Genomic DNA, 72,089 nt, shown 5'->3' with positions numbered 1-72,089 from the left:
CAGAAGCCACAAATACATTCAGGTCACTTGTTTAGAATGTGAATCCTTCCAAGTAATTAGCAGGTAGAATTACCTGGAAGCAATCAGTCAGTTCTTGCGCCTGCAATCTGTCTGTAGGAGCTGCCATGGGGGTAATTGCCATCTCTAGTGAGCCCACAAACATGTCTAATTTAAAGTGTCAATTGGGATTTTCTCTCTGTTTCTTCAATCCCTGTGCCAGGCTCTGAGTTTTCTTCGCTCACAAACCAGGCTCCCCAAGCGAGGCAGATATATTTAATGTTTTCTTGGGTTTTACAGAAGAAGAGGAAGGGGGGTAGGGGTGGAGGTGGGAAAGGATTTCCCTCTGGCCTCCCCTCTGGTGACTGAAAATGTGCAAAAGCATTTAATGTGCTTTCTTTTATTTACCTGCATGTAACTATAAATTCTGCATCCACGCTGCCACCTGAGCAGATCAATGGCCGACCATCCGCAATCATTACCAAGCCTACAAGGTGTCATGTCCCTCCATCTTGATGCTCTGCATATCTCAAAGGCCAACTAAAAAAAAGCTGCTACAACTAAGAGGCTTTCTGTTTTTCTTCTACTTGACATTTTCAACACATGAATCAACAGATGCACCCAAACTGGGGGAGAGAGTAAGCTGACCTTTCCAGGAGACCCTGGAAAAGATTTCTCTCCCTGTCCTTCATCACACACTCTGCTTACCATGACAAGCTTTGCTATTATTTCATAACTACTTTTAGAACTGGTTCTGGGTCAGTGGTGTCTTAGTGGGTCTACGTTCTTTTCATCTGTGTTTTTGACTATGAAAAATTGTGTCTGAGAACAAGCCCGAGTTCTTCCTATTATAACATCCACCCACAGGGTAAGGGGTTCTTTCCTGTTCTTTTTCATGGTATGGAATAACTCCCAGTCGGATACACATTCCTCTTGTATAATTTGTCTTCATCCCCTTAGAGACGTGGACTGACTTCTAATGAGCTTGGGAATCAGTCAGGTGTCAATTCTCTTCTGAGTTAGAAATTGAAACTGGGTAAACATATAAGCCCCTTTAGTGGAATTTCCCTCTCAGCGATTGCCAGAATATGCTCAGTTGCCCTGTCTCCTTTATCATGTCCTGACATCAGCTTCAACACTCTTATCCTGGAGAAATAACTTCTGCAGTAAAACAAACACGAGGGCACTCTTGTGATTAAGAACCCTGGAAGATGAGATTTTAAAATCAGGTAGTCACTTTGTGCTTCATGCTCAGGCCCTGTGTGGTCCTGGTGGAGTGGTCTTCAGTGGGTGCCCAAACTCTGCTCACTAGTTGCATGTCCCTCCCATCTTACCCATGTTGAGCTGCTGCTGCTTTCTTGGCATCTAGCAGCCACAGAGCCCTCTGCAAGCAGTAGACAGTGCCCTTGGATCTCTGGGCATTTGCACTGGAAAGGACTCTATGATTGCTGGGACTTGCAGAATTAGTGATAGCTGCATCTATGTTAAATCAGGAGAGGAAGACGAATTTACCCTCCATAGCCATCTGCTGCACAAATATTCATTATGCAGTTGTGAATTTGTATGTGCATGTAGCCATTATGACTTCAGTGGTGGTTCTCATGGAGAAAGAAGAACAAGTGGAGTAGATTCCTCTTTGCAGGCATTCATCCCCAACATGCAGCATGAAAATGCAGCACCAATGGCAGGAATTGTGGGAGAGAGAAGAGTTAGTGGCTTCATATGTCTTCTGTGGTGGGCATTATGTCTGAATGTGGATTGGGGAGGATGGAAGAGAGCAATAATCCAGAGCAAACTGATTACTATAAAATCTGGAAACAGGATGCTTGTTCAGATCTGCCTCAAAATGCAGAATGTTGCTTTTCCTGACCCCCTTCCATATTATATTTTCTCTAGATCCTAGACCACTGGAAAATTACTTCTCAATAGCAGGTCAGGGGCAAAAAGTGCTATTTCATCCTTTGCTGGTTACCTCATGATGGAGGCTGCCTCTTTCCCATTACCCTAAAAGTTGCTTGTAGTCCCAGGAACAGGAGGAAGGCAGTCAACAAAGGAGCAAGTTGGGAGTGGGTGTGCAGCGCAAGAGTTGAATGCAGCAAGGAATGAAATGTAGCCCCTGGAAATGTGGAGAGTGGAACTTTGTAATGTGATAGCTGAGGTTTTCCCCACCTCCAATTACTTCAAAACTGAAGGCTGTTCAGGTAACATTCCTGTTTTGACATGTATCCCCGACAGACCCTCTCTAGCCAGAGAAGAATGACACATGCAGATGCAACACAGTTGACAGATTTGCTGACATAGAAGTTCTCTTTGGGCTTTTTTCTAACACTGGAGTCATGGCAGTGCTAGTGGTGGTACTCTCACAGGATCAGTCATGTAAAGTGTGGAGTGATCTACCATTTGGACTGGAATTGAGAACCGGAGACAATTATCATTCTGGAAAATTAGATGATTGAGGAGTGGAAAATCAGTGGCAGCCAGGTTTGATTGCAATATAGGCTTGTTTTATTGTAAACCTTGAAATCTAAAATATACTAGCAATGGCTAAAATACTCCATACATATAGAAAATTAGCTCAGCTGGAACCCTTCTCTAGACCTCTACTATTCTGCGGTGGGGAAATTCTTATATTAAACTGGTGCTCTGAGCTGTGGACATACATAAACAGCCTCAGTTAGACCCTGACCTAAAATACTGGAGACACATTTGTGGAGAATGTAAGAAAAAAGAATGGTATACATTGATCTGATAAAGCATGTGACACATTAGGGCTTGCTGTAATAGCAAATTCAATTCACCAATGGCAAGAAAAAGGGAACTAAAACAAGGGCAGTAAGAAATGAGAGGAAGTACTCCTGCTCAAGAATGCCATATGTTTGCAGAAATTCAAGAAACACACACACACAAAACAGACAGGGGGCAATCTTTACAAACTGAATTTGCTTAGCTGGCATCATGGGGAGCGAAAAACAAAACTGTGAGGAGCAAAAGGAATTGCAATGGCCTGACTGAACCACTTCAAACATACAGTACATTACCTTGAGAGAAGGCATTGCTGGATAGGAGCTCTTTAAGGAGTAAGGCGATTGTTTAGCATAGGGAACCTTGTGGTCATTCTTGCAAAATAGCTTCTCTGAGGGCTTGACCAATGCACAAAATGGCTGTCATATTTGCAAGAAGATAAGCTGGTAAAGATTTACCTTTTTATCTTCTCTAGGAGTAAAACAAAGTACTTGGTTGTCACCATCCATGTTTGTTTATGAAGGATGCCTATGGGTCTCAGAGGCATTCTTGGAAATAAAGATAATGTCCGCCCCTCTGGTTTCCACCATAGAGCAAAAGTCAGAAGGGACAAGGAGTTATTTCAGGCACAAAGGGGGGTGCAGTGATATCCTTGGGCAATGTGTTGCCTCCATTGCGACAATTGTGAAACAAGGCTCATTTGTAGTCACAGGTTTTCCAGAAAAAGTTCAAAGGCATTTTTCAGAACTCAAAATACACAGTTTCTCAAAGCTGTATGAAGCACTTTCATTCAACAATAATATGATCAAATATTAGGTTATCTCAGGTCCTAGAATTTCAAATGTATTTGACAACTGGGCTGTATGGTTAAAATTCCAGGCAAATCCTCATTAACTCATTGCATGCAATTTCTGGAAAAAGGGATGTGGAATTCATCCTTTGGCTGCTCTACAAAAATTACTGTCTTTAAGATGATAATGACAAGAAAATCTACAACAACAACAACAACAACCAAACAGCACAATCTTTTTCTTTGCTTAAAACTGTGGCAGACCCACATGTTATCCCTACTGCTATTCATACCAAATAATATGATAAAGAATGGAAAATACGTTATCCATGTATCACTCCTATAAGCAAGCTTCATTGCATAACTTCAGCCATGATGGAGATTTTGACATCGACAGTGGCAACCTGACAGATGTGTCATCGTGCCTAATCCTCTTAAACTCCCCAAAGCTCTTTGGAAATGAAGTTGTAAAAATGCTAGATTGCAAAACAAGCCTGGTTTCTTTCAAGCCTTCTACTGCTGCCAGCCTCTCTCTTTCTCTCTCTCTCTCTCTTTTCCCCAGCTTCACTATTGCCCAGTCCTGTGAGTTTAGCCAGATGTGTGAAGATAAGTCTGTATAGAGGTAGATGCCAATTCCAATGGTAATGGGAACATTAGGAGAGCTTGCTGTGACATAAGGAAAAGAAATTGGCATTGGAAACATCTCTTCTAATGAGAAGGGATTTGGGGGAGGGGGGAAGAAAAGTCAAATTCAAATAATCTCAGCTGTACCTTTAAAGGAAGATAGGATGCTTGGACTGAGTAAATCCAAGCCTGGAGCTGAGCCAGTTGCAGAGGGGGAAGTGTTGCTGAAACTCAGTGGAACATCCCCTGAATCATGTTCATTGGCTTCTTGGGTGATTTGGACTCCATCAACTGTTGGTAAAGAGGAGAAATGCAGTCAGTTTACGTTCTGCTACCGACCAGCCTCCCGGATGCCAGGATTATTTCCAATCAAAGTGTCACGGATTACTCCCTGCTGTGAACTAATAGGGTGCTAATTAGCATATTTCATTTCTTTACTTAACCACCACAAAAACCATTGGGCACAGGTCCCATTTCCAATGGTTTCCTGGGGAACCTTGAAACAGCTCTAAACATTTGCAGCACTCTGTTAAAGCAGATACAGGCGTGCAGAAATACAGCCCAGAGACTGAATACAAATTACCACTTCTGTCTAATTGGATGGCACCTTGATGGCTTGCAACATTAACAGTGTTTCCTCCCCCCCACTTTTCTTAAGTTAGCATCAACAGCCATAAGCTCTGGTAATCAATCTTGAAGGAAGCACTAAACATAATGTGCATTTCACTCACAATCATGTCCACATCAGAAACTAAGGGATCCATGCTTGAAAAGGTTTGTGTGGTCATTCATGAGGACTTTCCTTCAGGAATCAGTGAAATAATGGCTGCGTCCTTGGAATATTTTCTAAGTTGAGAGTGTTTGAGGTCATGTCACCATGTTGCTATTTAAAAAAGCATAACATTTTATCAGAACTTAAAGACTAAGAAATGTGTTGAGGTATTAACTTTGTAGACCTCAGTTCATTTCATAGGATGCATGTAGTATTATCCTGAGACAGGACTATACATTCCTGATTGCATAGACGTGGTGGGGAGAAATCATGAACACTGTTTTAAAAAGTAGAAGGTACAGACAGTGATTTTTACCTCTTGACACTGGACATTCACAAAAAAGTTGTTAGATGTGGCATAGATATTCTGCAGTTGAATCTTTTTAGTCCAGCGGGAATTGAGTGAAAGCACCTTGATTAATTGTAGTTCAGCAACAAATTTTCAAAATTGTTTTGCTCAAAAATGGCCCTGTTGAGTTCAGAGACAGATTATAACCAAATAATCAGTTTGCACAGTCTTTTGGCTCCGTTTAGAATAGCCTCTAAACAACCTCAGGATTTTTAGAAACTACAATTTTCCTGTTTTTATTGTCAGTCTGTATGACCTCGAATTGCTCATTCTAACTGCTACCGACTTTTCAAGAGGACTTCCAGTGTATGTAAAAATTCATTGCAAGCACTACTTGGGTGTTTTATTTTCTCAGTCACTGAATAATATTCTAGGGAATTCTGAGATTTTCTTGGAAACCTATCATGAACATCTGAGAGAGAAGATAGCCTGTTTTCCTGAAACATAGTATTCAGACCCTTTTTTAATTCTGTAGTGCAGAACCCAAAGGGACCACCGGGTTCTTGCATGGCCAAACCCAAGTCTGAATTCTAGAACGTATTACAAGCTGTTCTGCCCTGCAATCACACATGAGTTTTTTTTTTCCAGAGTGGGAAGCATTTCCTGAAAACCACTGCTTCGCCTGGAAGGGCTAGGGAGCCCATATGGTAACTATGGTAGATTATGTCCTGCATTCCTTAACTACAGTATGGACCTTCCCTGATCACATCAAGTACAACCGTTGCCTATCTTCCTAGCTTCTTGCAGCTTATTTGCAGTGGAGTGGTCAAGCACACAATTTGACACACAGTCTCTGGGCTCCTGAGTTTCATCTGTTCATGTGGGAATAACTCAGAGAAGGTGAGCAGACTAAAGTGGCAGGATGCCGTGTCATTACATGAGTTTGCATCAGGAGACTGTGAGTTCTAGGCCTCCCTTAGGCATGAAAACTGGCTGGTGTCTTTGGGCCTACCCACCTCACAGAGTTATTGTTGTGGAGAAAACAGGAGACAAAAGCGTTATGTACGCTGCTGTGAATTACGTAAAATTAAGGCAGGATATAAATCTAATAATAAATAAAAGTAAATTAAACCTCAGCTTTCCAGATATTCAACTCTGTATTCAGAAACTTGCTCACAGTGGAACCTTAAAGATACCACATGGCTAGATAAGCTGCTTTATTGCAGACGTAAAAAAAAGTCCGATATGCATAGATCTGCTTACTGGGGGACAGAGAAATCAAGCTTTCTCTGGATGTCTGCTCCAGAGTTCGTATTCTAAGCTTTTCCTCCTGCCTTTTTCAGTCAGTGGGATTTTGGCTATTCTTTGTCTTGTAACTCAGAGACAGCTGCTCATGGTTTACATACAAGTTCTGTTTAGCCTGAGCAATGCTGGTTCCCCCCTTGCCAGCTTCAGCTCTTACAGTTTGGTTCAATACACTTGGAAATGTTCCGGTGGTTAGGGAGAGAACAGAGAGGGTGGGATTAACATCCTTGGGGATATTAGGAATGGGGCTCTGAACACCCTCTTGTATACACGTTCGGCGTTCCCAAGTATGCTAAGGCACGAACAGAACCCATATGATATAGCTTCCTTCCTGTACTGTCGTTCTCCTAAAACTATGGTAACAGGAAGGATGAAGGGGATACAGAACAAAAATAAAGGCTGCTGTCTTTCCTACAAGATGGCTGTGTTTTTTGTTTTCTTGTTCTATGCCTGTGGAAACTTAAAAATCTAATATACCAGGGGAAAATGCTTGCTCTCTCTGAACATTCTTGTAAATCAAAAGATTCAGAGTGTAATGCTACCCATATTTTACAGAAGAAGTTACAGTTATAGGGCAATATTGGTCCCTCTGCATATTCTGCGGGCGTGAAGCAGATTTAATGCAATCCAAGGATAACAATTTATAAACCAATTAAAGTAAATAGAGATCTGAGCATTGAGAGACACTGCACCTTATTTCAGCCTAATAAGACTTGCTCCCCAGGAGACACATTTTTTTCTTTTTGGTGTTCTTTGTGTTAAAGTAATCACACATCCAAGAAAAGATACATTTCCTCTAGAATAAACTCTATTTAATTCTTGTGCTTTTCTTGGATCACCAGAAAAAATATTCAGCCATCTGAAAGTCATGCAAGATTTTTTTTTTTAATGGAAGAGGTTTGAGGATCCTAGAGTAGAAAGTAATAGATTTAATTAGTGCTGTGCTGATTTTCCCTCCTGATTTTAGTTCAACAATTCTTATTCAGTTTGATTGAAAAGAAATTACTTTTGTTTTTTCCCCAAAGGAGAAGAAAAATTCAGTGAAACCCTTATAGTGCAGGGTTTTTTTTTCATTTGATGCAGTGAATAAAATTTATGTGTGAGTGTCCCCCCTTTTTAAAAACAAAACAAAACTGTATAATCATTTCCAGTGGTTTGCTGCATTTTTGGGGGTGGGGTGGGGTGGCTTTGAGTCACTGGTGACTCCTGGTGACTGCCTGGACAAGTCCTTGCAGTTTTCTTGGGAAGATTTCAGAAGTGGTTTACCATTGCCTCCTTCCTAGGGCTGAGAGAATGTGACCGGCCCAAGGTCACCCAGCTGGCTTTGTGCCTAAGGTGGGACTAGAACTCACAGTCTCCCGGTTTCTAGCCTGGTACCTTAACGACTATAGCAAACTGGCTTTCCTTTACCTTCTTACACTTCAATTAAATCTCATAGGAAGACTTCATAATGGAATCTTCCGATGAGTCTTTTTCAGATCAGGATGTGTGGGCAGCTAGGGAAACAGCAGTGACTGAGAGATGTATAACAAACCACACTAGAATGCTTCATTACTTTAAAGCTCAAAGGTATCACCATCTCATGACATTCCAAAGAAATTCAAAAGCACACTGAGAATGAGGTTAGAAAACAGAACCCTCTTTCACAGTGGAGTGAAACTCTCAGGAAACTGGAAAATATTTTCAATACAGGATTAGATCAGATTCGTTATATATCAGAGTTTCATCCTAGTAATGTATGGGAGCAAGCCACACAATATCTCAGGTGCTTACTCCATACAGTGAGTATACTTGCTACATGCAAATGTATGTAACAGTAACCCAGTGGGACCTTTTTTAGTTCTGAATAGTTGCTTTGGGAGGGGGAATTCAGAATAGTGAACTAACTGGAAAGCTGCTTAATTTCCTCCCTGTTCATTTTTTCCCCCTTCCCCTCCTCTGAGTAGTTTATTTCTCAAGGAGTTTCAAATACATGTTTCACACAACATGGACAGGAAGCTCTGCAGGTAATCTGAGATTGGAAAACAGCAGCCAGGGAACAGATAAAGTTATCTCCCTTCTTTCTTAATCACTTTTATCCACTGTAGCATCTTTTCAGAGTTAAAAAAAGAAAAGGAGGCCATTCCGCAAGACTTACACCCATTTGCAGGTAATGTATAATTTGGACCAACACCACTTTCTACAATTAGTTTAAGCAAAAGCACATTGGGGTATTTAAAATAGCTTGTGTCTAGCAATCTGGCTGGAGGCAATGTTTTATTACTGTACAACAGCCATTTGAAACATATGGTGTAAGCACACTAATTTTTTAAAAAGATACTGGTGAAAGGGAGATGTTTTTAGGAGGTCAATATAAGAGAGCTGATGATGTTAAGAAGGAGACAAGAACTGGTGAATGGAGAAAGAAAACTAAACAGGAATTAAAAAGGAATTGCTGAGAGACTGTTCCCTCAGCGAAATCGCCATTCTCAGACTGAACTGTTCTCTTCCATATTGTTTGCGTCTCTCTTTTGTTAGCAGTGTAGCAACATTTCAGAACAAAATGTCGGAAAGAAATGCTTGAGAAAGAAAGAAAAACTCTCAAACCCTGATCTCACTAGGTGTAAAAATGAACAAAGGAAGCTCTTCTATTTTTCCCCTGGTGCCAAAGTCAGCTGTTTGACGTATCTGGCTTAGCACTGCCATTATCATTGGCAGCTCCTCTCCAGAACCTTAGGTAGGAGTCTTTCCTAACCCAGCCTGGGATTTCCTGCATATAAAGCTTGAGCTCTTCCCATTGAGCAATGGATCTCCTTTTAAATGTTGAGACTCCTCTCAGTAAAATGCCATGCTATAATTCCAGCATTCTAGCCAGTTTGGATCCACTGTCTAGGAACATAATATTGAACTATCTGAGATGTTAATGATTATGTAACTTTTGGCTGCTGAAAATGAAAATCACAGATATTTGTTATAGTCTTAAAAATGAAAGAGGAGGAGGGAGGGAGGGAGGGAGGGAAGGACTCCCTAAATTTATTTTACTATTAACCCTTCTGATGGAATTTGCTCCCCTCATTTTCAAGGGAATATTCTACCCTTCCAGCCTATTAAATAATCTTGCCAGCTTTTACAAATGGTGGGGGTGGGGAATGTTGCTATAAGTAATTCAACTTGCACTCAAGAATTACTTCATTGAAAGAGCTCTCCATTCAATTTCCAAAAGCTATTTTGATTCCATCAGGCACCAGAAATCATGCCCTCTGAATTTTGTAATTTTAGCATGCGCCATAGAAGAGAACTCATCATCAGTGAATGAACCAATCTTTCTGTAATCTTTGTCACAGCAGGTAAAACAGAAATTGGCCTGTAATTTGTAATCGCCATGTCTTTGCTTGAGATTAATCCCCGATCACCTGTGGTGAAAAAGAGCTATCTTTTGACCCAGGAAAGGGCGATTCATCATTCAGCAGGGCAAAGGGGCTTGCTTTTCCCAGCGCACAGTTTGTCTGACCATCCTCTGCTGTTTAATGTTGGATCAGCTTTTATCTCTTTGTTGCTTTTTTGTTTTTAAACAAGACTGAATGATCTAAACCTTTTAGCATACAGAAAATTAATCAGTTGCTACGGAATAACTTTTTTTTTTCCTTCGAAGTTTACAGAGATGGGCACAAGGAAAGCTGTAAAAGTACATACATATTAATGCAGCTTCTAATTATTGTGCTGTCATAAGGATTCTACGTAAGGCAATACTATTTGATAACACAATGTTTTTGTGAGAGCTAATAATTGAAAACGGGCAAAGTGTGAAAGGTGTGGAGGGCAGTGAACTGGACATTTCAAAGAAGCCGGAACTGCAGCCAAAATAGGTTTTCCCCTTGACTAAGGATACGCAGATCAGTATAACTTTATGGGTTGCAAGACACTTTCCACTCCAGATGATTTATGCTCAGACTTTTAATGAACTATCGGGATATCACTTACCTGGTTCATTTAGTGTCAGAATTTTACTGAATTCTGAATTTTACACAAGGATTGGACACTTCCATTTTCTTTTTCACAGCAAAAACACTCCACAATTTCATAGCAGTAAAGGTATCCTTCAGAGATTGCTTCTGCTTTGCAGTACTCGCAATTCTGAAACCCCATTAAGATATTAGTGTGCCCGGAACGCTCCCATCTAAGTGCTTCTATTAAGTCCCACCCTCCTGCTGGTATCACTCAAATTATGGCAATTTCCTGCAGGCATCGTATATCTAGCTTGACTGTCTTCAGGGAGAAAGTATGTATGCTTGGCCCACACTATGTGCTAGATTCTGGTCTTGCGATGTCACTACGTGACACAAAGAGTATGGTGCAGCGGGGTTATCTGGAGTGCTGAAATGTTGAACATTCTGGATACAATAACCCATGAATGGGGCTTTAGTGACCACACCATGTCACATAGTCACATGATCATTTCAGGAAACACCTCAGAAGAAATGTAGTCTTTGAAGAAAGCCCTGCATTGCTGGTCAGGCTTCTCCCCCTTCCCCTGGGTTTAAGAATGCCATCTGAACTTCATTTTTGCTAATATGCATCCTGTCCACTGGAAGCAAGAGACTGAAATCTGTTCTTAGCAGAAACTAACAATTTTTTTGACCTCCCTAGCTTTGACTTCCATTATGTGATCAATCAGTTGATATGACTTTCTCTAAGATGCACATTTTTAAAATCTCAATTTCTTCAGTTCTCAATTTCATAAATAATTTCTGTTTATGAAGCCATCTGAAAAATTCTCAGCTTTCTCATTCATCTGTCCTGGCCAGTTTTGAGAGACATTGCTCCACTATTAATATTACCGTGTATACTTAAAATTTTAAAAAGTCCCAACTGCTTGCCCTTCAGCTGTTCAAGATGAGCGTCCTGTCAGCAAAGAGAGATGACACCTTAATCCAGCATCACAAATATGTCAGAATATAAAGGAGTTGAAACCCAACCATTTAAGAGCTAGCATTCAAAGACTTCTTCCCAGATGGACAGATCTGTCATTTTCTTTTTTTTTTCCACCTGAGTTTGAAGATATTTATGAATTTTGGACATTTGTAATGAAAAACAAACTGAACAAATTCTCATCCACCCCCAGCTGCAGCTAGTACAATTTGTCCCATCTCCTGATATGTTATTACTGGTGATGGCAGAAGTGGGGGAATGAAATTATGACATTAGAGCATAGGCTAAATTGGATTTGATATTATAGAGAGACAGTGAATGAAGGATACTATTTTTGGTTATATGAACTCCAGTCCTGATCAATGTAGTTCAAATTATATCCAGAAACTGGAAGACTACAACTATCTCCAAGATAGGAATATGATTCTTCAGATATTGCTGAAGAATTCCCACATAAAGTTTATTGTTTAATGAACTTAAGCCCACCTTTCTACCAAAATGGTACTTAATGATTAAATATCAGGACAATCTTATTCTACAATAAAAACAAGTAAATTAAAACCACCATTAAAACACAATGCAGTACACATTGATTTTAAACAAACAGTGCTTTATCAATTAAACCAACTTCAGCAGACAAAGCAGCTTAATAGCCAAACTAAATGTGTCTTGGCCTCCCTTTGGGGTGGGGGTGGGGGAGAAAGAGCAGAAGCTTGGCAGGGAATTCCAGAACTTGTTACCCATACATGCTGTTCTGTTAAAGCCATGTAAAGCCATGTGAGGTACCTGATGATAAGAGATAACACTAGCACTGCTGAATCCATAACTCAGCCTTCCCTATCTTATGGGTCCTCCAGATGTGTGGACTTTGACCCTGAGAATTCTGCAGCCAACATGGCAATTGCTAGGAAATCTGGGAGTTGAAGTCCATGGATCTGCAGTGTACCATGTTGGGGAAGGTTGCTGAAACTCCTTAAAACAGTTCTTTTCCCTATTCTATAGTAATAAGAATAGTGTTACCAACACAGTAAAAATATTTATTCTTTTGTCAGTGTAGCAAAAAGGACTTTTTATACTTTTTGGTTTGTGGTACTTTTAGGTTCATTTATATTTTTAATGACACTCATAACTCAGTGTAGAAGCAATGTGTTGGTCAGAGATAGAGATACACCTAAGGAATAATCCCACAGTGACTGAAATGAGCTATAAACGTGCTCCTGGGTAGCAGGGTGATGGTGGTGGCATGAAAGCAACTTATATAAAATGTTCAAAGTTATCTGCTAAACTGATGGTCACTCAGGGGCTGTTGAATGGTACTTCTTTAGTCTTGGGTACAAGTAGGAATGCTTGAAGATTTCATCTGATCCGATTTCAAAGTAACACAGCCAGATCCAAACCTCACAGACCAACATGCAGCTCAGCAGTGCAGTTTTGTTCATTTCTGAATCTGAGGATGCAGAACTTGATTAAAAAATGTAACAAAAGGAATACAGTATAAACACTGATATGGTAGAACATGGAATATAGAGAAATGCACGAGAAAAGATACGTTTGAAGTGTTTATGGGTACCAACAGAACAGAATATCTGTAGCTGAAGGTTGAACTGTGGAGTCCGTGGTGCTCTCTGAGCTTGGTTCTTTGCTTGCAGACATTGATGTTACCTAGTCAGGTAATGAAACATCTGCAATCAAACAACCAAGCTCAGAGAGCACCACGGACTCCACAATGTCTCTGAGTGTAAAAATATATGATAGCATGGGCAACAGTACCCCAAAACAGAAAAAGTGTTGAAAATATTAAAATGTCTTTTGTGTCTTTCTTCCCCCAGTTTTATAGAGAGCCTTATCTGTCTTTTTTGGGGGGTGGGGTGGGGAGAACCCTTAAACATATAATACTTAAACAGGTAAACTAAACTTGGAGCAGAAAGGGAAGTTATCTATGGCTTACCTTATTTCCAATCTATAGCTAGCTGTAACATTATGGTATTTGCCCCCCCGCCCTGCCCCTCAAATATTGTTATGGGGCATCCATGGAAGAGACAGGGATAAAAAAGTCAAAATCACAGCTATGACTGAGAGCAAAGCTCTCCCCTTTTTAATGTGTGGCAATGCAGGTGGGGCACAATCTTTGCTTTTTAAAACTTCCTCTGTGAATTCCCGATTGATTATATCTCATTGTATTTAAGCCTCTGTGTCACTTTCCATTTATATTCTCATTACCGTTTACATACAGCCAGACAACTAATATATGAAAATATTAGACTCTCAACAATTTCAAATAGATATCCTAGAAATCTTCTGTAGGGCACAGAAGAAAAAGTACTGAGAGCTGATGTGCTTGCATGCCAGCATATGGATCTTCAACCTACAAGAAATTCAGAAACATCAAAATTGGCACGTTGAAACCATGGTGTGTTTATTAATGCTCTGGTTTGCAGTTTAATTTATCATTTCAGGGGATGCAAATAAAGGTTCTAAAAGTTAGCAAAATATCCAGTCAATCACACTAATATTTTCCTAGCAGCTCCAGAACTCAGAGTACAGAATCTTTTTAGTATGGAGGAGAGTTTTAGATCCTTATTATCAAAACCGGGCTGCTGTTCCCAATATTTGGAAGTGGGTAATACCCCAAAATATTAAATGTGGTTCCCAGCCACCAACAGATGGATAAATGTAGACATAAATAGAAGAACAGAATAGCTTTTAACATGTGAGCATGGATATAACATAAATGATAACATTGCTAAGAAAGTGGGAGTGTGGGTTACTTTAGCAATGCTTCAGTGACAAAACTATAATTCCATCTGTATTTAAGCAGCATCTGAGCTACAAGTACTTCACATAACCAAAACGTCTCTGGTACTCCAAGTCCTCATTTCACTTTTTCCTCTTGTTCAAAAGCTAAATGCTTTCTATAACTCTGTGAATGGGAATAGAGAGTCTTCCTGTGTATTCATATAATGAATGACCCTGAGTTTCAGTATTGAAAGATAACATCGCCATAATTTTGAGAAGTAGTGTTTTCTCTTGCTTCGGTAGTTTTTGTTTTCTTTAAACACACACCCTGGAAAGAGATAATTGTAATACACTACTCTTTTCTTCTCAGGCTGATACCTATAAAATGTTATCTTTAAAAAAATAACAGGCTTTCTTCTCTGTATATCCCAGCTCCTTTGCCTGTTTGCATTGCAATGATCAATGAATAAATTTAGGTTCAGTCAAAAGCACAGAAAGAATTCCTGAGACTGAACTTGAAGTACTGTGCCCAAGAAAGCAAAAGTCCCCACTCCACTGAAGACCGGAGTCCTACATGTTCAGCTATGGCTTCCTGAACACTGTTCAAGTTTCTTAGTCACTGCAAGAAAGCCAGCACAATGGGAGGTAGGGCTAATATAAGCTTCCCCCAAGATGGAAGTTACACCTCTGTTTCTAATTCTGAGCTTTCTTCACTGCAGTTACAAAATAAATAGTATGTTCACATATTGAAGGTTTTTTTTATGTGTGATTTATTTTATTGATGTATATTTAATTGCACAAAATGCTTTAAATGCTTTTGTTAAGTTTTGCCTCAAAGGCTATCTTTACTTTGTGCCTCAAGTCTTCCTTTGTTTTATGTTAGCCCCTTCCAGCTGAATCTTTTGACTTGAAAATGAAGCGTGCTCCTTCCAACTTTTTGCTCTTTCTCTTTAAAAATAATAGACAGCTTTGTGAGCAGATACTCTCTTGAAGCAAACTAACTGCAGCCAATATTTTATTATAAACATACATCATGGATGTTTGTGAGCTTCCCCACTCCAAAAACTGCTGCTTTGCTAAAGGTGTATCTACTTCAGTTTTACTTCAGTTGAATGTACATATGGAAAGTCAATGGCAGTGCCAACTTTTAGAAAACAGCACCCCAGAAGAAAAGAAGACACTTTCTTCAGAGGCATTGTGGGTGTGAAGGCTTGCTCCAATTAATTCTTGCTGACACAGAGGATGCAGCCGTTCTTTCAAAGCTTTCCGTTTCTCTATTGAACATCTTTGTGAGATGGGATTCTTCTCTTTAAGCTTTGTACAATTAAAGGCAGTGAAGATGTTCTTCCCCAAAGAGTTTTCACCCTGTAGAATAATAATTGTGATAGCAACAAGCTTTTTTTGCTTATTCAAAAATGTTTGTGCCACTCATCAGCAGACATTTCGGGAGGTTTACAATAACAGTGAAAGCTTATAGATAAAATCTCCAGCATATATTAAATCTCACTAAAAACAGCAATTGTACGTGATCCACAAAAATAGATCATATCACAGAATGTATCCACCATCCGTGCCCAAAGCTCACCAGAACAGTATATAATAATAAATTCCCCTCCCTTGATTTTCCTTACTGAGCAGTTAGCAGCTGTAACAAAAATTCATTACACAGAGAAAAAGAAAAGAAACAGTGTCCACCTGTAATTCATGCAGGGTCTTGGAAAGTACATCTAAAATGGCTGCCTTTCTATGAATAATTTTGGCAGTAGTTTTCAAAAGGAAATCTCGTGCCACAGATACACACATGCATACATGACAAGTCAATTTTTGCGTTGTTCAGTAAACTTTGAATGCATAACGATCTACAACAGTGTTTCTCAACCTCAGCAACTTGAAGATGTGTGGACTTCAACTCCCAGAATTCCCCAGCCAGTGCATGCTTGCTGGGGAATTCTGGGAGTTGAAGTCCACATGACTTAAAGTTGCTGAGGCTGAGAAACATTGATCTAAAATATTTGAAAACACATTTGGACTAAATGCTGGAGTTCCCTAAGTAGCTGGGCATGCTTAAGCCCCGCTGATTTCACTGATATTTACCCCCAGATGAGTATAGTAGAGTTGGATGTAAAGCTCAACTTTATTAAATATTTATGTGCAAATTAGGCATACAAGTATGCATATAACAAAGTTTTTGATACTAGTTTGCCTCATCTACAAATATCATTTTAGGGAGAAACATTAAATATGGATCTGTTTGTCTTTCCCTTTAAGACCTGTGTATATTTTGTGGGCATGGGTGTATATATATTCACATTCCTTCCTTTTGTTTGTTTTTGTTTTTGGTTCTCTTTTATGTTTTTTTAATTCTTTATTTTTAATTTTTATCCATATATTTTGTTTGTTAATCAAAAGTAATAAAAAATGCATGTGAGAAAAAGAGTTTGGGTGGGAGACAGAAGCCATTTGAATACTGATTGGCAAGGGAGCCAATTTTATCTGAAAAGATTGATAACTAAGCCTCTATTTAAATATGCTGCTTCATTAATTCCTGAGGTTAATAAAAACCTGGCTGAGGATACAGATATTTGGAGCCATTGGATTACTTTTGACAACAGCACAAGAAATCTATTGAAAGTTGATTTCTCTCCCTTTTGTTCACTGAGACCTGCAAAATCTGAGATAAAAAATGGCACCTGTCCTGAGGGCACCTCAAGGCATGTCATTAAAATAGGAATTTGATCCTCCTTTTCATGGTTATTTGGGACAATCAAGCACGGCAAACCTGAAAACTCATATTTTTTTAAAAAACACTGACATGCCCTTGACTTTGCCAGTCTCTATTCTTCACCAGCTTTAAATATTTCAAAATCCCATTAGATGTCACTCTGTCTACGAGTATTAGGCCCTGGGTAAGATGCAAGGGATGTGCTTCTTCTTAATATATCTCATTCCTTTCCTTTCTCCTCATAGGAAAGGCAAGGAAATAAAAATGGCTTAAATCTAAATCATCAGTTTTCAGAGCCCAATTCACTCCTTGGTATTTGTAACTAACATGAATCTGCAAAACAATTGTGGAATAAAATTTGAGGAAATGGTTTCTTTTATTGCAGCTTCCGTCTATTCCATTAAAAAAAAGTTTTGGATGTTTGTAATGTAATTCCTTGAAGTATCGTAATCTTAGGTTTATGTCCTAATTGCCTAACAGTTTCTCCATAAGCAGGAAAATTACAATATTGTTAATGATGTTACTACTGCTGCTACTAATATATTTTGCATCACACACAATCATTGTTTCCACTGGCACATAATTTGATAACCAGACAACGTTCAACAGAATGGCACATCCATCTACATTTCTGTGTAGCTGGAACAGCTATCTGAATTTGTTCAGGAAGCAGATCCCTTTGTCTCTGTCAGCAGCAACAAAGGGATTCAGAAGATGTGTAGAGAAAGCTGATTTCAGATTAAAAGAAATCACATCTTCATTATTCGTGTTATATTAAAAGCAAGAAAAAGAAAGGGAACGTCATCTCATTTGCAAAGCAACTTGCAGGATGTAGACATCTAATGAGTCTAGTTTTGATAACCCTGCTAAGAATAATGCCTTGAGCTGGAACTGATGCATAATCTTTGCCCTGACCCTCTGCATCCCTGTTGCTTGTTCTAGCTACTGTGTTATCACAACCCGTACAATAGAGAGGAATATAGGAATATGAATATATATATATATATATATATATATATATATATATATATTTGCAGTTACTGCTTCAGGCAGGCAGGGGATGTTGTGGTACCATGTGAGGATGCAGCTGTGTGTGTTGCCCACTGGTTTTCACTGCTCTCTCTGAATCCAAAGAAGAAAAAAAGATAGCAACAAGGACAAATTAGGCTACAAATGGACAGTGAAAGTGGAAGAAGGTATGTCTGAAGCTCTGTCAGGCTCTGGCTTGATTCAGCTTAACCTGTTTTAGAGAGTTTTAACTAAGGTTTTTATGTAGCTGTTTTTCCAGCATTTAACACACTTCCTAAGCTACACAAATGTGAGCTGCTTTCTTATACTAATCAGTAGTGACTACTTAGACTGGCAGTAGCTCCTTGGGATTCAAAGCAATGGGTCTTTCACATCATTTGTTACTGAATCCTTTTAACTAGGAAGTATATAAAATTAAAGTTTGCATCATATGCATGCATAGATCTGCATTATGCTATTGAATGTGGTCCATTCTTTTGAATGTGAATAAGCAAGGGAGGCATAATGTTGGGACAGCAAAATGATGTTATATGTAAAGCTATTTGCCAGATGGATACTCTTTGGAGAAAATATACAAATTTGAACTGCTTTTATATATACACAGACAGTTACATGTCCTTTTTACTATGACTTGTAGTAAAGATTGATTGATGGCTCCCAGTTTATATGTGAATATTCATCAAAATGGACTTGTGTGCAGTTTTCCCATATGCATATAGGAGGAAATTGTTTTAAGCAGTCCTAAACTAACATTATTTGTCATTCTAAGCGATGTGTACATACGTTTGGCATCTCTCCATCCCATTATTTGTAATAGTCCCTGTTTATTTTAATTTTTTAGGGTTGTATTCCCAGGGTGTGAGAGCCAGTTTGGTGTAGTAGTTAAGGCACCAGGCTAGAAACCAGGAGACCATGAATTCTAGTCCCGCCTTAGGCATGAAGCCAGCTGGCTGACATTGGGCCAGTCACTCTCTCTCAGCCCTAGGAAGAAGGCAATGGCAAGCCACTTCTGAAAAACCTTGCCAAGAAAACTGCAGGGACTTGTCCAGGCAGTTACCAGGAGTTGACACTGACTTGAAGGTGCACACATACACATTCCCAGGGCACAGCCTGGATGACATATAATTCTTCCCAAGTTTATATGAAATAGAAAAATTAAAAGAGGTTTTGGATCTCCACATTTTGAATTCTTTAAATGAAAGGGGATATATGTGATAAACAAAATACGCCATGCCATCAGTTAGTAACTCTCCTTTTCTGTTCTGCTACTGCTTCTATATTACATTCCCTCTTAATTCATCCACCACTCCACGTGGTACCAAATCTCAGCACTTGTTTCTTCTTCTTAGATTCTAGGGACCTTTCTTAACCCCAGTTGCCAATACAGACTGCATGTTATAGCATTTAGGATATGGGTTCCTTTACTAGTCTTATTTTGGAGTAGTCTATTAGCAGAGGTAAACTCTCAAACCTTTGGAAGCAGATGGAATGAAGAACATCTCAAAAACACAATAAAGAATTCCATTAAAAAAGTTAAGAAATCAAGAGCAACAGAGAATCAGGGCCTGTAAGAAGCATTGGTGATCTAACAGGGAAAAATAATCTGACGTTTACTCTAATATGTATCCCACTTCGACATATACAGTCATTCTAAGAGAGTGCAGAAAAAACATTTGGAACATCCTTTGCTGCCATGAAAGATCTCTGTAAAGAAGCCAGTAACACTGGCTTCACTGAAATGATTAATAGATTATTTGGCCTAACAGATCTCAGCTGCAAAAATCTGAATGACTATTAGATGGCAGCAAAGAGTTCAATTTTCTATATCTCTCTGATGCCATTTACTGGCCTTATGGATTGTTGTAGTCCAGATCTAGCAGCTCTAGCTTATTCTAAATCCAGATTTCAATAAGGGCTATTATAAGGAACCTGATAAAATATTACAGATACTAATGGTTTTCAGCAAGGGCAATTCCAGTGAGCAGACCTCATGGAAAATAGTGGAAAGGGGGTGAGTTTGCTTATTCCATTCTTCTATCTGCAGCCTCCTGCACCACCATTATCTATTCTAGTCTGGATGGTTCCCAATTTCTAAGAGCTGTGTTTTAGGCAGCACAAGAAAGAAGGCACAATTTACGAAACTATTACTCAGGGGGTCTTGGTTTTGATCGAATTGATTAGCAGTTAGCTTTATTTTCTTGTTGCCCTTGTAGCAATAGAGCTTCCTCCTTTATCATTGGCTTTAGTGTTTTCAACAACATTCTGTAATTCACACTGATTTACATAGTGCTGTTTCCACTGTCCAATGCCTTCAAATACCTTTGAAGCCAGCCATGTGATTGCCTCTAAAGAATTAAGAACACACAGGAAACAGAATGAGTCAGTCAGTGTTTTTCTACCAGCTGATCAATAGAAGCATGCAAGAAATATCATTCAACCCCCTGTCCCAAAACAAGCTACTACAGGTTCTGGGTGAACAAAAAACCTCACCCTCCACTCCATGCTAAGAAGAGATAAAATACATTGCTATGATCCCCTCTAGGTAGTCCTCGTTTAGCAACCACAACTGGGACTGGCAACTCAGTCGCTAAGTGACGTGATTGCTAAATGGAAATCTTGTGACCACAACTGTGATTTCAATTTTACTTTTTCCCCATTCCCCTGCCCTTTGGAATAATTAGCAAGAAGGGAATTAATGTTTGCATTTACATTCATTGGAGAAGAAGGGATTACAAGATAGTAAAAAGGCATACAATGGGGAATATATTAGTGCTAGGGCTGCTTAGGAGGCAAACAAAAGCCAAAGGTGTAAAAGTGATTAAAGTCTTGTCAGTTACAGGCAGCAGCTGTCAACAGGCTAATGAACAGTCACAGAGCTGAGCTTGTTAACTTGCAGTTAGCACCTTTCGGGGAAGCACTGATCCAATGAGAAAAGCAGCTCAGGAAGAGATTGCTTGTTTGGGTAATCTCCACTCTGCAAGTGTAATGTATGTGGAATAATCTTGAGGGACAAGGGGAAGAGATGCTGCCCATGGAACGATCAGATAAAAGAAGGAGGAGCCTACAGCAGCTTAACAGTCAGAGAAAGAAACTTAGGAAGGGTCTGTCCTAATTGATCAGGCTCCAATAAGAGAGGGCAGGAGATTTGTATTTTCAGACTTGCAAGATTCTGTAAATGTAGCCTTACAATAGAGTAGAATTAGCTCATTTGGTTGTGTTTCCTGCCTGGTTACCTGGGAAGGATGAGTGGGGGGAATGGGTCAGGCACAGGAGAGCATATACTAACTCACTGTAATAGCAAACATGTGACAGAGAGACATGCTGCAAAGGTTGTAAATGTGTGCCTTGGTCAGTTATTTTTTTAGCACTGTTGTAACTTGGAATGGTAGCTGCACTAGGCAGTCAGTAAGTGAGGTCTACCTGTATTCATTTTAAAACATGTATATACTACCTATTAAAAATCTTGAAGCAGTTTACAAAATACTTGCGCATTTCCCTGGTTGTTTGCAATTAAAACTGAGCATTTGTGGAGATGTCATTCCTCCCATGTTAAAAAAAACTCATGGAGAGTTGGCATAATATGTCATCCATTTTGTAGCCAGAAGCTTCCTCCCCACCAAAGCCTTTAAGCTGGTTGTATGTTGCAAGAGTGGTTGAAATGGGAGAGAGGAGCAATGATGCCTTTTAACAGGTATTAGGAACAACAACAAGTTGATTGTTTTTGGAGTGGTGGGGGGAGCAGGTAAGTGAAGCCAATTTAGTGGCCTGCTAGAACCATCAAAATGGAGCAGAGCTTATAACACAGCTGAGAAGCTGGCACAGAAAAAGTAAATTATCTTAGATAGCTTCAATGAGCATGTCAGAGAAACACAGGTTATTAATCTTACACACTCAGCCCTCCCAAGCATAAAGAATCAGATGCTTAGACAGGTTAAGAAGTAAAAGAATTTCTTACTGACTTTATTGTTGCTTCTGCTACATCCATCTTGGTGGAAAAGATGAAGTTCCTTTGTTCTTTTTTTAAATACTTAGTTTTGCCCTAAACTCTCAGCCCTACAGCTGCCAAGAGCTGCATGGAAGAAAGGGGAATTCCAGGCCCACCACATGGTGCCCAGAATGGAGGAGAGCAGCACACATCCGTGTGCTTGCTTCTGGTGGAGAAGAAGGAAGAGAGAAAGAAGAAGTGGGAGTGGCAACAAACAGCTTCCTCAGAGTTGCATTGTGGGACAACTTAATTTACATGTTAATTCACATGCAAATGAGGCATGGTGGATTTGCCAGAACTTCCAACAGTAAGAAATATCCTTGAACAATCAAAATCCCTCACCACTTCCACTCCACCCACAAGGGAAAGAAGAGACACTGCTAGTACTCTCCCAACCATGAGGATATTCTTCAGGAAAACCCCACCCAAACCGCTTGTACACCAGCTAGCCCTCTGCTGAAGAGAAAGGAGAAACTGAACTCACCTTGGCTTTTATTGCAGGCTATTTTGCAGAGGAAGACAATTGTAAGGATCTGCAAAGAGTCAAAATAGCCTAGACCAGTTCCAGTTGCATTTTAAAGAGGAATGAATGAGGTAGTGTGCTTTTATCTGGTCTGAGCAGTTGCTCTGAAGGTTAACCTTAGAAGCTGTTAAGCCACCTTTCCTCTTTAAGAACCCAGTAATGGATTGCTAACTGATTTGGGAAAGTAAATTGTTTGCATGTTTTGCTGACTTTCATCATTGCAGAGAGAAAGATAGTTTTGTCCCAATCTGGTGAATCAGCTCAGCTGCCAAACTCAAGATGAGGACACAGATGTGGAAGTGATTCTGAAACAACACATAGAGACCATATGGAATGCTTCTTGTAAATTGGACAAGTGAGATCTCTTCTCTTTTTTCCTCTAAAATGTAAGCCAAACAGCTTAATGCTACTCTGATCTGCAGGAATCTTCCACACTGAGTAAGGGAAACAACTGATTCACCTGGAAAACCAGGAAGTACATGTATTATGAATAAAATATCTCAAACTGCCATATCCTCCATAAAATTTATAACATTCACAGACTCTGTCTGCAAGTGAAATTAGTTCTAGTACCCCAGACAAAATAAATGCAACATATTTTCTTGACCTTCCTTATTGGCCTACATGTAAGGGAAAGGGTAATGCATTTGTATTTCTAAAATGGAAATCTTGGGGCATATATCTGAGAATGGTATTGACATAAAAGGTAATGCCAGTTCTTTTAATATTCATTTTGAGAAAACTCCGTGACCAACATGTGAATGGCATCCCTGCTTCATTTTTTCCCAGGACCTTTGTTTTTTTAGCATTATGAGAAGCAGACAAGCAGAAGACCAGAATGCTTCCCTTTACAGAGTCATGTATGAGAAGGAATGTGGCTGAAATTCTGAACACAGCTTCAATTTCAAGGAAGTCAAAAGTACCCTAATGTGGGTACTTTTGTGGGGCTGCAGATTTACAATGAATTCTCAGTGTGCCGAGCATGGCCCTCTCTGAAATGGGAAAGTCACAAAAACACATCCTAGAGCTGTCGGTCTCAGCAGACTTTAGCTATCATGAAAATAACGTGAGAAACTTTATATTATTAAACACAGTTTTGGGAAATACTGGAGATCTCTCAATCTCTCTCTTTCTCTCCATCCTGTAGGTCAACTGTTTTAGAAAGTATGATGTGTTCTTTTACCTGCCCTGCTGTAGAAGCCCTGTTGAATAAACAATTAATTTGCATAATTGTTTTTCATGTAGTGCATGAAAGGAAACAGCAATGAAAACACACATGGTTTCTTCCTGTTGTATGAGGACAGAATCAATGTCTCAATCTCTTCATATTACAATCTGTGCTGTTACACATCAATATCTCAACTGCTCTGTGAGGCTGGGCTGAAGAATCAAGTCCTTTCTTTAAAGATATGATAGCAGGAAGTCTGCGATATTTTTCTTAAGTATCTTCTATATCCTACTGAAATTGACTACAGATGATCTCTGATCACAGACAAAACCATCTCCAATTTTTTGATCCTGGTTCGAATGGATTTATTCTGAACCACTTATAAACAGTGAGCCACCCCACCCTGCAACCTAAACTGGTATCCTATAGATGTTTTCGGCTATAACTTTTAAGTTGTTTACCATTAGCTATGATAACTGGGGCTGATGGAATTTAAAGTCTGAAAGCTGGAAGACACCACATTTGTTACTTTTGCTACTGATGCTGTACAGATACTTTCAGGATTAGTTTGAATTGCAGTGAGCAAGAAAAGGAGGAATAACAGTAACCAGATTGCCATTGCCATAGAGAAAGTAATCCATTATCATAACAGCCTGTCTTTTACCTGTGTGGAGATAGTTGTGGATTTTGTCACAGTCTTAAATGTATTTTCTATTGAATGCATTTTTTATTTTACTCAAAGTGGTTCAGGTTTCAACTTATTGTCCTATAATTTCAACAGTCCTAGCATATCTGATGGCTTCTTTATAGGAAGTCATTTTTCAAGAAGTGGAAGACATGTTCAGTAATTCAGAAATTCTCAGTTCTGGGACAAGTTCACTTAATTTAGGACCAAAACCAGATCAATGAAACACATACAAAAATTAAATCTGAAATAATCATTGCAGTTCAGCTCCAAAATTTACTGGAAGAAAAATACATTTTCTAGTATGGGCTCCATATCTGATGCAATTAGCTGTGTTTGGGCTTCTAAATCTCCTTCAAATCCTTTCTACCATCATCTGAACTCCATGAGATTCATTCTATTACTAAGAAACATTTTTAAGTAAATGATCCTTTCTAAGGAAGCAGTGTATTTCAAGGGCCTGGAAAGCATTCAGATTTCTTTCCTCTGTTTGAAAATCATACTCCACACTAAGGATGAAATACTGTTTTTATCTTCCCTTCCACAAAATTTGAGTATATATATCCAGTTAATGGCACACACAGAGTCTGTGCAGTTTGCTATTCTTAAAAAGAATTCCCTTTACCCAAGTTGATATGGGGTGTGCTGGTTGCTAAAAGATTGCCAGCCCTAACCTAATTCTAATTCATACTCAGACACAAAGCCTATTGATTCTGAGTATTGTGAAGTCCATTATAGTGAGTGCTGTCTTGATGTCATAGCTTAGATGTGAATGTCACAGCTGGATAGAGTTTTCCACTAAAAGACCTGCAGTGGATAGTTCTCTGGGGTTTTGAGCTGTCCTATAATTTTAGTTTGTGATGCTTAGATTACTGAATTCAATGCAGATGTTGCCTGGAAAACTACAAAGCCTTCTTCCTCTTCATCTGAAAAATGACATGATTTTGATAACTCCAAATCCATGACTTGGTCTTTGAAGTTTATTTTGTGTCTCCACCCATGTTTTGTTTGGGATTTGAGTCTTCATTATTGCCCTTGGTAGCACTACTGAGTCTTTTGCCTATATGGTTGCCTTCAAACCAACTTCTAATATTGTACAATCAATGGGTTTGGGGGTCTCAATATGTAGGGGCCTCTTACATGCAAACCCTGCACTCCATAACTGGGCTACAACACTGAAAATATATTGTTCTTGTGCTAGAAATAAACATCTCAGTGTAGCAGGAAGGAGGTGGTGAATTGTAAATAATGTGGTACTTGTGTGATGAGAGAATCTCTGATGGGGCATAATGGGGTACGTACATATGTATGTTTCTACGGAAGTGCTTTCATATTCTGGGCTGCACAGATTGCATTTGATTGAGATAGATGATTGAGTTACTGTGGATGACATTTGATGGCAGGAAGAAGATTGTCATGCATTGTGCTTAAAGAATGTGGGTTGCTCACTGATTTGTGAAGAATAGCAGAGAAGGAAAAGCTGAGGATGGAAATTATGTTAGCTGTGCTGATCCCAATATAGTTTAGGAATGTAATCACACAACATACAGCATTTGTACTGCTTTTAGTATGAGATATTTTTGGATATTCTGACCAGTCAGGTTACTGTACATCTCCTGGAAATGAAACTGTGTCACAAGGACAGCTCCCAAACAACATGTGCCCAAAGAATTGTGCCACTGCTGATCATAGTGTTTTAAATTCTGATACATGGTCAATCAGAATCTGCTTTAAAAAAGAGGATTGTATATTTTAAGATAGAAATGGTAACACAGAGGATTGCAAATGCACCAGCAAGACTGGAATAGTCGAGAAAAAGGGCCAGTTGCTTTGAACTAGAAAGTGATTGTGAAGGCTAATTGCAAATAACCCCTGACTAAGAATAATGGGAATAAATTAAAAAGTAGACAATTCCAGAATAGTGTATAGATTTCGTATTTCCTAATTTCTCCAAACTTTGACTTCTTGGAATCCTACAGCTATGCAATGTTCATCTCTGATCTTAATGAAAAAGAGAATTTTTAACTCTGTGACATATAAGGCAGCCTCCATTTTTCTTATCTTCCAGCTCACCTTACAGTGCTTGCCTATGAAGGCTTGGAGTGAGTCTTTGTTGCCCTTACCCTTAATATTATTTGAACTATGGGACAATCCATGGTGGTATTAGATTACACCTTTATCTTGGCACAATCCTGGTTGGAACCACTCCTCCTAGCTATCATCCCCAATGGGAGACAGTCTCACAGGCATTACACATCCTAGTTATAATCTGGCTCATATATTTCCTTACTAGTATTTATTTATTAGAATCATGCACAACAACGCTTATAAACTGACTAATCTGGCCTCTCTATCCATAAGAATATATAAATGAATGTGTGCATAATCCAAGCTAAACTGGCCATAAGGAAATTGGAACAGGTAAGAGTCATACATTTATTAATCTAACAGTAAGATCTCCATAAAAGTGCCAAACTCTCATCCCTTTGTTGTCCTTGCCTGAGCCGACATTTGGACTGGAAATTTTACTCCAGTCTCATTCACTGTGATACTGGAAGAAGCACCTACAGATAGATTTTTAAAATTTGTTCTCTGCCATTTTGCCTAAAGACTAAAGGTAGATTTGAAAAAAAAATGCAGCGTGTTTAATAAGCCTAGCATATTTAAATTTAGTATTCTGAAAGACAACATGTAAGCATTAAAAAATAAATCCAAACCATCAGTTCAAGTTGTATGTTTGATTTTGATTTTCTATGGCACATGTGAACTACAAGTGACAAATATTATCTATTCAAATCAGAAAGTTGTATTCAGTCAACCAAGGGATAGGGGAAAAGTGATGGAGAGAATGGTGCTTGCAAACATGGCATTTTCTTCTGATAAATAATATCCCCCCCCTTCAGTGAGCCTAAACCCCCCTTAAAATTAGGGAAAAGGAGAAGATTTCAAATAGTGTTAAGCACCCTCCCCCTACATTTTCCAACAGCAGCCATCAAAAGTGACTTTCCTGGTTTCAGCAGCTTGCTGGTTCCTCTCTTTATGGACTACTTGGTAGTCTGAACTTCAGTTTAATGCTGCCCTCTTATCTCCTTTAAGCTAAGTCTGTGATGTTTCATTGTTATTTCCTAGACAATAAAATGTCAGGCAAAGCTTAAGCTGTGTGTGTGTGTAGTTTTTAGAAAAAAGGAGAGAAATGTGATATGTGAGCTGGAGTTACTGCATGCATCATACTGCATTCACAGAGTCTCAGGGATTCTGTGAAGTAATTTTCAAGCTGACCTGATCCTCGGATAATTAAAAAAAGAGAGAGAAATCTTTGTAACCAGAAGGCCTTCAGCTGTCGATCAAAGCTACCTAGAGAGAGTGGTAGGATTCAGGGCTTACTCAAATGAGTGGTGAACTCATTGGGGCCCTGCATCATGTGATGTGCTTGAGGGCAGGACTATCTGAATCTAATATGTATTGATTCTTGAGCCTCCTTGCTGGGAACTAATTAGAGAGGCTTTAACGCTCTCTGCATATATCGGTATGTGTGGGTGTGCGTGCGCGTAATGTATTTGAATATCTGGATGTTTTCAAAAATTCCATTTATCTATGAGAAACATTCCTTTTGTTTCCCTTCATGATTCAACGGAAGCATTACTTTAGCTTCTTGCTGCCGATCATCTCAATATGCAAGCAGGAACAGTGCAAGAGAAATCTCATTGAAAGTAGTTAAATGAATTCAAACATAGCCTTCGCAACAGCTGCAGATTTTCTCCTCTCCTGCACGATGCTCCTAATAAGCCAGATAGACATGTCTCAACAATAGGAATCCTCCACTCTAGTTAACTTTCTCTGGAATCCTACAACGGCCAAGCAAGGGATTGTATTCTGGCAGCTACTGACTTTAAACTCTTCGCAGGGAGTGAATCGGAGGCATTCAACAAAGGCAAAACTTTTAATTGCACTGATTAAAAAAAAAGAGCCCCCCCTGCTTCCTTATCTTGTATCTCACGACAAATATTTTGGAATGCAAGATTGGCCACCGCACTCAAGTCAGGAGCGACTGATGGGGGCCATTAATGCATGTTAATGGCAGCTACAATGTAACATTGTTCTGATTTTTCATTTGTCGTGTGGAAGCTTTACTGCAATGCGGCCTGCCAAATTGCACATATTAATCATTTCTTCCACCTTAGTTGTGGTCCATTTGCGATAAATGGAGGCTTGGAGGCATTTAATTAAGGATATATTTTGAGGGACATTTCATTAAGTTTATGTTCAAATGTGTGAGCATGTAAGCACTAGGCAGGCCTTTCTCACAATACATTGTATGTGAATTTGTGGAGGTTTTGTGAGTGTTTTGCTTTATCTACAGCCCCCCCCCCCTTTTCCCTCTATCCCAGTTAAGACAGCATTATAAGCCAAATACTTTGTTATCTATCTAACTAAATCAAACAAACAAAACTTACATCACCCAAAAAACTTCGTTGGAAATCTATAACTGAATAATGAGGATTTTGCAAACTATTTATAATAAATATATAATTCTACCACCTGGTTTCTATGAGCTCAGATTCTTTTGTTTTTAAACAACTCAAAGTAATTCAGGCTCAGTGAATAATAAATTCTATTTACTAAAGAAAAGTTTTGTGACTTTGCAATACTCTCTTGGAATATATACTTCTTAATTGGCATCAATAGAAAATTTCCTGGGAAGCATAACAAAATGGATCATTTAATAGATGCCCCAATCTCTCCATCCATCTATCTATCTATCAGCACAGCACATGATGTTTTGACTTTATTATGGTAATTATCTCAGGCTGACTTCAGAGCAGGAAGCTGCCACCCACACAGCAGTGCTTAATTACTTTAGACTTCAGCTTGCCAAGTGAAAAATAGGCCACCCTCAGCCCTGCATGGAATTGAAATGATTCTTGTTGTCATTTCTGTTGAAATGCCACATGACATTATGAGAGCATCATGGGAGAGAGATTGAAAAAGCCCTTCCTCAGGAAAGAGAAAGCAAAAGATGTCAAAAATGTTTGGCAGGTGGAGGAAACAGACTAATGGAGATACAAAACTGCATTTTCTCAACCTGCATTCTGAACTGCTGCTTTGTATGGAAGGAAGTTTTTCTTTAGCAAATATGCTGTACCTTCCAGTGCCAGATCTGAAATTGTTACAGATAAATGCCTTTGCCCGTGTTCAGAGAGCACAGAACTGGTTAGGACAAATAGCTGCAAAATTAAAGTTTAAATAACGGGAGAGAGAGAGCATCTAATCCAATGAAAGCAGTAATTAATGAAAGCCTTGATTTCAATGCTTACAGACGCAAGTTATTTGCCTGTCGTTTCTCAACAGCAGGATTAAAAACAGCAGCTTTTGCATGGGGTGAAATGTGTGTGTGATCATGTGCATACATCTGTGTACTTATTCCTTTAACTATCTGAAATAGTGCTTTTTTTGGTGCAAACCATATAAATCTGCAGAGGATTTTATATGTGCATTCTCAAGGATGTGGAACAATTGATGCACAAACTAAAAATAATTTGTTGGAAAGAAAATAATGTGTACAGAAATTCTGTATCTCATACTTCTCTTCCTACCATCTCATCTGGCATCCAATGTGGTTGATGGCTATTTAGTAAGGCTGTTTAATTATGTATCTTTTAACAACACATTCAACAAACCAAGCAATTTTTTTTACAAGTTGCATAGTGCCAAATCGTCATATAGTATCAGTGATTTTTTAAGAGACTCTGTAGATTTTTTTCATTGCCTAACATAATAATAAGCTAGATATTTTTTAAAAACAACAACAACAAATGAATGGTATCTTTAATTTACAATCTCACTGATGATATTTGCCTGCACAAAGTAAAATTTGGAGATGCATCCCCTGCTGTTCTCAAAAATATTTTGTAGGGCTGCCAGATCTAGATGACAACAAAGAGATAATCTTTTCTAGACCTCTTTTTTGCCATCTCATTGTTGTCCAGGTTTCTGATAGCTGTAATACTTTTTGACCTGAGGTCCCTCCTTGTGATTCTTGTTCTTTCTGCTTTTTGGGTGGCTGACTGGAATGCCTGTAGATACCTGAGTAATTTAACCCAATATGAAGTTGAAATACTTGCTAATTCAGCCAGACTGAATGTGGCTCAATTGGCTTTAATTCTGCTCCATGAATATGACTGCTTTATGAATAATAAAGATTAATGTAGGATTATATTTTCAGGAAGAGGTCTTCTAAATCAGTGCTAAACTGAACATATATCTTCAGTCCCCTGCTTTTGAACTGGTTATCCTTCTCAGTGTGCCAAATTGCTACGCCACTTGCTTTGGATCTATCACTTACATATGTCTGAAACTATTTCCAGGTTTTAGGAGTGAGTGTTTCAGGAACAAAGGATGATTACTGAATAGCTTCTGTGCCTATTTTTATGGGAGGAGAGACAACTGCTGGTCCAGTATAGCTTTCAAAGCAAGCATATATGCAAATTAATAGAAGCATAGCATAGTTAATTTAGCAATATTGGTAAATATCATAAAGGAAGCTTTCTCTTCATTTCAGATGTTTTGGACTTTTATCGGCATAGCTTTATTGAAATTGAAATATAAAACATCTGGAAGAGATCAAGGTTGCCCATTCATGGATTAGGTTTATGAATGCCATAAAGTTCCCAGAAGTCCAGGAAAGGCTATCATTAGCAGGCAGTAAGAAGCAAAACCATGTCTGTGACTGAGGATGAGTTATTGAAGGCTACCTTAGGATAACAGGGAGAAAAAATGGAGGAGGGCTATATGGAAGAAAGATGGAAGAGAAAACAGAGGAAGAGCAATCAGTGTGACTATATCAAGAGGAAGAGAACATACAGGAAGCATTTGAGCCAGGAAGGGCAATAAGCTGGAGAGCCAAAGATGAAGAGAGGTGACTAAAGAAAGAGAGACTGAAAAGGAGCAGAAGAGTCTTTTGTCAGTAGGTGACAAAAATCCAAAATTGAAGGCATCAGAGATTCCTAGACTTGTTACTGTATATGCTAAACAGAACTTCATTCAGGCACTGAAAGAAATGTACAACTCTCCACATAAGTAGCAGCGAGCAGCTCCACCCCTTTGTAAAATCATGCTATGTTTCCATGCAAGTTGGAATCTTGATAGTGCAGGGAAGAACAGCTCACTGCCACTCATGTGATGAGTTATACTTTTTAGGACCCTTGAATGGGCCAGGGATGCTGAACAGTAGAGTACAAACTCAGACAACCATATGGAGCTCCAAGCATTTGTCAGACAGAGAAAGTCTGGGGGTGGGTGGGGAGTGTGTTTGTATGTGAAGTTATGGGAACAGCCATTCTGGCTGAGCTTCTGTCAGGTACTCAGAAGAGATACCCTAATAATCTAATAATGATCCTTGGTGGTTCAACCCTCTTGCCACCATTAAATAACACCCTACACCTGTTTTTCTTTGTCTGTAACCTGCAAGACTGAAGCAATGGAAACGTGCCTTTATCTATTAGCAGCCAATTATAACAGCTCCACTTTAATTCCTACCCTCCAGGTTGCAAAATGGCATTTGTGTACGGTTGTGTATCCTAACCAGTAATTTGGCAACATCGTCTGCAGGCAACCCTGTTGGCCTTTTGAACAAGAGGCTTGAGGGAGAGCGGTGGATGGCCATCCAAATCACACCCTGTAATCCATCCATCTGCTGCCAATGTTCCTGTTTAAATATTTCACCTATAATAAGAGGAATCAATGAACCTCAATACTGTTTTTTTTCTACAGTATCTTTTTGTTTCCCCTCCACCCCCCCTTTTATAAGGCATCCAGATTTCTGAAAGAGACATATTGGAAGCATATTTCCCCTTTTCAGTTTTGCAGAAACTTTTCAAACCAGAAGAATGCAGAGAAGCCTTTTAGAATAAATCTAGTGACCCTGGGGAGTTTACAAATACTAGCATATTAATATACAGCTAAAATAATAATAAAAAACACCATGCTGCTAAAGATGTTTAGTATTATCAGCTCACTGCAGGAGTTTATTAGAAACTCCTGCTTTCTTTTATTAAAATTTCAATTGGCTCAGTGAATGAGATCCTATGTTAGTGTCATAAAGTGAGAAGCCAGAAGGAGAGAATATTGGCATTTAAACGCAGATTTCATTTTGAAAATATTTTGTCTCATGCTAGAATATTATATATTGCAAATAAGCAGGGTGCAGTGAGTGTTAGGAGTGGTTTGAGTACTTTCCAGATCTGTCAGTTTCATTATTTTACTGTTGTTTTGCAGCATATTGTTCCATCATTTTATTGTGGCAGTTTATACCTTTCACTTTGCAATGCCTCCCCTGAGTTTTCAGAACAAAAGGATGATCGAGTTCAGTAGGATTCTCTTGGAGATGTGCTTGACAGAGTTCAAGCCTCAGCAATGGTCTCTGAGGGTAATCTGAACAACTCTGGAAGTCTTATGTTGGGAAGAACGAGACTCGGTTGTGTGAAAATGTGGGAATAGTATTGTGTGTAGTTTCTATGATGGTAGTCATGTCAGTGTGTTGCTGCAAATGTAATAGATTTTGTGGCATATTAAAGGATAACACATGTATTAAAGGCATAAGCTTTTGTAGACTGTCGATCTCCCCATGCATCTGATGAATTGGACTGTGTCCATTAAAGTTGTTCCCCTCGGAACAAGAGGATTTTGTCTTTTCACCAGCTTTGTTAGCATTAGGATAGAATCCTAGGTGAAAAGCTTCTTCATATGTTATAAAGAATTGTGAATAAATAGACGGTGCTGTGAGAAAGGAGGTAGGGGAAGTACCAGTATCTCCTTGAGCTTTTTTCCCCCTATGTGGTTGTAAGCTGTTTCCGCACCTTGTAAAGAATGAGTCCTTTACAAATGACCCATTTGTTCCTCTTGACATACTAGTTGTGTCAATTGGGATCAATGTACTAAAACTGCCTATTCTTGGTGCCTTACATAGGATTGGCTTACAACTGGTGTATGTGCCCTAGATAGTCTCTAGGGACAGAGTGTCCTAACAGTCAGGAATCACGCTGAGACGAGGAATAGGCCTCTAGTGTTTATTGCTGCTACATTAGACAGAAAATCCTAACAAACTGAAGAAGCGTGGGAAAAACCCAGACAGATAAACCCCAAAAGTCAAGGCGGGTCTGATCTGTGTTTCTTTGAATGGCTGCTCAACTCCTCACTACTACGCATGCGTTTTCCCCCCTGGATAGAGGCCCCCTCCTGCTCGCCATCAGTGCTCATGACACAGAGCCTCCAAATCTACGGATCCTTAGCAGGGCAAAGCTTTGATTCAAAGTTTTGATTCAAGAGCAATTTGATTAAATCATCCCTTGGAATGTAATGCTGAATCCATTCATTGTCAGATTGAATCAGGTGCTTTTGAATTGATGAAAAGAATTTGGAGAGCAGGGACTTTAATGTATGTGCACACACCCTTTGATCAAGTAGCAAAGGTTAACTGGAGCTTTGTGGATTGGATCACTGCCTCCCATGTTTAGCTTCAGTATGATTGCCATATCATATATCTTTATGTCATATTCTAGAACCATTTGAATACCAGATTTACTCTCCAGACACCCATAATTATCATTGTGCCCTGTTATTTCTTCTGAAATATCTAAGGGAACCAAGTAAATTTAATCCTACAGTACTTCTGTTAGATAGATGAGATTGTCCATTGAATTTTCTGGCTCTGCAGGGATTCCCATTTCAATCTTCTCAATCCGCATCTGGTGCTCTTTCTGCGATGCTAAACTTGTGCTGCCTGTGCTTAGCTTAACATTAGGCTATGGAAAACGAGCATTTTAAGTTAAGCTGCAATCGCTCCCACTTAAGATAAAGGACAAAAAGCTCTACCTTTACTAGTTTACTATTCTTTTTGTTTGTTTCATTTATGGAATGCCTCTTGGAGTAAATTTTCCAAGGGCTGTCCAGGCAAGAGGTCAATAAAATCCAAACATTTTTAAACAGTTAATCTCATCCACATATCAACACAATATGCTGAAGATCACAAACCAGGGGGAAACAATCCCACGTGGAAGCCCTTTGAGGGAGGTAATTTGAAGCAGGAAACCACCCAGGAAAATAGGACTCCCTCTGTGGCTTGTCACTCGAACCACATTTTCTCTAAGCGTCTTTGTAGACAATAGCTGCAATGACACGCTTTTGTATGTGACATGAACGCTGGCCCTTCTGCTGGGTTCTTCATGTGAAGGGTGTAGCAGCCTTTAGTTTTGCAGATTGAGAAAACTGAAAAGTTGGAGGTTTCCCCCTTTGCCCCCAATCTCATAAGTACAGCGAGGAAATGTGTACTGGAAAGCCTGAACTTGCGAAGTTGCTGAAAAATCGCTCTGGGTGGCTGAAAAATCCTAAGGAGAAGGATGACATTTTCCCTTTTTTATCTTGTAATGCTTTCCCCCTAACACTGCTGCTTTGGTGGTCTCACTAAAGTGGCATGTGGGCTGTGCGCTCTACATATTCAGAAATAGAGCATAAGACTCTTTGAAACGCTGTTGCTGCAGTAATTAACGGAAGATTGCTTGAATTGCAAGATTCGTCAGTTGTGTTGCTTTGTGATTACATAATCGTTGCCGTGTTACTTGATAAAGCTCTGCTTAAAAGACACACTGAATGCTTGGATCCAGCTGCTGAACCAAGAGGAAAGACTGTTTTGCATCTTCTTTCACATCTGGACTCTTGATGACAGAGTGCAAAAGTTTGCATCCCCCCCCCCTTCCAGCTGCAGCTGTTTCATGGCAGGTTCTGAACATTTTACACATGGTTGACTGCTTGGAAAATATTTTCCAGATTTACATGTTTACAATATTGACACATGAAGCAGAAGGACCTTCTTTTTCGATTAGGATATGAAGTGCTCACAGGCTGCACACTAACTTTATAAAAAATGTAAATGGGTCGTTTAAAACTTTCAAACAAATCCAAGATCTTTTTGATCTTGACTCCAAGTTTCTGTTATTGCCACAATGTTTTTCTTCTTTTTAAAATCCTATCCTGTGCATTTCTATATAAATATGTTCTTTGTTATTGCATATTACGATTATTGCTTTGGAAGCTTATGCAACATATTTAATCAATTTTATTTTAGAAAGTAGTTCCTTCAGGAAGAAACATTTACAACCAGCTTGAGCACAGAAAAAACAATGCGTTAGCTTAGATATATTATTGGGGATTTTTTGACCCAAAGTTTTAAGGTATCAATCATCAGCCTTACAAAAAGGAATGAGTAATCATTGTGTTGCTGTAAATGCAATGAGAATACTGCTTCATTTAGACACATTTTTGAGAGGATTTTTATATTTGGGGAAAAATCATTACATATATTAACTTGACCTTGAGTCAGGATTTAATATTTTTGGATCTCCATAGTCTTTTAAATTACAGACCTACTACATGAATTGTGTGTGTGTGTGTGCATGTGTGTGTGTATGTATGTGTATATATATATACACACATATACATACATACATACACACACACACATACATACAGTATATAGTCCACCTTCCATTAAGTCTTCAGAGAGAGACATATACAGATGTTACATTATGTTAATGTCCCCATGGTTTTATAAGACTGTCTCCCTTCTTGGGGGGAGGAGAATTTCTGTTTTCACACAGTATGTATCCGGTGTGATGTTTAGAGTTAGATTGACCACTAGGAGGTAGTAAGTGACTGGTTTCCTCCTTATTTGGAATTGTCAGTTGTATACAGCCAGATTGTATTCTATAGGACCCCTACTGGGAATTGAATTCATGAACTCCTGCACTTTAGCACTGCACCTCATAGATGGGGACATGGCATTATGTAAGATCTATATATCTCTGTTTCTTGAGAGATTAAGGGAAGGTGCGCTATATATACCATTCTGAGATTGATCGATTATATGCCATCAAACTGGTGTCGACTCTTAGCAGGTGACATAGATAGAATTACCATTCTGAGAGATTCTATATATTCCTTCCTGCAATACCTACTACATGGAAATTGAAGGCTGGATAAGAGAAATGGATTCTCTGTACTCTTCCTATTGCTAGGAGACTTGTTACTCAACAGAGTAATAAGATAAATTTATGGCCTTGGTTACTCAATGGAATGACCTGACATTACCATGTCTTATGAATGAATTATATAAAGTTACAGACTATGAATGGACATATATAAAACATGGTCATTCTTTACTGAATTTTTAATGTAAATATATACAGGTACAGTATGAGATGCCCTTCCTTTCCCTTCCCTTCCCTGTTTAACTACATAAAGGCAATATAACAATAGCAACAACAACAAAAAACTCCTCCAAAGCCTAACCATATGTTCCTGTTGTCTATCGTTTTGGCTACCTCTGAATCTAATAGCTGCTAGAGACTATAGTCAGTGATACAATAATCCTTGTCAGCCACGTATGTCTTCCTCTAAATTTCATAGGCTGTTTTTTTCCCCCTGGGTTCATTCAGATATTGATTTATCATACAGGGACTTGCTATGGTAGACATGCAGCCCCATGGCAAGTTCCTTAAGTGTTTGCTTAGATGGTTAGGAAATCTCCACTTCTCCTTTTCTTCGCAGGCTTTTTGATATGTTCCTTGTAATTCAAGACAGCATTCTACATACTTGATGAAATAGTCTAACAGTCAACAAAAGCTTATCCCCCCCTCCTCCCGCCCCTGGGATTTTCTTTAAGGTGCCACAAGACTCTTTTCTTGTTTCAGTGAAAGATTGTCACATCTACCGCTCTGAAAAATCCTTATTCTAGGACTCCCTGAATTGGATGGCAAAACCATGGATGGCCACTAGAAGCAAGCAAAGAGAATTTTCTGAATCTCTTTACTGCCATCTAATCACATCTGGAGTTTGCAGCCAAGATCTGGCAGTTCTGCTATTCACAAAATGTGATTGGCCAGCTTAAAAATAATAAACAACGAGCTAAAACAAGCAAGCAAGGTTACAGGGGAAGTTTTGGGTTACAGAGCTGTCAATTTAGCCTATAAAAGATATGTCTGTGGTCTAGCCTCCTCAGGACACATTGAAGAAATAGTGTACTAAAGCTTTTTCTTGAGATGCATGCTGCTTTAAAAGGCATCTTCCCTCCACATAACCCTAGAATAAGCTTTATTATATCTACAAAACAGACATAGTGGAGAAGATGGATTAAAGCTTTTCTTTAGTCGCATTAACTTCAGTCTGACTAAATTAGCTTGAATCCAAGTATTTTCAGCTTCAGTTGGTTATAAAGTGGGTTGTGTTATTCCACCCAGCCACCCAGGAAGCATGGGGGGTGGGGTGGATGGGGAGAGAAAGAGAAGGAGAAAAATGTATATACACCCATCAAAAATCCATGAAATGAACTCTAATCCAATTCTTTCCATTGGAATTTAGTAAGATAAAAATTTGAGAGAGAAATAAATGTGTGTTTCTTCTGTTTTCTTCATCTGATACCTAGCAGGTGCTTAGAAATTACAACAAAGGGCAGTTTGTTCAAGTACTTGAGGAAACTGGATGCATTTTGATTAGCTTTTAATTTTTAATTGCTAGCTGTGGTAAGGCAAGGATTAAATGAAGGAAACAAAGAAGATCTAATAAAGAAAGCCATATAAAATACAAGTGAATCATCTCATGAAATGTAGCTCTGTCACTAGAAATAACAAATCCTAAAATATACAGTTCATATATTCTCTTACAGGAAAGCCTCACCATAGGCAGTCGAGCTAGTAAAAATTTATACAGAAATAATCCCTGAAAGAGTATATAACTGCTGCTGTTCTAGGGGTGAACAAAAAAATAAAAACAATATATATATATTAAAATCTGCTTTTTGCACAGGCTATGATGTTCATAAAGCCTGTAATACTAATTGCAAAGATGAGAAAGCCATGCCTCCTCTGACAATTGGTGAAGAAGTATATGGCAGATTTTAGCTAATAAACTAGTTAAACAGCTAGCAATTCTACAATACACGTTTGGTTATCTAAAGGAAAAGAAAGCACAATTCAGTCTTTCAGGATCAACTTACTCTCTTTCAACCTCTTTTTCAACAGAGCCCTAAAATTCACTGACTAAAGCCAGATGCAAAATGATGATAGATCCGGTTGCCTAAGAGAGACCTATTGGAATGACCTCTAAGCTATAATCCAAACATACATTTGACTTTCTCTAGATCAGAGATTCTTAACATTCAAATTTAGACTAATGACTTATCTACATTGCCTGTCATCAGATGGGGAAGCAACAATATTTAGAAAGCAGAAATGTACGTCATTCTGTATTTGTCAGCCCTTTGAGGTATGCCATGTCAAGAAATAGACACCGTAAGGATTCCAGGAATGCTACTTTCTTGCTCTAGGGTATATTAACAGGATCCTAAAAAGCCTATACAAAATCTTCACTGCCTGTTTTTAAGGACAATATGGTCAAGGCAGGGCTGTTCTGTCATCCCCACTAGGTAGACCAGACCAAGAAATCAACTCGACTGGAAAGCTAAAATTACTTTTATTGAGACTGGCTATACTAACAGAATCTTGCAAGTCTCATTGTGTTGTACGTTCTCCCCTACTTATAGTTCAGTGAATTAGGGAGTTGACTTGGCAACGAAGCTTGCATATCTCCTTCAAGGTCATCTTCCTTACTGTCTACAGTTCTGAATCTCTTTCTCACACTTTCTAGTTTCCCAGGGTTGAGTGACTGTACCATCTCTCCCACTTTCTTCTCAAGCCCAGAGCTAAATTCCTCTACACCTTAACCCTCTTCACATCACAAATGTGACCTCCAGGCATACTTTCCTGCTGTGGTTTTAAAGTACTGTTTCCCCCTTATGTTTCCTTGAATGTCCCTGTCTGTTTCAGCTGTGCACTCTATTTTCTTACATGCTACCTCCAGCAGTTAATTGGCTTCTTTGTAGAAGCAGCCATGACCCTGGACTGAGTTAATGGTTGCCATGGTCTCCATGTCTTCTACAGCCAGCTTTAGCAGGAGTGCTATGCTAGCACCATGATGATAATACTTACCTTATAAATGGAAGATTGCTGGTTTGAAACTTCAAAGATTTTTTTTAATTACTAGTTTTCTTTCCATCAAGAGCTATCTATTTTTAAAATAAGTCAAGTGGTGCACCATTTCACTGTTTTTCAGTCACCTGAGGTACTGGAAAAATAGAAGGTATCTCAGGAAAGAAAAATAATGAAAAAGGCCTCAAAACATTTACATTGTAATGGTTGCCTATCCCAAACACACTCAGACTCACAAGCCAAGGCTTGAATCAAATCTGGTTTATTTAGAATAGTGTGCAAGTACAAAGAAAGCTGAGAATGAGCAGAAGCGTGCCAAATACAAAGTAAAAACCCTCAGTGCGAAAGTAAGCCCTCCCCCGTTCAACCGTTTCAAGCTCCCCATCCCAGGTGCCCCTAATGAGTTCAGCTAATCAACGGGCAAAAGACCTTGGACACCAATGATAACCCAAACACATTCCTTCGGTAAGAAAACAGACATACAGCCTGGTACAAGGTCTTCCCAGCAGCTCCCTCCCAACTGGAATGCGTGTCTGCACCATGGCATGCGAGCCGTTACGATGTAAATCAGACATTGCAACGGTGAACATGACATACATTGTTTTTAAGTAGGAACTTTACAAGGCAAGTTAATAAGTATTGCGTTGTTATATATCTGGTAAAGGTAGCTCTAGAAAATATTTGCTTGTTTGTTTTAAAGCTGGTAGATGTGTTTTAACCTGGCATATATAGAGACTCAATATATGTCTTCATCCATCTTTCCTCTGAAAGGAACTTTGGGAAGGAGCTTTTTTTTAAAAAAAAAATCATGTCCCTGCAGCTTTCTTGGTAAGGTTTTTCAGAAGTGGCTTGCCATTGCCTCCTTCCTAGGGTTGAGAGAGAGTGACTGGCCCAAGGTCACCCAGCTGGTTTTGTGCCAGGTGGGACTAGAACTCACAGTTTCTAGCCTGGTGCCTTAACCACTACACCAAACTGGTTCTCAAGGGCAGGAGCTGGGGTTCTCCTATTTTATGTCCATAACCAACTTATAGTATGGAGTAGGCTGAGAAATCTGACTGGCCTAATCTCACCCAGGGAACTTTGTGACTTCAACATCCAAACCAGGTCTCCCTCAGTCAAATCAAATCTATTTTGTTAACTATATCTCCTGCCCTCTTTCTGCCAAATTCCCTAATACATTTTTTTCCCCTTGGGTTCCCATATTAAAAAAGGCAGTATCTCTGTAACATACTAGCTTGCACTTTCATCAGATCTTGCTCAGTATTTAAAGATAAAGAGAGTTTCTAAGGACTTGTGATTCATCATCAGCCTAACTCCAAGCCCGCTTTGTTTCTCCATAGCTGCAAATGGGACTGTGTTATTTGAAGGAGCTGCTTTCCTGCCTTCGAGTTTTCTCTTCCCCTGTAGCAGGGTTTTCTTTACAGTTTTCGCACCGTGAAAGTTGAGGTACATTTATAATTCTCTCCTCCTGTGACTAGAAGTCTATTGTATTTGTACCTTGCTCCAGGTAATACTTAGAAACACCACTGGCATTGCTATTACACGGTCTATGGGCTTGTTTATCTGTTAATTGATTCTCCTGGGGAGGGAAGCTGACACCACCATTCTAATATGGCTTAATATGATCACGACAACAAAGCTTTTGAAACTGTCAGCAGGTCTTGGAAGACATTCTCCTCCACATTACCAGCAATTAATTTACTTTTTCTTTTAGTTAAAGGCTATTTTAGGATGTTACCCATCTCCACGTAGACTATCTGTGAACTGATAGGAACAGTGGTGAATTTGCTACCAACACAGCTTAGTGGGGCCAGGGCCAGAGGTGGGAAACGTTGGGCACTTGTCAGGTTTCTGGTTTAATGGTTTTTCTCCTGGCTATGGGGCTTCATCACCAACAACCTTCCTCTTCCTCTTCCTCTCCATCAGGATTCCATAGACAGAGGAAAGGCAAGAGCAGGCTTGCTCATGGGTCTACCTTCTTGTTAAAAGGCCTCCTGAAAACTGAAGCTGATACTGTTGCATAGAAACCCTGTGAAGGTGAGGGGCAAGTCTACACCACAGCAATAATCCTAAGCTCCTCTCCCTCTGCCTTGATTTGCAGAACTTCTGTCTAATTGTTGCACCAAACAAAAGTTAAAGAAAAGAAAAGAAAAGAAATGCCTTTCCTCCCACAGTAGGAAAACTCCAAAAATGGAATTGGCATCTTTCAGTGGTGATTAAATCTCTAAAATATTAATGCCATTAAAAAATTAATATCACAAACTTTTGTGCCCTTCTGTGGTAGTTTGCAATCCTGCTCAAGTAGTGGAGTAATTTAGACGCAGACCTGGAAGCAGCACTTATGCATGTACTTAACTCTATGCATATGTATAGATTATTTGCTTAATGGAGCTCCTCTTGTGTGTAATAATGGAGTGTAGTGTCTGCAGGGTTTTATCCTATTGCTTTGCCAGGATTCCTGGAAAAAAGAAAAAAAAAACCACCCTAAAAGCACCACTGTCTATTGAACAGTGAAGTCAAATGAGTTCTCCAGAATGTGCATTGCCACCGGTAAATTGAGACAAAAAATTTAAATTCCTGATCCATTGAAGATCCAGCAATGGAAGAATACATTCTGTGTCTGAAGTACATTGTGATTATGAATGGAAGCTGCTTGTGCCCCTTGGGTTGGTGTTTTGCATGGATGGCTTTGTTTTATGCGTGACCCTTCTGTGGATTAGAGGGAGCAGGCAGTTGGCTAAAGGCAGAATCATTTCTCTAGCAGGGAAAATGGATGCACATTTCAGAGTGGAGAATGAAGAGCTGCCTGCGGAGCGCAGGGACTAAGGTTTGGGAATATTGTTTTCTCGTCTTTCTGATGTATTTTTGTGAAGTGGGCGAACCATTTAGAGTTCACTCCACCAAGGACAGTTTTATTAAGCAGAGCCCATTTAGATCAAAATCGGAGTACATCCCATTAAATTGTAGCCTTTGGATGGGATCCTATACACATATGTACAAATCCATTAATCCTATGAGTACTGTGGGTCTTCCCTCTGAATAGACGTGTCAGGATTTTGTGAGAGTCTCTATTACCTTGGCTTTTAAGCACACTTTTTCCTTTTCTAATAGGAAAATATCTCTTGGATAAAAGGCCAACAATGCAATTCTAAACTTCCCTGGGAGTAAGCCCTAATTAATTCAATGGAGCTTCTTTCTGATAAGGTTTGAATTACTTTCCACTGGTAGGACAAATTATTTGATACCTATCACATAAAGGTATTGCAATTTTGTTTTGCTTTTAATAGCAATCTCTGGGCAATCTATAACATGGATGATCTACACCTTTCTGCATTTTGTAAAACAAAAAGTGTCCTGAAATCTATTCTTGTCCGAGAGGGAAGCTACTAGGTGCAAATAGCTGTTTGTGGTGGGTTCTTCAGCAAAGAAAAAATAAATTCTGTACAGGGGCATCAGTGCAAGGAATCATAAATGCATAATGGAGGTACCTAAAAAAGGGTGGGGCTTCAACTGCACAGTTGTGATTGTCATCTTGATTTTTTTCAACCCCCTGTAATTCTGCAATTATTTAGTTATTTATTACAGTTAATTCATGAGATTAACTGCATTCATTTATACAGTTAATTCAGTTATTACAGTTAATACATGGGAACCTAAAAAATGGTATCCTACACTTAACACCTATCTCCTTTCTTTCACTGCAGATTCCTACAGCAGGATCAGGCACTCTGGCAACGCTGACTGGGAGTGCCACATTACCTATGCCTGGATTAAAGAATCAGGGGAGTCAGGGGAGTGATGTGCTCCCCAGCTGTACAAGCATTCTGGAGTAGACTAGTGTTGTTCTTGAGGAATGCAAGCTGTGCACTACCAGTTGTTCTTTCCTGCCCTTTGCAGCCACCTCAAACAATTTATGAAGCTCCTTGGATGTAAGGGGAAAAATGAAATGTATTAAAATGCCATGACTTTGTACTTTTGCATAATGCCGTAAATCTTCCTTTATGATGTACTTAATGCAAATAATATTACAAAATAATGTGCATTATGCACATTTCTTAGGCTGTAAACGACTCATGACACAAAATTAGCCCATTCAATTATAGAGAGGCTTTCAAACAAGAAGCTAATGTGGGGAGCCTATTCCTTCCCCACTGCTTTGAACAGCACTCTGTACAGCATGTGTTTCAGGGTGTTATTAATTCAGCCATGCTGTGAACTGTGGAAGTCTCTTTCCTTTTCAGATTTCACACACGGAACACATTCCCCACATTTACTGTCCATATTTTCATGTTAACTACCCTGTTTCCTGTATTTTCTTTGAGTGGAGCCAACCACATTAAACGTGTGGCAGACAAACGCATAGCAGGTACACCACAGACTGAGCAGATGGTGGCCTTTCAACCAACATGTCATACAGTGGTGTCCTGGTATTGTTCATAAAGGAAGGTGGCCTCTTCTTTTGGGACAGTATTGGTTGGCTGCTGGTTTAAATTCCACCTGTCCTGACACCTGCAAGCACATTTTTACTGCATATGATGATAGACGAAATCATGGAACAACTGAACCGTATGATCACATTTAATGGCTTCGAACTAACCAGTCAAAATGCCACTATTATGTGGTGAGCACGTTTTGGATCTAGAGATAACAACCAAGGCAAGAGTAGTCACCATTATGGACGAAGAGAGTTTCTGCTGCTTAAATCCACTTCCTGGCATCAGCATTTTCAGTGGTCTTGTAAGAAAGATCAAGGATCTAAACAATAAAATACTGCCTCAATAATTTTGGTATCCTTGCTGCAGTCTGTCCTTCCACATTCTGGTCTATCAACGTAGTCTGCCAATTGGATAAGGTCCATAAGACAGAACATTCACATCAATATGTTCCACGATCAGTGTGTCAATACACTTTCATGTGTGTCCATTTAATATAAGCTTTACTATTTGTCTGGAGCTCTCAACACTGAATTCTGAAAAAAAAAAGGAAGAAAGCACCTATTGGCAAGACAAGAGATTTGATTCAACTGTATTCCCCCTGACATGATATTTGCATATTATCCTTGAACTGTATGAGTTTTCTTTCATTTCTAGTACAATGTTCCTGTTCCTGTAAAGCAAAAGCAAACCCAGCCCAACTCAAACCAGCATTGGTCATAAAAACAGTTCCAAATTCCATATTACATGTTCTTTATGCCAATGCAAGTAGATAAGAAGCATGCAAGCTTCTGAATTATCCAGAACTCTTTATCAAAGATAGAATGATCTCAATTCGAATTCAGGGCAAGCCATCTAACATCACAGTGATCCAAATATATGCCCCAACCACAAATGCTGAAGAAGCTGAAGTAGAGCAGTTCTATGAGGATCTGCAGCACCTACTGGACAACACGCCTAAAAGAGATGTTATTTTCATCATGGGAGATTGGAATGCTAAGCTGGGCAGTCAAATGACACCTGGAATTACAGGTAAGTATGGCCTGGGAGAACAAAACGAAGCAGGACATAGGCTGATAGAATTTTGCCAAGACAACTCACTCTGCATAACAAACACTCTCTTCCAACAACCTAAGAGACGGCTTTATACATGGACTTCACCAGATGGACAACACCGAAATCAGATTGACTACATCCTTTGCAGCCAAAGGTGGTGGACATCTATACAGTCGGTAAAAACAAGACCTGGAGCTGACTGTAGTTCAGATCATGAACTTCTTATTTCACAATTTAGGATCATCCTGAAGAGTGAGGTTGAATGGGCCTTAAGAAGCATTGCTAATAAAAAGGCAGCAGGAGACAACGGCATCCCAGCTGAACTGTTCAAAATCTTGCAAGATGATGCTGTCAAGGTAATGCATGCTATATGCCAGCAAATTTGGAAAACACAAGAATGGCCATCAGATTGGAAAAAATCAACTTATATCCCCATACCAAAAAAGGGAAACACTAAAGAATGTTCAAACTATTGAACAGTGGCACTCATTTCACATGCCAGTAAGGCAATGCTCAAGATACTGCAAGGTAGACTTCAGCAATTCATGGAGCAAGAATTGCCAGATGTACAAGCTGGGTTTAGAAAAGGCAGAGGAACTAGGGACCAGATTGCCAATATCCGCTGGATAATGGAAAAAGCCAGGGAGTTTCAGAAAAACATCTATTTCTGTTTTATTGACTATTCTAAAGCCTTTGACTGTGTGGACCATAACAAACTGTGGCAAGTTCTTAGTGGTATGGGGATACCAAGTCATCTTGTATGCCTCCTGAAGAATCTGTATAATGACCAAGTAGCAACAGTAAGAACAGACCACGGAACAACGGACTGGTTTAAGATTGGGAAAGGAATACGGCAGGGCTGTATACTCTCACCCTACCTATTCAACTTGTACGCAGAACACATCATGTGGCATGCTGGGCTTGAGGAATCCAAGGCTGGAGTTAAAATCGCTGGAAGAAACATTAACAATCTCAGATATGCAGAAGATATCACTTTGATGGCTGAAAGCGAAGAGGAACTGAGGAGCCTTATGATGAAGGTGAAAGAAGAAAGTGCAAAAGCTGGCTTGCAGCTAAACCTCCAAAAAACCAAGATTATGGCAACCAGCTTGATTGATAACTGACAAATAGAGGGAGAAAATGTAGAAGCAGTGAAAGACTTTGTATTCCTAGGTGCGAAGATTACTGCAGATGCTGACTGCAGTCAGGAAATCAGAAGACGCTTAATCCTTGGGAGAAGAGCAATGACAAATCTCGATAAAATAGTTAAGAGCAGAGACATCACACTGACAACAAAGGCCCGCATAGTTAAAGCAATGGTGTTCCCTGTAGTAACATATGGCTGCGAGAGCTGGACCATAAGGAAGGCTGAGAGAAGGAAGATAGATGCTTTTGAACTGTGGTGTTGGAGGAAAATTCTGAGAGTGCCTTGGACTGCAAGAAGATCAAACCAATCCATCCTCCAGGAAATAAAGCCAGACTGCTCACTTGAGGGAATGATATTAAAGGCAAAACCGAAATACTTTGGCCACATAATGAGAAGACAGGACACCCTGGAGATGATGCTGATGCTGGGGAGAGTGGAGGGCAAAAGGAAGAGGGGCCGACCAAGGGCAAGATGGATGGATGATATTCTAGAGGTGACGGACTCGTCCCTGGGGGAGCTGGAGGTGTTGACGACCGACAGGAAGCTTTGGCGTGGGCTGGTCCCTGAAGTCACGAAGAGTCGGAAGCAACTGAACGAATAAACAACAACCTATTGGCAAGACAAGAGATTTGATTCAATTGTATTCCCCCTGACATGACATTTGCATATTATCCTTGAACTGTATGAGTTTTCTTTCATTTCTAGTACAATGTTCCTGTTCCTGTAAAGCAAAAGCAAACCCAGCCCAACTCAAACCAGCATTGGTCATAAAAACAATTCCAAATTCCATATTACATGTTCTTTATGCCAATGCAAGTAGATAAGAAGCATGCAAGCTTCTGAATTATCCAGAACTCTTTATCAAACAAGATCATCAAGAAAAAATGTAAAAAAGAAGGGAGGTTCATAAACCCATGAAATCATGATCTTCCATTGTTAGTTGTTGCACTGATTCAAGAGCCCTTGAAATGAATGTCATTGAACAAGATTTGGTGGTGGATATATTTAATGAATCAATCAATCAATCAGTATTCAGATTTTGATGGTGGGGAAAGAGAGCTTGCATGTTTTTCAAATTGGCTTTTATGATGGATTGCCTAGGCAGGAAATAGAATATGGACCAAGGACACTGATAACCATTGGAAAGAAGCTGAAAAGGTACTAGTGAACTGCTTGAGTTCTGCCAGCTGAAGCCATTCTATAGACCTTCCATCATCTGCTCCCTGGGCATGAAAACAGTGCTGTGCTAGGGCAGTGGGGCTGCCATTTGGGGAGGGAGGGCCACTATATTTGTCTTCATTTATCAGTAGTGGGAAAGAATTGGGGGCTCAGTTTGTAGGTTTGCTTAACTGTGGCTTGATTTTAGAACATGCATTTGGAGAATGGGAAATGGAGCATGGCCTAGACATAACTGGCAGGGGAGATATGCAATTTATTTGTTGCAAGGAAAGGAGGCTAGGACTAGTGGCTGGTCTCTCTTCCTTTCAAGTTGCAGTCTAACCCAGGAAGTCAAGATCCAACTTAAAGAACCTGCTGAGAGAGGAGCAGGAAATTAATTTTGCCTAGTCAGTCGGCCAGAATACTGTGATGTAGCAATCTCAGGCCAGAGTGGAAATGGTGTGCTGGCGTCTGGAGGAATTCCACCCCTTTTGTATTTTGTTTTATTGTTATTAGCTGCCTTGTGTGCTTGAATGAAGAAAGGTGGGATATAAATTTAATAATACTATTTTCTGTGTTTAAAAGCTGGGGGAAGAACCAATTTTTTTGTCCCTAAAGTTTGTGGATAATGTGATACCAACTCTATATACATTCTCTAACACTTTGGGGGGACTGACTTTGAACCATTGATCTCATAGCAAAACACATGATTTAATTTTAGAGCTTGCTCACTTCTTCCTCATTTCCCATTTTTGTAGCACTTCCCCTAATGAAAAGTTGTGTAGAACCCATGAGTTTGCAATGCTCTTTTTGTTTTATTTTGGGCGGGTCCTTTAGGTTGTGGATTTTAGAAATTGAGATGTATGGGATAAAAGTAAATCTGAAAATAAAATTCAATGTGTACACCTCAGTTCAATTTTAGAAGTCTGAACTTGGTTCTCTTTGAGGGACATCTGCCTTTATGCCTCCCTCTGGTTATCTCTCCATTTCCCTGGATGTACATTGGAGAACCTGATGCAGCTTCTCATTTTCCACTATATTTAACAGTGATGATTCTATAGATGACTCTTTAAAATTGTTTTCTTTTAAACACAAAGCTGGATAATCTAATTAATTGACTATGTTTCAAATCTGTTTGCCCCTTATCATACAAACTAACTTAATGCAGGATGTGGAACAAATTCTTCTGTGAAGAAGGCAATGGAAGAGTTAGCAATAACAGCAGCAACAACAAAACAACAACAGAACTTTATTACAGCCAGAGACTCTGGCTGTAATAGAAGTAGAAGAATGGTCTAGTACAGACCATTCTTCCATGGAGATCCTTAGATGTCAGTCCTTAAAAGCACTCCAGACAAGAAGCACTCACCATGAGTACTAACACTATCATTATTGTAAGGTTACAGTAACAGAATCTTGCAAGTCTGAAAGTACCCTCCCATCCCTTACCTTTAGTTTCCTGAAAACTAAGGAGGGTTGCCTCTAGATCCAAGCCTTGCCTAAATGCTCTAGTCCAGTCCAGCCTAGCTTCCAGGTCCGAGTTTTGCCTAGGTGTTTCAGCCAAGTCCAGCATTGCCTTCAGAACCAAGCCTTGCCTAGAAGCTCCAGCCAAGTCCAGTCTCATCTACAGAACCAAGCCCTGCTTAGACACTTCAGACAGGGCTTGCCTGGCCGCTGCGTGCCTGCTTGATCCAGCCTGTATGCCAGGATACCAACCTGAGGGTTCAGCCTCTTCCTTGCCACACACTCTAGCTCCTTCCAAACTTGCAGCCTCCATCAGAGAAGTGGCCAAGTGCTGCCTTGCTGCCTTGCCCCAGCCTGACCCTGCAATGTTGCCTGCGTGCCATCTGCCACCTGGTTGCACTTGAATTGAACCACATATTCTAATCTATTGCAGAACTTTTACTATTGTAAATAGTTTGTTCAATAAAGAATTTTATTAGTATTCTGCCTTGCCATCTCATAGTCTGAACAGGACACTTCCAGGGTCATTCCTGCATACCATTACTTTAGGAGCCCTCCACCTATGAACACTCTGCCAGTTCAAAAGCATGTCTGGACCTCTGTAATCCTGTGATATTGCTCATGTTTGGCCACTGCCCCCAAGGTATTTCTGGCTCAGCTTTTGAGTAACCAAACTGCCTAATTTATTTTTGCAACTTTTTGCTACTGAGGAATAGGGTTTGTGGATGATCCATTTCCGCACTGAAAGACATTCTTGTCTCACCCATCCTTCTGGGTTTCAGTCATCTTAGCAGATTCTTTAAAGGAAATACTGGCTTGACTTTGCAAAGATAAAATTGACAAGAGTCCTGAGTTTTCTCTGATTCCTCCAATCCTTTCAAAAGCCCTTTTTAGATTCCCAGGGGAGTCTAAAAGATGCTAGTGCTTTAAGAATCTCGTTAACTTTAATGAGTGGATTTCTTAAAGCAGCAACATCATTTTTTCAGGCTCACAATGGAAGCTTGAAGAAGAATGAGATAATTTAATGAATAGTAGAAGAATGCTCTACCATTGTGCAAGGCCTGAAAAACTTCAGAATCATTTTTGAAGCATACATGACCCTATTATTATTTATGTTGTGCAGCACTGATTAATCAAATTGCACTTTCCTCAATGCTGCAAGCCATTTGCAAACATATTCCTGCATGTGCATATGGGCATTTATGCCCTTAAGATCCTTATGAGCAACACTGCCTCCACAGATCTTCATGTATATAATGTGAAGATCTGAAAATATGCTGTAAGTGCATATGGGTAAATACATTTGACCTTCATGCAAAATGTGTGAACATCTTTGGAACCAAGCATGTGGATGGGAACATAAAGGTGTGTGCTCATCTACATCTCTTATATGTCTTTAGACCAACCTTTCTCAACCTTTTGACCCTGAAGGAACCCTTGAAATATTTTTTCAGGCCTCAGGGAACCCCTGCACATTCAGCTCAAATATAGGCCAGAAGTTACAAAATTATGATATTCGTTTCATGGGTAGGCTTGTATATATGCATTAAGAGTGTTTTTAAACTAAAACTAAAGAATGAAACTTACCTCTTCAATGCGAAGGTGCCCAAATTTGAAATAATTTTTAAAATAAATTGTGATCTCCCAGGGAACCCCTAGTGACCTCTTGTGGAACCCTAGGGTTCCACAGAAGCCTGGTTGAGAAACTCTGCTTTAGACTGATATGTATATAGGCAAATGCTTTCGGAGGGCTGCAATCTTGAATAATTCCTATTCCCAATGAAAACACATGCTGTGGTACTATAATGTTAGTGTTCGGCATGATGTAATCTTTCATCCATACACTTAGATTGTGTGGACGTTTTAATAGTTTATCAGCAACAGTGATATGGGATAAAAGAAATCCCCAAGAGATAATAAAAGAAGAAGAAGATGCAAAACATGTTAGCTTATAGCTGATAAATATTTCCAAAATGCTTGATGCCAAAAACCAAAGAAATATATTAATACAGTGGAGAAGTGTTTAATCACTACATAGGGCCAGGGAGATGTGGTATTGTATTGTCATTAAACTGAAATGAGAAATACATTTTGCCCAGATTATCTTCCAACTCTGGGGCATATGCATGTTTCTTCCACAAATCTTTATACTGTAGTTCATATTGTAAAAAATGAATCTTAGATTTTTCTTAATGACTATTAGGAAGCAGTGATTATAAATAAATAAGCCATTTTCAGATGTTAAATTCAGGCTTTTTATTAGCTGAAAACAGTCCTGGTTGCCCTCTATTAGGTTTTATGATTTAGTAAGTATTATTGTGTGCTCCATACCTTTCTGAGTGAGCAGGTAATTCTGGGGAAATAGTTACCAAGGCTGGACTTCTTTTAGTGGAGAAATCACTGGGGACTTTCCTTGTTTTTGAAATATTTAATTGATGTACGGATTTAGAAGAAATGAGGAAACTGACACAAAGAGCTTAATCATTAGCAGGGTTGAAGTGATCCATATTACCCAAAATTAGATCTCCACAGAGAAGCTAGACTGCTAAGCTAGATGTCTGCCTTTTCCTATCTGTTAGACTTTAAGCACTTCCACCAGACAGTCACTTCCATCTTTTCCATTCAGCTTTCCAAAGGAATTTGAAGTTGATCTGCAGTCTTTTTCTATCTCTGTTAGTCCTGGAATGCTGAGAACATTGAGACAATCTGTGCTTCTTCTAGTTACTGAAATAGAAGACTGCCCAAAACAATCACTGTCCCACCACTCAGGCCTGCCCTCACCTTCATGGTATAGTAAAAGAGAATGGAAGAAGTTGCTGCCTCTCCCAGCCCCACCCATATTTTCAAGGAATGTGAGGTATGTGTCAGGCCATTTGTTGAAAACATTGAGTGGTTGATAAGGTGTAAAGCCATCCCTTCTCTCTCTCTCTCTCACACACACACACACACAAATCGATTATATGTAAAATCCACTATGAGAAGTGATGGGGAAATAACAGTGCACCATTATCTTTGCTAGCAGGTGCTTTTCCAATGGATGCAACCATGGCTACAGTGACTGCTAGGGGAAAAAGAAGGAAGATCTGCTTTAAGGAACAGGCACCAGTAACACAATACTGCATTGAAGGTCGTGGGAAGGAAGGAGAGATAGACCTGAGTCCTGAAGGGGAAAGGTGGGTGAGGGAAATGTTTCTGTGGCTTGGAAACAGATAACCCATACATTCTGCAGTTATCTCACTGCAAAAACTGAACTAGCTTTGATCTAGTTTTAGCAAACAGGCACACAGCCAGGAAATACCCAGTTAGCTTCTCAACGCCAGACAACTGTGTGAATTCACAAGTCCAGAACTGATTCTGAAGTGGTGCAAAGTTCTTGTGTCAAAGTGCAAAAGTGTCTCTTCACAAACACTTTTTTTTTGTGCCTTCGAGTCAGTGTTGATTCCTGGCAACTGCCTGGACTAGTTCTTGCAGTTTTCTTGGGAAGATTTTCAGGAGTGGTTTGCCATTGCCTTCTTCCTAGGGCTGAGAGTGAGTGACTGGCCCAAGGTCATCCAGCTGGCTTTTGTGGCTAAGGCAGGACTAGAACTCATGGTGTCCTGCTTTCTAGCCTGCTGCCTTAACCACTAGACCAAACTGGCTCTTCACAAACACATGTGCATACACAGTGTGGTTCTTCTTCCCATTAATTGGTGGTGTGGAAGGAGGAGGTGCAATTATTCCAGCCATGATGGGTTCCATGTTCAAAAGCACTCTCAGATTATTAATCTTCCTGGAAAACAGATTTTCCAGTATACTGTTTGTCTTGAGGGTGTTGTTCAATACCTTCAAATATGAAATACTTGAGAAACAGACCAGGATTAAAAGCTGAATAGATGTTATTCATGAAAGTATAAAATTAAGTTATTCCATAAACATCTGTATATCAATAACTTTTTTACTCTTCCATCTACACAGACACATTGAAATGTTTATCTTCTTAATCTGTTCCTATCCTAAGAATGTAAATTACACACCTTCCTCATTTCAAGACCCCAAACTATTTGCAAGAGACAAATTTTACCTGCTCTGTCAGTCCCTAAAGTATGCCCAAGCCATCCTCACATACAGTACTTGTTGGTGTGTGTATGTGATCCTGAGGATCAGCAGCGGAATTTCAGAAGAGTTTTGCCATTGAGAGAGATCAAATAATCATGCCAGCAACTTCAACAAATATAAACTGTATTTACAAAACAGAGTAAAAGCATTTTTACAGTTCTGCCTCTCCACGCAGGGAGACAAACTTTTTACAAGCAGGACACAGAAGCTGCATTTTAATACAAAAGCAGAAGCAGAGAGCAGGACACAGAAGCAGGAGAATATTGACCTTTTATCTAGGCTACTAATCATTAGTTACCATAGTAACTATTAGCATATCAGTTTGCAAGACAAAGGATTTGACTTTTTGACCTGGCACACTCAGACTTTTTGGCTCCAGCAAGAACCCACCAGAACTTTTTGCTTTCTTAATTCCTAGGCTATATAAAAAATTGAAATAACAACAGTACTTCAGCCCATAGTCCACTATAAAGAACTCCTAATAAATAATTTGACTGAGGCAATATATGTTCAGGCCTGCATTTGTAACAAAATTCTAAAAGATTCAGTGGTGGTCTAGGGAAAAACAAAACGAAACTTAAGTGACTTTGATAAAAAAGGCTGGGATTGTGCATAAAAAATGTGTATGTTGTACATTGATTCACCAGTGATTCACCAGTCCTATAGATTCAACAACATTGGCACACACTGATACCATCAATATGTTGTACTCAGGGCCAGCTCTAGACATTATGCACCCCAGGCAAAGTCATATTCTGGTGCCCTCTAGGCAAAAAGGTGCCCTCTTGTTTCCTTTTTTCTTAATACAATTTTTTTTCTTGGACATCTTCACCCTATTTACTGTGAATCACAGTAAATAATTTTAATTATACCAGCACTTCATTGTCATATGGCAACAATTCTTCAAATTATATTTAACCCTTGAGTGGGTGCACAGATTGCATCATTACTGCTTTTCTGAGTATAACTCAGAAGCTGATATTCACGCGACTTGCTTGCTCAGTACCTTCCTATCAGATCTTTGTCTTGCTTTGGCAATATTATCATCTTCCTGAGGTCCATTGCTTAACAATAGTTTCTCTTTTGTGACTTGCGACATATGGTTAGTGTGGTTGAGTACCTACTTTGTGGGTGTTTTTGAAAAGCGTAGGAAGAAAAAGTTCAAAAGCAATGATCAGATTTTATACTCATACTGTGTATTTTGGAAGTCTTTTCAGTTGGCACCCTAGGTGACTGCCTAGGTTGCTTAAGGCCTAGAACTGGCCCTGGTTGTACTGGAGATTACTATGCAGCTTATCACAAGAAGTCCATTGCTTCTTGGTGCAAGCCATTCTTTTTACACGTCCTTCCTTCTCCAGCTCTGCAGTGTGACTCATTTACATTATCACTTGAAAGGGGATGATAGAGCACAGACTTCCCTTTACAGGATATCTACATGAATAGCTGATACTTTGCTACCTCTTGGGATTGGTCTCCCTTTATTTGCATTGTTAAACTAAGTTTAAAGAAAGTCTTTTTTTTTTAATTTACCAATGATGAAAGCACATTTGTGGAAGTATATTGAAAGTGAAAGAACAGAGCAAATTGACGCAACGCTGACCTGATCATGGTGTTTTGGGCTTTGTAGTTGGATAATAGATTTTGGCCTCAGGAGACGCGTGGCACATTCTTTATAACTAACATGCCTACGCACCATTTTCAGTACAGCTAGTCTCAAGTCCTGGGGAATTGATAGATTAAGTTTTTGTTTACCCCTGAATACAACTGCCATACAGAGGAAACCATCATTGTGAAAATGATTGAATAATACAGAGTTAATTAAATACTCTTATGCTTTCCACTTTCTTGGCACTTACCACATTAAAAATGTCTCAAGTATTATTATATCAAGCAGATACATACAAGCATGAAGTGTACGAATTACAAGGAAGGATAATTGAGTCAGGTGTGTGAAGGTAAGGTGACATATGTAGGAATGGATTATGTGGGAAAGAAGATGGTTAGAGAAACAGGAGGTGTCAGGAGAGAACAGTGTTAATTGTGCACAGAGACAAAAGCGTTTCTGTAGGCATGAAATCACATCATAAGTAGGGCTGCTCATGGATTTCATCTGGTCCTCGTGTTGGGTGAAACCAACCTGATTTTCACTTCTCAGACTGACGTGCAGATCAGCTTTATACGTATTCATTTTTTGAGATTTTTCTCTTCTGTAAATTATATGATGCGGTGCTTGGCTCAGAAATGCATCAAAATATTTATACAATGCTTATTTTAGACTAAAATATGTTTTGAAAAGCAAATGGAGACCCTCCACCCCCATCCCCCCCAGTGCTCAAAAATGTTCAAACCAGCTATATAGGTACCTTGCATAAATATTGCTGTGAATCCAGAGTGATGATGTTGCTGAAATGGGATGGAATGGATTTAGGAAGGAACAGATATGAAACCGACATAACCAGAAACAGGCTGAGGTTATTGCAGAAACTGGATGGAATGGATTTATGGGGGAACACATGCAAAAGTGTCATGGATCATAAACTGACTGTGGTTTTTGAAGAAATGGGATGGAATGAGCACAAGGGAAATTAACCTGGGCATAGAACTAGACTGACTTGCCTATCTTTATAGCAAGGTGCAATTTTAAGGCTTTGGACTCACAGCCCAAGCTCTCCTCTGGGTTCACCAGCAAACCCAGCCCTGGTCTCTGGTTAGATCACACTCAAGGGCTGTCCAGAATGAAGCCATCCTACTTTTGGGGGAAGTCACAGATCCTACTGAGCAAGCTAACCCAGATGGGGGCTGTACCCCCTAAGGCCACAGCTGAGAGTCTGGCACACATGGTGAGTGTGTACAGATTTATGCCTAGGAAGAAGACAAGCAGATGCACAAAAGCTCCCTGCATAGCTGCTACTCCTTTTTGTCTGGCTGCACAAGAGTTCTCATTCTTAACATGAAATGGGAGTGGTTTGTTCCCCTTCCCTTTAGCTTAGTGGTTATTACTTGGAGTGATGTTTCTGTTTAATCTATTTAAAAACAAAAATGTATTCTCAAAAAAGATATTATCTACAAATGGATAGATACTTACTGAAGTTATACAATTAATGCTCAATATAACATCCGTAAAAGATACCAGAGTACACTGAGTTGTTTTCATGATACAAAAAAGAAGTATAAACTTTTCCGTTGAATGCCAAAATCTCCACTATATTATTATTTATTTAAAAACAACAACAATAAAACACTCCTATAAATAATATAGGTAAATATTTTAATTTCTTTTTTTATTATGAATTTTATTAAGTTTAAAGAGAAAGATAAAAGCTATGAAAAAACAAAAAAAACTACAAAAAAGGAGAAGAAAAACTAAAAAGGTGTGAAAACACAAAAGAAAATATTTTTTTACAACATTACAGAAAGATGTGACTTCTGACTTTTAACAGCAAGGATATTTTATTTATTTATTTAAATATCAAACTTTATCACCTCCCATCTCCCTCCAAGGAGGGACTCTGGGCGGTTTACAATAAAAAAACAAAATTAAAATCCAGAACAATTATAAATACAATAAAAATAAAATTGTGATAGAATCTAAATGGCTGAGAGTTCTTTATCAGTCCGTGAGTGTAACAGGTCCATCAAAAATCACTCTAGCGCACTAGCCTTCCCCAGGTGTGGCTATTTCCCTTCATGTTCCAAACCTGCTGACAAAACCAGGTCTTTAATCTTTTTCGAAAGTCTGGGAGCAAGGGGGCCTGTCTCACCTCTGGGGGAAGGATGTTCCAAAGGGCGGGAGCTACTGCAGAGAAGTCACGCTTCCAAGACCCTGCTAGATGGAGTTTTTTTACAGATGGGGGTCCGTAACATGCCCTCCCCCCATGAACGGGTGGTGCAGGTCAAAATAATAGGGATGAGATGGTCCCTCAGGTAGCCTGGCCCCATGCTGTGTAGGGCTTTAAAGGTGATAACCAACACCTTGAATTGGACCCAGAAACAGACTGGAATCCAGTGCAGCTCATGCAACAAAGGTGTTACATATGCAAACCTTGGAGCACCCAAGATTGCCTGTGTAGCTGCATTCTGGACCAGTTTTAGCTTCCAGATATTCTTCAAGAGTAGCCCCATGTAAAGCATGTTACAGTAGTCTATATGGGAGATGACCAGGGCATGAGTGACCGAAGGGCTTCTCAGTCCAGGAAAGGCCGTAACTGGTGCACAACATGAAGTTGCACAAAGGCCTTCCTGGCCATGACTGCCACCTGCTTCTCGAGCAGGAGTTGTGAGTCCAGGAGGACCCCCAAGTTACACACTGGGTCTGTCTGGGGCAGTGCAACCCGATCCAGTACTAAAGACAATTTCCCAGAACATGAGGTGCCATTAATCCACAGCCACTCCATCTTACTAGGGTTCAGTCGAAGCCTGTTGTTCCCCATCCAGTCCCCATAGCCCCCAGGCACCTGGAGAGGGTGATCACGCCATCACCCGGGATGGAGATAAATAATTGAGTATCATCAGCATATTGATTCATGGTGACGGATGATCTCACCCAGAGGTTTCATGTAGATGTTAAAAAGGAGCGGAGAGAGTACTGAGCTCTGCAGCACCCCACAAAAACAAGGCCGCGGGCTGGATCTCTCACTCCCTATCAACACCTGGAGGAAGGAGGTAAACCAGTGCAAAACTACGTCGCCCACCCCCAACTCTCTGAGTTGACCCCAAAGGATACTATGGTCGATGGTATCAAAAGCCACTGAGAGGTCAAGAAGAGCAAGGATTAAAACTAACAGTTTTAATCTTAATTTAAATAAACCCAAAAAAGAAAAGCAATTTGAAACAATGACCTTAAATCAAATTCCTAAAACCATCCAAATAAACCTTTTTAAATACCCTAATAATCTTAATCCATATCCTTAAAAACAAATAATATCAGTCAAACCCTAAAAGCAATCCAGGTAAACATTCTTAAGCTCTTATCCCACTTCAAAATAAACCAGAGCATTTACATATCCCTACAATGTGCAAAGAGCTTTTCTCTTGAAAAAATCGAACAGCCCAACTGCCCAGAGTCCCCCTTTTTGGGGGAGATGGGCAGTGATAGAAATTTGAAAAATAAATAAACAAACTCCCCCCTCAAAATTCCAACTTCTCTTCAGAAAACCTCCTGTACATAATGACCCCTTATTTTTCATAACATTTCACCAAAAAGTCAATTTTACTTATTGCTTGCAGATCCCTCTCTCCACTGAATTTCTCCAACTCCACTATCCAATCTTCATCCAGCATCTCAAAAGAAATCCCAAGCTCACTCTTAGAAGAAACATTTCTATCACTGTTGAATTCCTCAGTTTCAACTACTACATCCCCAACCAGATGACACATTTTAAAACTCATATTTTCCACAAAGTCCTGAATGTCTTGTATAAAAACTTGATAGGAGTCAGAAAAGATCTGTTTAAAATCTTGATGGAAGTCAGAAAAAAATCTGTTTAAAATTCTCCATGTCTCATGCAGTAGATTATGGTGCCCCCAGGAGCTGAACCAGTGAAAGTTGAAGATACGAAAAAGTTCCGAAGTATGATTACACAAAGTGAAAGATAAGCAGACAGTTCCCCAGGGAAAGTAGAAGCAGAAAGCTGAAGGTTTAAATCAGCTGATTCAATGTGTAGGAAAATGACACTATGGCGGGAGCCAGAGGGCGAGCCATCTGCGGGGAAGACGCCCCCGGTGTTTGTTACTGGTGGCGTGTTCCAGCCCTCTGTGCTCAGATCCAGGCCCTGGTCAGGAGATCCATAGGGGCTCTGGTCTCTGGCTGCTGCTACTCAATGCCAGGTCTGTTAGCAACAAAGCCCCCCTCATATGGGACTTGATCACTGAGGAGGGGGCAGACCTGGCATGTATTACCAAAACCCGGCTGGGCCCTGAAGGTGGGGTGCCCCTTTCGGAAATGTGCCCAGCTGGATTTATGGCATGGCACCAGCCAAGACCCTAGGGCAGGGGAGGAGGGGTGGCAGTTGTCATCTGGGAGTCTGGTGGCCTTCAGGGGTGCTGTTCCACAAGTGGCCGGTTGTGAGACCCTGTTCCTCAAGTTGGGTGCCCAAGAGCAGTTGGGAGTGTTGCTGCTGTACCAGCCTCCCTGCTGCATGGCAACCTCCCTGCCTGAGCTGCTGGAGGCCACCTCAGGGCTGGCAGTGGAGTTCCCTAGACCTATGGTTCTGGGGGAATTCAACCTGCTGTCCCTGGGGCGTGCCTCGGAGGCAGCCCAGGAGTTCATGGCTACCATGGCAGCCATGGGCCTGACTCAGATTATTCGGGACCCGACTTGAGGCAGTGGTCTCACCCCGGGCTTGGTTTTCTTGTCGGAGCAGTGGCAATGTGACCTGAAGGGAGAGTTACAGCTATCCCCATTGTCATGGTCAGATCATGCCCTGGTGGCCCTGAGATTCTCTTATGCCACCCCCTTCTGCAGGGAGGTGGGACCCATTCGATTGGTCCACCCATGGTGACTGATGGACCCGGTAGGGTTTCAGAGGGAGCTGGGGGTTATACCTGATGATCTGGTGCAAAGTCCAGCGGAGGCCCTGGCTGCAGCCTGGGAGGCAGCCGGGGCCTTGGACAGAATTGCACCTGTGTGACCTCACTTGCCTCATCATACCCGATGCTCCCCATGGTTTATGGAGGAGCTGAGGGTTTTGAAGAGGATTAAGAGACATCTAGAGTGCCACTGGAGGAAGACAAAGACCGAATCCGACCAAACACTGGTTAGAGCTGCTATTAAGGCCTACCTGGTGGTGATAAGAGTGGTGAAGCATCAATACTTCTCCACTCTTATTGTGTCTGCAGAATGCCGCCCAACAGCCCTGTTTAAAATAACTCAATCCCTTTTGGGAAAGGTGGGCGCAGTGACCCACCTACAGGGCCGTGCAGAGGAGTTTTCAGAGCATCCGCAAGACAAAATCACTTGGATCTGTTCTACGTTAGACTCCAAGCGTGATACATGGTCTGTGGAGATACCAAGGGAGCATACTTACCATATTATCTGTGAACAATTTGATCCTGTTGGACCCGAGGAAGTGGACAGGATCCTCAGGACAGTAAATGCCATCACTTGTCAGCTAGACCCATGTCTCTCTTGGATGGTGAAGGCAGCTCGGGAGGTGACATGTGGTTGGGTCCAGGCGATGGTCAATACATCCTTGAGGGAGGGGGTGTTCCCAACTGCCTTTAAGGAGGCGTTGGTACAACCCTGTCAGGGCCAGCCTCGCTCCGAATAAGACATGGACTCACTTAATGGGGATTAAGGATTTCCGGTTTATTGAAACGGTGCTGACAGAGAGAAAAACGGGAATGGAGGCGGGGTGGCACGGTACCCTGTTTATACCCTCTTGCCGGACCCCGTGCTCCTCCACCCTCCATTGTCCCCACTCCTCTGACCGGACGGGCGATTTAGGTGTTGATGTGGTTTGTGATAGGTGTCTGGGCGTTTTCTCGGCTGCCGTCTTTGTCCTCTGGTTGCAGGTGCGTCCTCCGGGGCACAAGGCTTGAGTTCTCCTGTGTCATTGATGCTTATCTGGATTACCTAGTGATATCCTTCTATTAAGCTGTAGATCAGTTCATGGGTGTGGACGCTTGGGTGATTATCTGAGCATTGATTTGATTGTGATCCTTCCTCTCTTTCCTGATGATCATGATCCACGTTGTGAGGCTCTTGTGTGCCTTGCAACAGGGTCATGACAAACCCCTCCTCAAGAAACCATCGGTGGACCCTATTATGCTGGATAATTTTTGTTCAGTCTCCCACCTCCCCTTTTTGGGGAAGGTGGTTGAGAAAGTGGTGGCATTACAGCTCCAGAGGGCTGTGGAGGAAACGGATTATCTAGACCCCTTTCAGTTAGGTTTCAGGCCTGGATATGGGAAGGAAATGGCATTGGTCACACTTATGGATGATCTTTGGCGGGAGCAGGGGATAGTGCATCCATCCTTGCTCTTCTTGACCTCAGTGGCTTTCGATACCATCAACCATGGTATCCTTTTGGGTCGGCTCAGGGAGTTGGGGGTGGGCAGCGTGGTTCTGAGCTGGTTCACCTCCTTCCTCCAGGGCTGGTCCCAATCAGTGGTGATGGGGGTGAGAGATCCGACCTTCAATTCCTCCTTTGTGGGGTGCTGCAGGGTTCAGTTCTCTCTCCTCTCCTATTTAACATCTACATGAAACTGCTGGGTGAGATCATCTGTCACCATGGTATGCGGTATCATCAATATGCTGACGATACTCAATTGTATATCTCCATCCCGGGTGAAGTAAGTGATGCTGTGACCACCCTCTCTGAGTGTCTGGGGGCTGTGGGGCTCTGGATAGGGAACAACAGGCTTCAGCTGAACCCTGGTAATATGGAGTGGCTGAGGGTTAAGGGCTCTGCCATTTCCGGGACTTTGTCATCTTTGGTTCTGGATGGGATTGCACTGCCCCAGACAGACCTGGTGTGTAACTTGGGGGTCCTCGTGAACTCACGGATCCTGCTCCAAGAACAGGTGGCAGCCATGGCAAGAAGGGCCTTTGCACAGCTGCATGTTGTGCACCAGTTACACCCTTTCCTGGATTGGGAGGCCCTTCGAACAGTCGCTCATGCCTTTGTTATCTCCCATATAGACTCTTGCAATGCGCTCTACATGGGGCTACCATGAAGAGTATCCGGAAGCTTCAGCTGGTCCAGAATGCGGCCGCGCGGGCTATTTCTGGCAGCCCTAGAAGGGCGCATATAACACCTTTGCTTCGCTAGCTGCACTGGATACCAGTTTGCTTCCAGGTCCAATTCAAGGTGTTGTTTATCACCTTTAAAGCCCTACATGGCATGGGACTGGGTTATCTGAGGGACCACCTCATCCCCGCTTCATCAGCCCATCCCACCCGGTTATGCAGAGAGGGCATGCTGTGGACCCCGTCTGCAAGAGAATTCCATCTGGTGGAGTCCAGGAGGCAGGCCTTCTCTGCAGTAGCCCCCACCCTCTGGAACATCTTGCCCCTGGAGGTGAGATTAGCCCCATTGCTCCTAGCCTTCCAGAGGGAATTGAAGATATGGCTCTGCCATTGGGCTTGGGGCAGGGAGGTGAATAATCATACTTGGAGTTGGCTAGTGCCTTGAAGTGCCCCTCCTACGCAAGGATTGAATGAGATCATAGCCATCGGGATTTTATTATATTAGGTAGTTTTTAAAATTGTTTTAGCCTATTTTTATATTGGAATTTTATTGTATAGTTATTGTTTTATGCTGTAAACTGCCTAGAGTCCCTCTGTTCAGAGGAGATGGGTGGTGACAAATTTGATAATCAATTAATTAATTAATTAAAATGCTAATATCTTCAAATTTAATACCAAAATAATAACAGGAAGACAATTATTTACTCTCAATCCTCCTTTATATTTCGAAGGGAAATAAATTCCAAAACTTAAAAAAGAATTTTTTAAAAAAGTAATCCCCAAAATAATGATAAGCACCAAGACAGCCCACTTTTCCTTGCTGTTGAAAGCCTCTCTTAGGGTACGCATACATAATATATGTATGTATGTATGTATGTATATACTGTATATATTGTATATACTGTATATACTCTGTATGTATGTGTGTGTGTGTGTATGTATGTGTGTATATATGTTTGTGTGTGTGTGTGTATATATATATGTATGGTGATTTAGAAATGGGGTGGCCGGTCTTAGTGTCCCTTTGAGGCTACAGCGTGGCTTGGAAAATGGTGACATCCCAGCCTCCTGGCTGCTCTTAGCAGTCGAATGCAAAATGCTGTTTGTGAACTTCTGGCTGCAAGCAGGTGTCTGGAGGGCAGATGGGGTGATTCCTGGTGGTTTCCTTCATCCAGAGAACTTTCCTGGGCTTCAGAAAAACCTGCCTGAGCCTGAAAAAAACTGCCACGTTGTCAGTTCTGCCTGTGGAGCCCACGGGCACAGCTGCTCAGTCCACCATGTCCCCACTGGAAGTCCGTAAATATTTTAATTTCTGACTTTCCCTTCTTTATACTTCAACCAATTTGCAGTACCTATTGGTGTACACTTTAGGATCTATAATCTGTTTTTTGCTTTAAACCATATACACGCACCTTGCTGCATAATATATAATAAATATAGAAGCCATTCTTGCTTAAATTTAGTTAAACTTCTGTTATGTAGTTTATTATCTGTGGTTAAAATATCTGTTACGTTCTGTTAGTTTTGCTACTGTGAAGAGCTGTACTTACTTCTGTCTACCAGTTCCTTTTTCAGCTCCACATTTTCAACTCTTTGTGTTGTTTCCCTTTATGTTTCTTCCCACCCACCTCACTAGTCAGGGAGAAGGAAATTAACTTTATAGTGGCTATTAAGTAAAAGTTATAATAAAAGTAAAAGGAGCCTACTTTTGTTCTTCACTCCACAGGTGTGAGTATAATATAAAATAAGTCTCCCATGTCATTTACATAAGATTTAGAAGCAGATGGCATTCTAATAACGATTACATTTTACCTGTTCATTTTTACCTTCTCAAGCATATAGGCTAGTCCCATTTCAGAGTAAGCAATGTTATTAAGAGCACAGTCAGGAAGTAAAACATAGTAACTTCAAGGAACTAAAGGCAAGAGTTAAGCAAAGAAAGGGAAATGTAGCAAAAACTGATTTATACCAACACTTCCCAGTACACTGCTTCATACTTTTCGGTCCTTGAAACCATCCGTACTTCCACCATATCTATAGAATACTTCTCACAGTGCCTTTTGTTCTTTTTCTTCTGAGGGTTTCATTAACTCCAACCAACCATGACTTTCTTGGTCTTTCCTTTCCTCTTGGCCCATTCCCTTGTCCTTCTCATGTTTGTTTTGCAATTCGGTCATCATTCACTGTGTGCATATGACCAAACTATTTCAATCTACCTCTTTCACCCTGGTCACTCCTGAATCTACCCCACATTCATTCAGCACCCATTTATTCCTGACAGCATCACAAAGTAGACAGGACACGCACTTATACAGTTTTGCTTCTTTCAGCAAACATTCATTCTTTACAACTACCCACTATGTTTCCACCACCATTTTCCTATCTTATTTTTCTATCTTGAATTCACATTCTACCAAAATCAATACATTTGTCTAATTGCTCTAGGGTTGTGGTGGTTGTTTTTTTCCTTGGATGAATAACTCCATTTTCCCTGTCAAGCACCACTATCAAGGTCTTTGCTGCATTAATTTTCAGATATATCTTTGTCATTACATTATATTATCTGACATTTGTTGCAAATAATTAGGGTTCTTGGCTAACAATGCATTGTGTGCATGTGAAAGAACACAAACATTCACATATCCAACCTACACATCTCTAACATCACTACAATGTTCCTTATACATTTATCCATGAATACAGGACATTAAACAACCAAAGGGACATCATATATCCTTGTCTTACTCTGCTCAATGATGAACCATTTCTAAGCACTCCATTTATTTTTAGACTTGCTTTACTTCCATCATATACTGTTCTTAGTGTATTTAGCAAACATCCTCTGCTCCCTACTCATAATTCACACCTCTTTCTTTTATTAGATTCTTTCATTAAATTAACAAATATACAATAAACATTTTTTCTCACATTCATACATTTCTGAATGACTGGCTCAAAAAAATCTGGTCTGCATAATCTCTGATCCACATAAAGTCAGTGCAGTTCCAAGACTTTCCTCATTTCTCATATCCTTTCAATCAGAATTCTGCCAAAAATTCCCTGGATCACCTTCATTTATCGTTTAAAAAAAAAAAAAATCCCAGACTTTTATCTGGTTACTCCTTTATCACCATTCACTGCAGTATAAAGTGCAACTATAGCAGGGGTCCCTAAACTTTTGCCATCACACCTCCCTTTAGTGTAATCTTAATGTACACACCTCTCCTAAAAATCCAAGCACCAAAACGAACACAAGTCAACAATGAAAACAATATGATGAAGCTTTGGGAAAGGTGGGTTTATTGTAACAATGTACAACTAAAAGATTTTTCGCACCTCCCCTGGACTCCGTATGCACCTTCTCAAGGGAGGTACACCTCACAGTTTGGGAAACCCTGAATTATAGCCAATGTATGGATCCCTATTTTCATATTCACTCACAGCAACCTAGAGGACACCAATTCATACCTTCTGACATATATTTTCACCCTTTCATTCATAATATCTACATGTTCACTTTTCTGCATGAATTCATTGGCTGGAGGCTACAGGAGTAGACTTCATTCAGATCTATTACATTCTTCCCCTTTGACTTAGTTTCACAGCCACACATACCTATTTTTCTTTCTTTCATTTCATTAATTTCATTTATGCTGTTTATGATTTACTCCTCTTCCATTCAAAATTGCAATCTTCCATATACCATGATTGTCTCAAGATGGACCCATAGATATTGACCTCTGCTGCCCATCATGGCTTTGGTCAATTTAGTCTTTCACATGTTTTTTTTAGTAAGGTAGAGGCATAGAGTTTGGTTTCCCGCCTTAGTTCCAGCCATGTCACATGCTGCATTAAGCCCACAACCATACTCTTGGCTGCTTCTACTAACTTGGAGGTACATGTTATGTATTGACACAAACTCAGGATGCATTACTACTTTCAAAGATGTTATGTCCTGTTCCAGTTATATTTTCTATGTTTATGTGTGTTGGAAGTGAAAATTAGGGAATTTAAAACACATTTTTCATATTTGTTTGGATAAACTTGTACAGAATTTATTTCTGAATTGCTTGATAATAACGATACACATTTTATTAAGCTGCTAAATAAGTAGAAGGCTGCAGTCTTAATCCCAAGTACTGAAGAGTAAATTTATATAGTTTATATTGAAGCTTTTGTTATAAATAGGGCATATTTAAGAAAGACTGATTTCTCAACATAGGAAAATGTAGGCAAAACACTAGTAAGAATAAAAAGGACAGATCAAGTGCTGTGCTTTCCAAATTGTATGTTTTATGCTTGACACAGTTTTGATGATAATCATTTATCGACAAACATTGTTAAACACAGTAGACTGAGAGGCTGTATTCTATATTATTTTAGAATGTTCCTTGATAATGGATTACTATCTGAAATGCAATGGGAATAAAACATACAATTTGGAAATAAAATAGTAGCTGCTTTGTTTTGCTTGCTATGTACTTTACATTGTATGCACATATGTGGTTTTTCTGATTGCAGTATTAAGGATACTAAATTTTGTATGTCTTGGGTTAATGTAAGATTGTATAAAAATGCTGGAAAGATCCCCCCCCACAAAAATGTATTAAGAAATAACAAGATTTGTTCTAAAGGGAATAAACTGTAAGAAGTAGTTTAGAAAGATCGCATAAAAGCTATTGTAGAATATTAGTTGGTAGCTTGGCAAGAACGATTCTTAGAAAAAGGAAAAGTGAGATAACTAGTAGGGGTAGAATAGTGTTCAAAGAGAGAGAGAATGTAATGAGAATGGGTAGATTAGAGGCTATTTGTAACACATAGTATGGCAATGATAACATGACAATGCCTCATTTTGACTGGGAAAAAATATTCTAAATTGGAATAGGGTACAAATATACACAAACGTTACCAGTGTTGTAGAGCTCATTATTTTAAGTACTTTAATGTACTTTAAGTACATTATTTAAAGTACTTTTAAGTACTTTACATTATTTTAGTACTTTCCTTCCACAGAGCTGTGACCCGCCTTAGGTGAGGGAATTCTGCTCCTGAAAACACAGTTCCCATTATTCAACCTTGCCCTGCCACCCCCCTGTATGGGCTACAAAACTACTCGAGGTTCTTTCAGATTTGGGAGGAGGTTCCTAGGGGGTATGAACATTAAGAATCTGTTCCACTAGCAGAATGCCATCTGCCAGCAGAATGACACTGTTGGATCCATCCCATATATTTTAATATTCAATTTCTGAATACATTAACATATTTTCCATTTCTGTAACGATAACTCTTTTATTATTTTTCATTAAATGGTAACTTTCTTGAAAACCAAGTTTCAAATAAACTAGGCTTATGTAATATTCAAAGAAACTAACAGAAGATTCTAGGCGGACACTGATATAAACAATGGGCATTATAATATACAAAGGACTGGCCAGCATTAAGATGGGATTGTGAGGTCAAAAAAACAACCCTATTTCAGGAAGTGAAATAATAGCTTTTTGGTTAATTCATCTAAAAAAAAACAACCCGAACTGTAAACATGATGGGAAACAATGGAATGCCAAGGTGAAAAACATGATAATGTGGCAGTATCTGATTTCTTAATTGTAAATTTTTTAGCATGGGAATTGTATCAATTCTAGACAAAAAGATCAGTGCTGAACAATCTCATCTTTCTTTTCCTAAGACCACTGCTGGTAAATTGTTATAATACCCTATTTAAGGATGGACAACTGGAATTGAGATATGGGGTAGTTTTTTATTTCTATTTTTGAAGTCCTCTGGACTTGTGGTTGGATGTGAATTGAATGCAATTATCTACAATGACTCATTTACACCTAAAAATAACCACTTATACTGGAGTCATCAGTTGATGAATTTGGGAATCAGTCCTTATGACTTGTCAAGAATGCCTACTGAAATAGTTATTTGAAGAAACAGGATAGAATTTGAACCACTTTATCTGAGTGTAACTGCTTTTAATTATTTGTAATTATGTTTGGAAAGAAATTTTAGAATTTATCAGTTTGATAGGTACTGAGTCATAAGATATCTTACTGATGGGAGTGAACTAAGCAGAGTATTAAATTTTATGAATTAATTTCAGGTGTTGACACCAGATAATGGTTTTCGTCCTTTTTAATTTCTTCAGGCATGAGAAAACAATATTTAGTAGGGTTTCTGTCTATTAAAGAACACATCAGTATCTGTAGGGAAGTGGGCAAGTGGGGCATGATGAAACATATGAGTAATGTATTTGGATCCAATGGTGGCATACCAGTATGAAAGGCCAGAACAACACACATTGTCATTTTTATATCATTGTGAATTGTGATTTTGGATAGGCCCAATGTGTTACAACTCATTATAAGTATATTAATGTTAAATAGTACATTAGAAAGTTGTAACTATTGGGAAGGGAAAAGCACTACCATTCATTTTTCTATCTGAAACTGATTTGATCCTTCCCCACCCCTACTTGTGTAATTAATTAGTGAAACATAAATCATTAAATACATCTAGGAGAATCAATGAAAACTGGCCTCATTTACACCAAATGACCTGTTGTGTCCGCACTATAATCTGTTGATTAAAGATGTGAACAATAATCTTACTTCTTACATTCTGTCAATCTTCCTGATCCAGCAGAAGTTTAATGGCAAGGTCTTGTAACTCCATTGTAAACTTAGATTGGTTTCTATTATACTCATTGATAGGGATCACACATAATGCACTCAGAATGTCAGTTTCTATCTGCTTATCCATTCAATTGTAGAATCCCTAAATACACACACAACTCACTTGCAAATTCCTTTTGGGTTCATTTTCTGCTTCTGCACCTGTGCATAAAGCATTACAACTGTCAATCTGATCCAATGAACAAGACTCTGAATGAGAAAATACCTTTCTCAGATTTTCTTACTGTCTACTATAATTCTAATTCATTCAGTATCATGGTTTGTTTTGTTTCAGAAAGAAGCAAAAATATTCCCAGAAGTCTTTAAGAAGATTTATTTTTCTACAGAAGTCAGGTTGACATTGGTCATATAATGTTTTTCATAAATTTATTTAGTTCAGATATAAGAATTCTTAGACTTTCTTGAAGCTACTTATTTTAAAACTAGGTCACAGCCATTCAATTTTGGCTGCAATAAATAAAATTTTGTTTCACTGTAGCCCTCTAATTTTAACCAGATACCAGTGCCTTCCACATTTATTTTGTTTCCAAATATTTTTGAGCAAATGCAGTAGTAGTCTTACCATTCTTTTCAACTAACATTATATGTTTATTCATGCATGTGCACACAAGGGCAGACACATGACACAGGCTCAAAAACTACAAGACCGTTGTGTATAACATTTTACGCTCTGTACTGTGTGATCTAATGTCAGATGTTCAAAATATAAACATAAGGAAACTGTAGACATGTTGAAAACTCCTAAAGCTTTTTGCATTAATGTAGATAGGCTGACTTCAGCAAAGGATCGTTACCTTGTCGTGGTGCTGGAGCTTGAGCACCTCAATGATGCCATGAGCTAAACTGTGAAGGGCCACCCAAGACGGGAAGGTCATGACAGAGAGGTCAGACTAAATGCGATCCCTGGGGAAGGTAATGGCAACCCACCCCAGTATTCTTGCCGTGAAAACTAAATGGATCAGTACAACCAGAGATATGTCGGTATACCATCGGAAGATGAGACCCCCAGGTCGGAAGATGGTCAAAATGCTACTGGGGAGGAACAGAGGATGAGCTCAACTAGCCCCAGACGTGATGACGCAGCTAGCTCAAAGCCGAAAGGACGGCTAGCAGCTGACGGTGCTGGTGGTGAACGGCGAATCCGATGTTCTAAGGATCAACACACCATTGGAACCTGGAATGTAAGATCTATGAGCCAGGGCAAATTGGATGTGGTTATTGGTGAGATGTCAAGATTAAAGATAGACATTTTGGGCGTCAGTGAACTGAAATGGACTGGAATGGGCCACTTCACATCAAATGACCACCAGATCTACTACTGTGGACAAGAGGACCACAGAAGAAATGGAGTAGACTTCATAATTAATAGTAAAGTGGCTAAAGCAGTGCTTGGATACAACCCAAAAAATGACAGAATGATCTCAATTCGAATTCAGGGCAAGCCATCTAACATCACAGTGATCCAAATATACGCCCCAACCACAAATGCTGAAGAAGCTGAAGTAGAGCAGTTCTATGAGGATCTGCAGAACCTACTGGACAACACGCCTAAAAGAGATGTTATTTTCATCACGGGAGACTGGAATGCTAAGGTGGGCAGTCAAATGACACCTCGAATTACAGGTAAGCATGGCCTGGGAGAACAAAATGAAGCAGGACATAGGCTGATAGAATTTTGCCAAGACAATTCACTCTGCATAACAAACACTCTCTTCCAGCAACCTAAGAGATGGCTTTATACATGGACTTCCCCAGATGGACAACACCGAAATCAGATTGACTACATCCTTTGCAGCCAAAGGTGGCGGACATCTGTACAGTCGGTAAAAACAAGGCCTGGAGCTGACTGTAGTTCAGATCACGAACTTCTTCTTGCACAATTTAGGATCAGACTAAAGAGATTAGGGACGACCCACAGATCAGCTAGATATGAGCTCACTAATATTCCTAAGGAATATGCAGTGGAGGTGAAGAATCGATTTAAGGGACTGGACTTAGTAGATAGGGTCCCGGAAGAACTCTGGACAGAAGTTGGCAGCATTGTTCAGGAGGCGGCAACAAAATACATCCCAAAGAAAGAGAAAACCAAGAAGGCAAAATGGCTGTCTGCTGAGACACTAGAAGTAGCCCAAGAAAGAAGGAAAGCAAAAGGCAACAGTGATAGGGGGAGATATGCCCAATTAAATGCAAAATTCCAGAGGTTAGCCAGAAGAGATAAGGAATTATTTTTAAACAAGCAATGCGCGGAAGTGGAAGAAGACAATAGAATAGGAAGGACAAGAGACCTCTTCCAGAAAATGAGAAACATCGGAGGTAAATTCCAGGCCAAAATGGGTATGATCAAAAACAAAGATGGCAAGGACCTAACAGAAGAAGAAGAGATCAAGAAAAGGTGGCAAGAATATACAGAAGACCTATACAGGAAGGATAACAATATCGGGGATAGCTTTGACGGTGTGGTCAGTGAGCTAGAGACAGACATCCTGAAGAGTGAGGTTGAGTGGGCCTTAAGAAGCATTGCTAATAACAAGGCAACAGGAGATGACGGCATCCCAGCTGAACTGTTCAAAATCTTGCAAGATGATGCTGTCAAGGTAATGCATGCTATATGCCAGCAAATTTGGAAAACACAAGAATGGCCATCAGATTGGAAAAAATCAACTTATATCCCCATACCAAAAAAGGGAAACACTAAAGAATGTTCAAACTATCGAACAGTGGCACTCATTTCACACGCCAGTAAGGTAATGCTCAAGATCCTGCAAGGTAGACTTCAGCAGTTCATGGAGCGAGAATTGCCAGATGTACAAGCTGGGTTTAGAAAAGGCAGAGGAACTAGAGACCAAATTGCCAATATCTGCTGGATAATGGAAAAAGCCAGGGAGTTTCAGAAAAACATCTATTTCTGTCTTATTGACTATTTTAAAGCCTTTGACTGTGTGGACCATAACAAATTGTGGCAAGTTCTTAGTGGTATGGGGATACCAAGTCATCTTGTCTGCCTCCTGAAGAATCTGTATAACGACCAAGTAGCAACAGTAAGAACAGACCACGGAACAACGGACTGGTTTAGATTGGGAAAGGAGTACGGCAGGGCTGTATACTCTCACCCTAGCTATTCAACTTGTATGCAGAACACATCATGCGACAAGGTGGTCTTGAGGAATCCAAGGCTGGAGTTAAAATCTCTGGAAGAAACATTAGCAATCTCAGATATGCAGATGATACCACTTTGATGGCTGAAAGTGAAGAGGAACTGAGGAGCCTTATGATGAAGGTGAAAGAAGAAAGTGCAAAAGCTGGTTTGCAGCTAAACCTCAAAAAAACCAAGATTATGGCAACCAGCTTGATTGATAACTGGCAAATAGAGGGAGAAAATGTAGAAGCAGTGAAAGACTTTGTATTCCTAGGTGCAAAGATCACTGCAGATGCTGACTGCAGTCAGGAAATCAGAAGACGCTTAATCCTTGGAAGAAGAGCAATGACAAATCTCGATAAAATAGTTAAGAGCAGAGACATCACACTGACAACAAAGGCCCGCATAGTTAAAGCAATGGTGTTCCCCGTAGTAACATATGGCTGCGAGAGCTGGACCATAAGGAAGGCTGAGCGAAGGAAGATCGATGCTTTTGAACTGTGGTGTTGGAGGAAAATTCTGAGAGTGCCTTGGACTGCAAGAAGATCCAACCAGTCCATCCTCCAGGAAATAAAGCCAGACTGCTCACTTGAGGGAATGATATTAAAGGCCAAACTGAAATACTTTGGCCACATAATGAGAAGACAGGACACCCTGGAGAAGATGCTGATGCTAGGGAGAGTGGAAGGCAAAAGGAAGAGGGGCCGACCAAGGGCAAGATGATGGATGATATTCTAGAGGTTATGGACTCGTCCCTGGGGGAGCTGGGGGTGTTGACGACCGACAGGAAGCTCTGGCATGGGCTGGTCCCTGAAGTCACGAAGAGTCGGAAGCGACTAAATGAATAAACAACAACAAAGATAGGCTGAGCAGCTGCTATCAGGAGCTTCTAAGGGACATCTT

At 39.9% G+C, this 72,089-nt stretch overlaps 1 long non-coding RNA gene across 1 annotated transcript; it reads left to right on the top strand.

Moving 5' to 3' along the window:
- The first annotated feature begins 40,656 nt into the window (after positions 1-40,656).
- On the top strand, positions 40,657-44,127 carry LOC134494894 (uncharacterized). The gene is made up of 4 exons (XR_010067719.1): positions 40,657-40,756; positions 41,237-41,347; positions 42,422-42,514; positions 43,015-44,127. It is a non-coding gene; the product is annotated as an uncharacterized LOC134494894 (long non-coding RNA).
- Positions 44,128-72,089: the final 27,962 nt, after the last annotated feature.

Source organism: Candoia aspera, chromosome 3 (assembly GCF_035149785.1).
Source record: "Candoia aspera isolate rCanAsp1 chromosome 3, rCanAsp1.hap2, whole genome shotgun sequence".
Lineage (NCBI taxonomy): Eukaryota > Metazoa > Chordata > Lepidosauria > Squamata > Boidae > Candoia > Candoia aspera.
This window is presented reverse-complemented; position numbering and strand designations above follow the sequence as displayed.